Source organism: Triticum urartu, chromosome 6 (genome assembly GCF_003073215.2).
Source record: "Triticum urartu cultivar G1812 chromosome 6, Tu2.1, whole genome shotgun sequence".
Lineage (NCBI taxonomy): Eukaryota > Viridiplantae > Streptophyta > Magnoliopsida > Poales > Poaceae > Triticum > Triticum urartu.
The window spans coordinates 375191110-375263198 of NC_053027.1; the positions used below are offsets into that span (position 1 = coordinate 375191110).

Consider the following 72089-nt stretch of genomic DNA (forward strand, 5'->3'; position numbering starts at 1 on the left):
GAAGATATTCACATTGAAGACTATGACAAAAGAAGACACGATATGAAGCCTATGGAGCTCGAAGACTTAGATCTTTCGTAGTTCTTTTTCTTTTGTGTTGAGTCATAGGAACCACCGTACTGTTAAGTGGGGTCCAGGAGAACCAGTCAGAATGACTGAAGTGATGCCTAAACCAAAAACCTATGTCTTCGAGTGAAGACAATGAGAGCGAATCTTGTCCAGAGCCGGACAAGTTAGCTTTGCTTGTAGCCCAAGTAAAGTTGCCATGAGAGTTTGAAATCTGACCGTTGAGACACGTGTCAGTTCCTTAGTGACCCAGGGTCATTTCGGACAAATCAGGTCGGGTTGCCAAGTGGCTATAAATAGCCCACCCCCTACAACCATAAACGGTTGGCTACTCAGATTGAGAGTACGGCTTTTGTCGTTTGAGAGCAACCCACCTCGAAGCCTTTGAGAGAGAGAATTCCTTGCGAGGATAAAGCCCTAACCACCCAGAGCCAGAGTAAATTGGGCATCACTTAAGTCTTCTTGTCTGTGTGATCTGAAGACTTATTACACTTGAGGATTGTGCATCCTTCAGACGGTTAGGCGTCGCGTTCAGAGCATCCAAGAGACATTGTGGATTGCCAGTGAACAAAGTCTGTGAAGGTTTGGGAGTCTACCTTGAAGACTTACCAGAGTGATTGGGTGAGGACTATGTGACCTTAGCTCAAGGAGAATACGGTGAGGACTTGGTGTCCTGAGCTGCGTGTTCAGGACTGGGTGTCCGGGACTGTGTGTCCTAAGGTTTAAATACCTAGCCGCTCCAACCAGACGTCAGTTGTCACAGCAACTGGAACTGGTCCAACACATCATTGTCTTCAACGAGTCACTGGTTTCATCTTCACTTCCTTTTACTTACTGATCACTCATTGTGAAGTCATTGCGTGTCTGTTCTATCTTTTGTCTTCACAACGTGAGTGTATGATCTGTTTGGCTTCATAGTATCTTCCTACCTGATCCTAATTACACTACAGCTATTTGTCACTGTGCTTTCACTCTGTTGATACTTGACCATGGCTTGCCTAGTGTAGTCTAACTTCCGCTGCATAGTAATAGGCATATCTCTACTGTTTGTCTTCATAACTTCCACGTTTTGAAGACTTTCATAAAAATCGCCTATTCACCCCCCCTCTAGTCGATATAACGCACTTTCTTGGTATCAGAGCAAGGTGCTCCCTTGTTCTGTGTGATTCGGTTTAACCACCTGGAGTTTTAGCTATGTCGACTGCAGGGATAATTAAAGTCTCCGCTGCGTGCCCCGTCTTCGATGGAACTGAATATCCCTACTGGAAGAATAAGATGCGTATGCATCTTGAAGCCATTGACGTCGACCTATGGTATGTCGTCGAGAACGGCGTTCCCAAGGCTGGAGAAGGTGTCACTGCTGCTGATGTCAAGAAATTCGTTCAACTGGACTCTACTGCCAAGAACATCATCTGTGGTCATCTGACCAAAGGACAGTATGGCCGTGTGAGTGCCTTGAAGACATCCAAGCTGGTCTGGGACTGGCTCTCCAAGGTCAATGAAGGCATCTCAACCCAGAGAGATCAAAGAATCAGTGTCCTTTGCAATCTCTTCAACCGCTTCAAGCGAAATGACAATGAGAATGTCCAGCACACATTTGACTGACTCACTGACATCGCAAATGAGCTTCAAGCCCTCGGCGCCATTGAGATTACCAAACACGAAGTCGTCAAGACGCTGCTGAGATCACTTGATAGTTCTTTTGACATCCTGGCCCTGATGATCCAAGAACATCCTAATTTCAAGACACTCGATACACATGAGTTTCAGCTTTCGGAGAAAAGAGATATCTACGGTCCAAACTATGGGCGAACTCGTGCCTTGAAGGCAAAAGCTGTCTCCTCATCTGAAGAAGAATCTGATAGCAGTTCTGATGATCCTGAAGACATTGGAAGGGAACTTGCTATGCTTGTCAAGAAGTTCCAAAAATTCACGAAGAAGAAAGGTTTCAGAAAGTCTTCCCGATCAAGTTCAAGGAATGATGAAGCTCCTGCTCATGACTATAAGAAGAAAACATGTCACAAGTGCAAGAAACTTGGCCACTTCATCTCTGAGTGTCCACAGTGGGACAATGAGAACAAAAAGAAGAAGAAGAGCAAGGAATATGACTCTGACGATAAGAAGAAGAAGAAGAAATACTCAAAGTCTTCTTCCAAGTCTTCCTCAAAGTCTTCATCACACAAGAAGAGCTCATCTGGCAAGGCACGTGCGTTTGTTGGCAAGGAAATGGATTCAGAGGAGGAGTCTGCTTCTGAGGAGGCGGAGGTGGAGTCTGAAGAGGAATCCGACTCAGGCGTCGCAAGTCTGGCTATAGCATACGTTGCCAAGTCCATCTTCAACACTGAAGACAATGACTTCATCACCGACACCGATGCAAATGACAAGGACTACTCCACTCCTACCTACTGCTTCATGGCACGCGGTGCCAAGGTAAACAAACGCACTACTCACTATCAAACATCTAGTGACGATGACTCTAATTGTGATTCAAAACCCAGTTACAAAACACTCGCTAAAATTGCAACTGAACAACAGAAAGCCATGGAACATATTCAAAAACTGTTAGACAGAAACGATGATCTGTTGCGTGCTGAAATGACTCGATCTGAATCCTTAATTGAAGACATAAAAAATCTTCACGTTAAGTATCAGGAACTTGAAGATCGTCATGATACTCTCTCAACAACTCATGAAAATCTTTCCTATGATTATCTTCAAAGGAAGCAAGAACTTGAGAAATTGAGAGCGGCTCATGAAGATCTTCAAAAGGAAAACGAGTCACTTCGCGCCGAACAGATCAGTTCCGCTCAGGAAGGATTTGAACCACCATGTCTTAAATGCATTGAGCGTGATAATGCTACTTCTGTTGCTGAATGTTCCACTGCTACTGCTGTTGCAATATCTTCAACTGTTGATGTGGTAACTAACCCCTCTGCTGAGGATACCACTGTTATTGCTGATGAGAATGCTAGGTTGAAGACATTGCTTGAAACAGGGATGTACAAAAGCCTTAAAGGGCATCAGACGCTATGTGATGTCCTGAAAAAGCAGATTCTGAACCGAAACCCTAGGAAAGAGGGTGTAGGGTTCGTAAGGAAAATAAATGCAGATGGCTCTTACTGGAAACCTGAGCAGTACCCCAAAACCAAGTGGGTTGCTGCAAAGGAACCTTCAGCAGATCCATCCAATTTATCTGGCTTCACCTGTGCTAACCCCATTATCATTGATGAATCCTTTGATGCAAACTATGTACTGTTTAAAAATCAGAATGGTGTAGTGTTTGCCAGGTACATTGGTACTAACTGCAGGAATGGACCGCCTATGAAGAAGATCTGGGTTCCGAAAAAGTGTCTGGAAAATCTTCCTGTGAATGTCTTCATGACACCTCACATGAAGAAGACAAACCTCAGTCCAAAGGCTTCATGCAGACAGAGGACTCACCTGAGTCGCACTAACGCAAATGTTTTGCAGGGAAACCATACTCAGGCATATGAATATGAGAGCGGTTCATCAAACCATCATGCTCATATGACCAAAATTTATTCTGCCTATTATTATGAGTACTATTGTCCGCCTGCTAGACTGTTTGCTAGGGCTCCAAAACCAAAATTCTCAGATGCTGCACTTAGACTTATTGCTTTTAAGCCACCCTTGAAGATGTGGGTGGTTAAGAAAGCTTAACTCTCTTTTGCAGGGAAAGGTCTCCAGCAGAAAAACAAAATCTTCTGACGCTATTGCTGGGGACCTTAAAAATCTTGTAGGGCGCAAGATAAAATGCCCGAATGGCATCATTATGTACTTCGTTCCTGAATCACATGCTACTATCCCTATTAGTCCTAATCTGGATCTAAGTTTTCATAACCCACTGGTTCGTCAAATGTTTTTGCTTCACAATTCTCTTCGTGAAGCCTATCCCCCTAACTGCACTGTAGGGTACGACACCAGCGTCTTCAAAGTCTTCAGAATGGATTATTGACAGTGGGTGTACAAATCACATGACTGGCAAAAGAAGCCTTCTTATGGACTCAACTTTACGTCCATCCGACAAGAGCCACATCACATTTGCTAACACTGGTAAAAGTAAGGTATTGGGTCTAGGTAGAGTTGCAATCTCAAAGGATCAACACATGGATAAATTCATGCTTGTTGAATCCCTTGGTTTCAACTTAATGTCTGTCTCAATGCTTTGCGATTTGAACATGGTCGTAATATTTGGAAAATATCGTTGCCTGGTACTAATGGAATCTGATAAGTCTCTAGTGTTTGAAGGGTATCGGAAAGATGATTTGTATGTGGTAGATTTCTCAGCAGGGCCACAACTTGCAGTATGTCTTCTTGCAAAAGCTTCAGAATGCTGGCTTTGGCATCGGAGGCTTGGGCATGCTGGCATGAGGAACCTCCACACCCTTGCGAAGAAGAAACATGTCATAGGCATCGAGGGCGTCAAGTTCAAGAAAGATCACTTATGCGGTGCCTGTGAAGCAGGGAAGATGACGAGGGCAAAACATCCCTCAAAGACAATCATGACCACTACTCAACCCTTCGAACTGCTTCACATGGATCTTTTTGGTCCCACTCACTACTCAACTTTTACTACTACTGCTTGCCTCTATGGCTTTGTCATTGTTGATGATTACTCTAGATATACTTGGGTGCACATAATCCTTTACAAGACTGAAGTGCAGGATGTCTTCAGACGCTTCGCCAATCGAGCTATGAACAATTACGGCGCCAAGATAAAGCACATCAAAAGTGACAATGGCACTGAATTCAAGAACACTGGCCTTGATACATATCTTGATACCTTAGGCATCACACATGAATTCTCAGCTCCGTACACGCCACAGCAGAATGGCATCGTCGAACGCAAGAACAGAACACTCATTGAGATGGCCAGAACGATGCTAGATGAATACAAGACTCCAAGAAAATTCTGGACTGAAGCCATTGACACTGCATGCCATACAATCAATCGTGTTTATCTTCACAAGCTTCTGAACAAGACATCTTATGAGCTCCTTACTGGCAAAAAGCCAAATGTCAGTTACTTCAGAGTATTTGGCGCAAGGTGCTGGATCAAGGACCCACATCACACCTCAAAATTTGCACCAAAAGCACATGAGGGTTTTATGCTTGGATATGGAAAGGATTCGCACTCCTACAGAGTCTTCAATCTCTTTCATTACAAAGTGGTTGAAACAGTGGATGTGCGGTTCGATGAGACCAACGGATCACAAAGAGAGCAGCTGCCAAGTGTGCTAGATGAAGTTCCATCCAGTGAATCAATCAAGCTAATGGGAACTGGAGAGATTATACCTTCTGAAGCTCATCCTGAAGAAGAACTTATCATTTCAGCACCTGATCAACATGAAGACATTGCTCAGCCTGAAGACATTCCTTCCAACAACGACAGTGAACAGCAAGAGCAAAGTCTTCGCCCTGTACATCCTCGCGTTGCCAATGAAGTGCAGATTGAAAGAATAATTGATAGCACCAATGCACCTGGTCCACTCACTCGTTCAAGGGCAACTCAGCTAGCAAATTTCTGTGGGCACTTCGCATTCGTCTCAATATCAGAACCCAAGAAAGTTGAAGAAGCCTTCATGGAACCTGAATGGATTCAAGCTATGCAAGAAGAGCTTCAACAGTTTGAGCTGAATAATGTATGGGAACTGGTTAAGCGTCCTGATCCACGGAAGCACAACATAATAGGCACCAAATGGATATACCGCAACAAGCAAGATGAGCATGGTCAAGTTGTCAGAAACAAAGCTCGTCTCGTTGCTCAAGGATATACTCAAGTGGAAGGCATTGACTTCGATGAAACATTCGCTCCTGTGGCTAGGCTTGAAGCCATACGCATACTGCTGGCCTATGCAAATCATCATAACATACTTCTATATCAAATGGATGTGAAGAGTGCCTTTCTCAATGGCAAGATTGAAGAAGAAGTGTATGTTGCACAACCGCCTGGCTTTGAAAATCCAAAACATCCTGACATGGTATACAAGCTCAACAAGGCACTATATGGCCTCAAACAAGCCCCTAGGGCCTGGTATGACACACTCAAATACTTCCTGAAGAGCAAAGGTTTCATACCTGGTTCCCTAGATCCCACTCTTTTCACGAAGATATATGACGGTGAACTGTTTGTGTGCCAAATATATGTGGATGGCATTATCTTCGGCTGCACCAATCAGAAGTACAGTGAAGAGTTTGGATATATGATGCAAGAGCAATATCAGATGTCCATGATGGGGGAGCTGAAGTTCTTCCTTGGTCTTCAAATACGACAACAACGCAATGGCATCTTCATATCTCAAGAGAAGTATCTCAAAGATTGCCTGAAGAAGTTCGGTATGCAAGACTGCAAAGGCTTCACAACACCAATGCCAGCCAAACATCATCTGGGTCCTGACGACAATGGTAAAGAGTTCGATCAAAAGGTATACCACTCCATGATTGGTTCTTTACTTTATTTATGTGCATCTAGGCCAGATATTATGCTTAGTGTTTGCATGTGTGCTCGATTTCAAGCGGCACCAAAGGAGTCGCATCACTTAGCTGTGAAGCGAATTCTTCGATATTTGGCTCACACCCCAACTCTAGGATTATGGTATCCAAAGGGCTCAGAGTTTGATTTGGTTGGATTCTCGGATGCTGATTATGCTGGTGACAAAGTTGATCGCAAGTCTACATCAGGCACATGTCACTTTCTGGGACGATCACTTGTATGTTGGTCTTCAAAGAAGCAGAACTGTGTATCTCTCTCCACTGCTGAATCTGAATACATTGCTGCTGGATCTTGCTGCGCTCAGCTTCTGTGGATGAAGCAAACACTCAAGGACTATGGCATTCATCTGAAGCAAGTGCCACTTTACTGCGACAACGAAAGCGCCATCAAGATTGCCAACAACCCAGTTCAGCACTCGAAGACAAAGCACATTGAAATTTGTCATCACTTTCTCAGAGATCATGTTGTGAAGGAAGACATTGATATCATACACGTCAACACTGAAGAGCAATTGGCAGATATCTTCACCAAGCCCTTGGATGAGAAGAGGTTTTGCAAGTTACGGTGTGAGCTAAATATCTTGGAATCCTCAAATGTCCTGTGATCAGGCACACATCTTAACCCTTATGCATATTGATGACTTAGATGTGCAACACACGAAGTGAAGTATATCTTCAATCAATGAAGACATACATTCTAAGTGTGAATACATTAATGTGGAATTTGACTTCAGAGCGCCATGATAATTGTGCGCCGTGTCTGGGTCTAATACTTCCTATACGGTGGGTAACGCCACCACCAAACGTTCTGTTTTGAAGTGTTTCACTCATGGCGTTACCTTGCAATGTCTTCACATTTGGTTTGGCTTCGAACTCAACATATTTTCATGATTATCTTCACTATGTTAACTATATATATATATATATATATGCTAGTGTTCTGTCCTCTACAACATTCACTTATAGCTATGTCTTCGTGTTGAATCTTTTGAACTAAGTGAATGTGATCGGACCCCAAACTTCTCTATGCTTTCTATCTCAAACTCTATCTCTCTAAGTCATATGCATTCTATTGAAACTGTCGAATGTCTTCACTGCGTCCTTGTCAGCAGAAGATATAGAGACAACCATAAAGTCCGTTTTCAATGCTCATTCCTCCACATAAAATCCGGAGAAGCAGGAACGACCACCCGACAATCCAGGCGTGCGTGGGACGTGGAACAAACCCCAAACTTCCGCAAACTGGCCATGCGTTCCTCAGATGCGAATCGCCAGGGGCACCTGTGTAATAGCACAGTGCCGCCCTTGTGCCTATAAATACACACTCACAGTGGTAACTATCTCTTCTTCCACCCTCGCACGAACCCTAGCGCCACCGCTAGCTCTCGACGACGCCGGCGACGAAGCGCTTCGCTGCCGCAACCTCTCCGACGCCGTCTTCACGCCGACCGCGGACATCGTCCTCTCCGCCGTCGCCGTAGGTCTCCTCCGTCGCCAAGTTAGGGCACGGACGAGTGAACTGCTCGGCCTCATCTCTCGCTCCGTCTAGCAGTTCTCAGTGTGGTAAATAAAACTGTCTTTTTACTGCACCGTTGATCCTATTGATCTGTCACTTTCTACCACAAGCAGTTTCTGCTCACACAAACTAGATCTCTCTCAAACTGCATCTCATAACATGCCTAGTATATTCACTTGTGCTTCACAAAGTAGTTAGATTCCTCACTTGTACTGATCTGTGGATTCGTACAAATCTGGAACCAACTTCTTATCTATGAGTGAATGTCTTCGCACGATGAGGTCAATGTCTTCTAAACTGATTTATCTTCAAAATCTTCTGAGAATGCATATGACCTCTTCCCCTTCCCTCGCACCTTAATGCTGTCACAGGTACATGTCCATGGGAGAATCCTTTGGTTCTCATAGTCTGCATTCATTTGCAGAATTCTTACAGCATCACATACATTCTCCTGAAGCCAGTTCCTGTTGGTCCAGCAAAAGAAAGCCTTTGAAGCCTTTGAACGTCTTGAAGCCTTCCAAGTTAAGGTTTATGGCTTCAGAAACAGTAGCAAGGAAGGGGGGCAGACAGCGACATGGAGGAACATCCAAAAATCTGCCTGATGAACTGGCAGAAATGTATAAAACAAATCCTGAAGAGAATTATGGTCAGCGCAAGACCCGAATCCAGTGGATTCGACGCTATTGGGCAGAACAATGGTTCAAATACCGCTTCACAACCCAAGAGTATGCTGAGAAAAGTGCCATAAAAACACCATGGGGAGACATCTTATACAAGAATCTTGTACCCAGGTCCAGAGATGAAGCTATTGCCCAAAGCTTCTATCCATGCATGGTCCGTGGGCCACAGCCTGATGATGCACATTCGTCGTCACTACTCTGGTGTCGTGATGACAATCTGTTCAAGCGCAACTTCCAGTTTGCCCAAAACTCAGCGAAGCAGAACAAGAAGAAATTTGGGTTAGACTTCAACCCTGGTCCCTCAGCACCAAGGGCAGATGGCACATGAGAAGCAGAACCCAATGTCATCGGTCTGTATGCCAACCTTGAAGGCCTCATCACCTACATCTTGATTCAAGGGACTGCAGTGAATGAGCCTGCAGCTGACACTGAGTCTGATGAAGCGCCTGCAGTGCCTGCAGTGCCGAAGCCGAAGCAGTTGAAGAAGCCAAAAGCTTCAAAGCCAGCCCCTTCACCAAAAATCTCAAAGGCGAAGCCATTGGTGACTACACCTCCTGAAGACAGTGTGCAGTCTGAAGACTTATCACGCGTCTCAAGGCACCAGAAGGCCAAGATGCCTCTGTCTCACACTGGCAAAGAGCTCACAGCTACTGCCATCCTGCGTAGTGAAGCCATTGATCTGTCAAGTGATGAAGATCTTGGAGATGACGCTCTTGAGCAACTGATCAAGAGCAAAGAAGAAGCAGAAATCTTCAACAATCTGCCTCTCTTTGATGTCGCCATCATCCACAACTTCATTGACGAGTGGTTTGCCACACCAAACATCATCTTTGAAGATCTACAGCTGCCCGTTGGCCTAAGCGTCGCCTTCCAAGGCGCTATTGCTTCAGAACTTGCCATTGCCCAGCGTGTTGTTGAACTGAAGCAGAAAATTGATCATGAAAAGGCTCAGTTCAAGAAGAATATGGCCAAGCTCAGCGTGCAAGAAGTGAAGAGCTTCAAGATCATGTTGCATGAGCTAAAGGAAAACTTTCTGAAGAAGCGTGCAGAAACTCAGGATTCACGTGAGCGGATGAAGTCTCTGGCTGACAGATGTGTGCAAGCCTACAATGAGGCTGAGAAGCGCAAGGCACTTGGGCGTCCTGGCATCGACCCCAAGATGGCCGCAAAGAAAAAGAAGAAGACTGTTCCAGCTGAACCAGAGGCACCAAGGCAGGAAGCAGTTCCGCTTGTCTTCCCAACTGCAACGACTGGCTCGAAGCCAAAGAGCCGGTCAACAGCTTCAGAGCTGAAGAAGACAAGAACTGCTGAGGCTGAAGCCAGGAAGAGGAAAAGCTCTGAAGCCTCTCTTACTGCCCCCAGCAAGAAAAAGAGAAAGACCAAGAAATCTCGGGCTGCTCCCACAGATCCCTTGATAGTTGAACCTATTTCTATGGTTCACCCTGACGCAGAACGTCAACTGACAGTTCATGAGCCTGATTCCATAGAGGCTCCTGAAGCTGAAGACATTCCAGCAGCTGATCCCATCGCTGCTGAAGACATTGGTCATCGTGACAATGTAGAAGATGATGCAGCCCTTCCTCAGTTAGAACACAGCGAACTCATCAGCATTGGTCGTCCACTGACGCCAATTGCATAGGATGCTTCATGGGCGGATCGCCCTCAAGAGGAAGAAGACTATGAGGCCCAGCCCACTCCAACCCTACAGGCGTCGTCTGCGTTCCGCGGGCTTCGCAAAGGTCCAAGGCCTCAAGTCTATGCTGAAGACATTCTGGCTGCATCAACCGCAGAAGAAGCATCACAAGAGCCCACTCCTCTGCTCCACCAAGAAGCAGTTCTCCAGGAGAACGTGCTTGTGACCGACCCTCCAGCTAGTCAAGCGAAGGATGAAAATCTTGAGGCTACCACAACCAACAACGAAGATAATGTGGAGCCCTCCCCAGCAAAAGCTTCAGAAGACAGCGAAGCCACTGAACCCACAACTTCTGTTCCTGAGTCTGCTGCAGGTCCCCAATTCAACTATCATGTTGAGCACAGGCCTCAGGTCCAGAAGCCAATCCCCAGACTGCCAAGGTTTCCAGGTCCTGCATGAGCACCTGGCTCCTTCAACATCAATGGCTTCAGGGCAGATAATACCTTCTTCAATAGCTCCAAGAACCCCTATTCAAGGGAAAGGATTTCATCAGATAGGTTCTGGAGCTATCCTCAGCGCAGCTACTACTCTTGCATACTGTACAACCAAGGTCGCATTTTCCCGCACAAGCGCTTTGATGTTGAAGCTATTGCTGGTCTGCCCTGTCTAGAGGAAGCGTTGGATTGCTTCAAACAAGTGGGTCTGCTACAGTTTGTTACTGATGAAGAGCATTGGAACGAAGAGCTCCTGCTACAATTCTATGCCACACTGCACATCAAAGGATACAACAGAGATCCGAAGACTTGGGTCCTGGAGTGGATGACCGGCAATGTTCATCACGAAGCCAATGCATTTGATATCATTGAGCTCACAGGCCTGCCCACTCCAGGCGAATTCTTCGAGCAAGGCTGTCGACTACACACTGAAGCTATTGAGAGCATATTTCAGAGGCCTAAACCAAATATGAGTCAGATGCTCTCCATGATGAAGCCATTGCCCCACGATGCTCCTTATCCCACAGAGTTCTTCGTTGAAGACCTTGAGTACCTGCCCAGGACCATCTATCACATCATCCGGCGGACTCTCTGGCCCATTAAAGGACACTCTCCAAATGCCAAGATCGAGGGTGCAATGAAGACTCTGATATTCTGTATCCTTCATGGCAAATGCTTCAATGCACAGGATTTCTTCATACGCCAACTAGCTGCATCAGGATCAGATCTGTTTGGTTTAAAGTTCTATGCTCCTTGGGTAATGAGGCTGATCAAACTTCACTCTGCCATCTCGTATCAGCCCTCAGCCCGCAACCATCGGATCTTCTTGCCTGATATGGATACCTCTGCTGAAGCCATCTATCCTGAACCTGCCAAGCAACCTCTGAGTCTTCAGAATGCAGAACACCAGAGCTTCACTCAAAATGTTGAAGGTGTTGAAGCCATCTCCAGGGTGTATCCTTTGGCTGGCACTACACGTGCACCACACCCTGCTTCAACTGAAGCCACTGACAGTGCCACTGCTTCAAGACCCAAGAAGCGCACTCGTGTTCTCAACGACCGAGAGCTTCTTGTGGCCCTTCATCAAAAGCAGGATAGGCATCATGACTGGATGAAGAGACAGATGAAAAGCCTCTTGGTGGATGTAAATCGCATCCGAAATCTTGCCACCAAGAACGCTTTCGTTGCCCATGAAACCTGTCGCCGCACATGGAAAGGGCTAACGATGATGCTTTCTGAAGCTGATCTTCAAGAGGATGGCTTCACTGAGAGATTCAAATTTGACTCCACACCTCCTCGAAGAGCTGTGCTGCTGGGGACTCCATCTCTTGAAGACTCTGAGTTCTCTTCCTCTGCTGCCACAGTCACTGCCAGAATCATTGAGGAAGAAGACGATGCTACTTCACCACCATCTGCTTCAGCACCTCCAAGCTCTTCTGCACCGCCAAACAACATCAACAACCCTGCTACTTCATCTACTCCTCATGGGAACGAGTAGAGGCTCTATGTTTTCAAACTGTTTTGGTCATTAGTGACAAAAGGGGGAGAAGCATATGAGATTGATAGTCTTCAAGCGGGTTTATATGGGCGGGTGCCTTCTATTTTGCTTCGTGCTTACAACTCTCGTTTTTTTTTGCTACATTTGGTTCTTATGAGTTGTAACACTTAAACCAGATGGTCGTCTACTACTTGTTTGCCACCCTGTTTTGCGAAGATAAATTCCGCATGTGCGACGATAAATTCCGCACTTATCTCATTCTGCAGACGTCCATTTTCCATTATGCATGTCATTATCTTCATATACTTTCACATGCATAGTGGATTGTCATCATAAGCTGAAGTGGATCTCCACAAGTACAACCTGCCATGTGCATTTGCATTCCAAAAGCAAATTAACTTATATGCACATCTTCAGGGGGAGCCCTTGCAACTTATGAAGACAATTCCTTATCCTTTACAATTTCACAGACTATATTCCCCGTTGAAAACTTCAACTAGTTTGTCATCAATCACCAGGGGAGATTGTAAGTGCATCTAGTGCTACCCCTAGTTGGTTTTGGAGTATTGACGACAAACCCAGTTGAGGGACTAATGTGTTTGTGAGAATTGCAGGATAACACAGGTAGAAGTCCCTCATTGATTCGATTTTACTACCAGAGATGACCCCTAAAAATGTATGAAGATATTGACGTCATAGGTGGTATATGAAGATATTCACATTGAAGACTATGACAAAAGAAGACACGATATGAAGCCTATGGAGCTCGAAGACTTAGATCTTTCGTAGTTCTTTTTCTTTTGTGTTGAGTCATAGGAACCACCGTACTGTTAAGTGGGGTCTAGGAGAACCAGTCAGAATGACTGAAGTGATGCCTAAACCAAAAACCTATGTCTTCGAGTGAAGACAATGAGAGCGAATCTTGTCCAGAGCCGGACAAGTCAGCTTTGCTTGTAGCCCAAGTAAAGTTGCCATGAGAGTTTGAAATCTGACCGTTGAGACACGTGTCAGTTCCTTAGTGACCCAGGGTCATTTCAGACAAATCAGGTCGGGTTGCCAAGTGGCTATAAATAGCCCACCCCCTACAACCATAAACGGTTGGCTGCTCAGATTGAGAGTACGGCTTTTGTCGTTTGAGAGCAACCCACCTCGAAGCCTTTGAGAGAGAGAATTCCTTGCGAGGATAAAGCCCTAACCACCCAGAGCCAGAGTAAATTGGGCATCACTTAAGTCTTCTTGTCTGTGTGATCTGAAGACTTATTACACTTGAGGACTGTGCATCCTCCAGACGGTTAGGCGTCGCGTTCTGAGCATCCAAGAGACATTGTGGATTGCCAGTGAACGAAGTCTGTGAAGGTTTGGGAGTCTACCTTGAAGACTTACCAGAGTGATTGGGTGAGGACTATGTGACCTTAGCTCAAGGAGAATACGGTGAGGACTTGGTGTCCTGAGCTGCGTGTTCAGGACTGGGTGTCCGGGACTGTGTGTCCTAAGGTTTAAATACCTAGCCGCTCCAACCAGACGTACAGTTGTCACAGCAACTGGAACTGGTCCAACACATCATTGTCTTCAAACGAGTCACTGGTTTCATCTTCACTTCCTTTTACTTACTGATCACTCATTGTGAAGTCATTGCGTGTCTGTTCTATCTTTTGTCTTCACAACGTGAGTGTATGATCTGTTTGGCTTCATAGTATCTTCCTACCTGATCCTAATTACACTACAGCTATCTATCACTGTGCTTTCACTTTGTTGATACTTGACCATGGCTTGCCTAGTGTAGTCTAACTTCCGCTGCATAGTAATAGGCATATCTCTACTGTTTGTCTTCATAACTTCCACGTTTTGAAGACTTTCATAAAAATCGCCTATTCACCCCCCCTCTAGTCGATATAACGCACTTCCACACATATTCAAATTGGATCATGCATTTCGACGGCTCCAAGATGTTGGCCGGACTGGGGGCTGGCGTCGTTTTGACATCCCCCACAGGAGACATAGTTCAATGCGTACTCCAGATTATGTACACGGACTCCAACAACGCAGCCGAATATGAGGCCCTTTTACATGGTCTCCGGATGGCAGTATCCATGGGCATTCAACGCCTAGAGGTGCGCGGGGACTCGAACCTCGCAATATCCCAAATAAATGGAGACTTCGATGCCAAGGATCCAAAAATGGCAGCTTACCGCAACGCCGTCCTAAAAATGTCAGCTCGGTTCGAGGGGCTTGAATTTCACCATATAGCCCGGGAAAGTAATCAGGCGGCAGATGTCCTGGCACGCATCGGCGCAAAACGCGATGTAGTCCCCCTCAACATCTTTTTGGAAAGGTTGTTCAAGCCATCCGTAGTATGGGAAGGGGAGCCGAACAATAACAGCCGAGACCCAACCGCACTGCCCGACACCGAACATTCTGACACAATCAGAGGCTCTGCCAATGAAATAACACCTTCAGCCCACGTAATAATGGCCGTTATCGCCCCGTGGACAGAACCATTCCTCGCCTACCTTACTAGGCAGGAACTCCCCGAGGACCAAAATGAGGCACGCTGCATAGTACGGCGATCCAAAGCCTACAGAGTCCACGAGGGAGAGCTTTATAAGAAAAGCACTACCAGAGTCCTTCAAAGGTGCATCTCCGAAGAGGAGGGGTGGAACCTCCTGGCTGAAATTCATGCGGGACTCGGCGGTCATCACGCTGCAGCTCGGTCCCTTGTAAGCAAGGCCTTCCGTACAGGCTTTTATTGGCCGACGGCCCAGGCAGACGCTCAGGACTTAGTCCAACGATGCACCGGTTGCCAGCTCTTTGCAAACCAAAGCCATATGCCACCCACCGCCCTCCAAACTATCCTCATTACTTGGCCCTTCGCGGTCTGGGGGCTTGACATGGTTGGACCCCTTAAAGGCGGAACCCACAAGCAAAAATACTTACTGGTCATGGTGGATAAGTTCACCAAATGGATAGAAGCCAAGCCTGTTAAGACGGCCGAATCCGGACCGGTGATAGACTTTATATCCGGGGTTGTACACCATTATGGCGTCCCCCATAGCATCATCACTGATAACGGCACGAACTTCACGGCCGACGAGGTAAAACTCTGGTGCAAAAACATGGGCATCAAGCTCGATTATGCTTCCGTCTATCACCCACAAACTAACGGCCAGGTCGAACATGCAAATGGTCTTATCATGAGCGGCATCAAACCCAGATTAGTGCGGTCCCTCAAGGAATCTAACACGCACTAGGTAGAGGAGCTCGACTCCGTACTCTGGGGGCTGCGGACCATGCCGAATCGCGCCACCGGATACACACCATTCTTTATGGTGTACGGCGCAGAGGCAGTTTTGCCTTGCGACATAATTCATGACTCACCTCGAGTGCGCATGTACGAAGAAAGAGAAGCCGAGCTCGATCGGCAGGACAGCTTGGACGCATTGGAGGAGTGTGACATGGCAAAAGCCCGTTCCGCATTCTATCAACAGCAGGCTCGAAGATACCAAAGCAGAGAAGTACGGGCCAAAAATTACAACGTTGGTGAATTAGTTCTACGACTATCGGACAAGAAAAAGGACAAACTCAAGCCCAAGTGGGAAGGTCCCTTCATAATTGACCAAGTCCTGACTGGTGGAGCGTACCGCCTGTGGGATGCATCGGATAACCGACTCGAGCCGAACCCATGGAACGCAGCCCGTCTCCGAAGATTCTATGCCTAGCGCCGGACTCTGTATTCGTCTCCTTCCTCTGTCCATTTTTTATATATTTTCTGTCTTACATTTCTCTTCTCTCTCTCTCTCTCTTATAGCCTTTAAAGGCTCATAAAGTGATGCGCTATCCGCGCTCATTAAACCTGGGGGCTTCTTTAAACAGAAGCTTATTCATACGGTCTTCATGCCCAACACATGTGTCACACTTCCGCATGTACCTTTTATTCACCATTATATGCATCGATATGACTTAAGTTTTGGCCAAGATGGGTTGCCTGGCTCCTGTGCTTACCCCTACATTCCCGATTGTTCGGCTAGGTGGTAAAGGGAGCACCTCTATGATTGTTACTGTCGGGTCAGCCGGACGTGTATCTCAGACTGGGTGAAGCCGAAAGCTAGCGTTCTTAAGGGAATATTCGGTCGGTGAACTAAAGATGATCTTTTTTTATTTTTATCTATACGCCCCCAGATGTTTTTCCTGCGTTTCTTTTCGCAGCATGGACATGCACCTTAGGGCATGCCTCCCAGGGAAAGGAACCCCTAACGGAACTATTCTCCCTGGAAGATGTTTCTTACTAACCATGTAATATAACATAACTAGTCGAGCACTTGTCTGTTCACGCACTAATGACCCCTACGCCTGGTCTCCATGCATTCGCCGGTTCCTATATAACCGCATGGGAATTCGGACACACTCCGGACTGTCAGGTCCCGAGGCTGAAGCGAAAAGGTCGGCCATGACAAATGATCTACAATCCGGCTAGAAGGCATTATAAATGTCAATTAAATTACATAGTCATTTTGACTGATTGTATTCCTCTTCAATACCATCTAACAGGCTGTCTAATTTACAGTCCTGCTGGGAATACTTTGTGGCCAACTCTACTTGGCCGTATACTAAGCTTACAGGGATCTCCTTTCCATCGGGCCCTATAGGACCGACCTCAGCCATGTGGTTGGGGTCAGCCTTTGCGTACCGCGTCTTCACCATGGCCCAGGCCTCCCTAGCGCCTTGACGGCAGGCCGATATCTTCCATAATCGGAAGCGCCGCCGTGCTCCCTTTAGCTTCTCCGCAAGCTCTCCAAGACCTTCGGGCATGGAGACGGATGGCCACAGGGCCTGGGCGACGCCTTGCATCGCCTGCCGAACTCGATCGAGCAGTTGCGAGAGCTCGGGAAGAAGGTCACCCGTAGAACCGGGCATCTCCTCTGCAGGACGACCTGTTAGCACACCTACAGACATTGCTCTGTTAGTCGACTTCCCCGCCGAACTTTCTTCCAAAGGTTCGTTCAAGCACTTACTAAATATGCCGCGCCGAAGCCGCTGATTCTCCTTCACGGAGTCTGACAGCTGGGCATGAACATCTTTCAGCTCGACGCCCAGCTTGGTGTTGGCATCTTGGAGATCATTTTTCTCCCGCCTCACCTTTGTCAGCACCTTCTCACCAGCCTTTAGCTGGCGTAGGAGGTGTTGCCTTTCCGGATTCAATCCGGCGCCATCTGCAATTTCATTTGTCAGATTCGCACCCATACCGTGCTTCGCAAAATACTTATCTTTCGAAGTGTATATTACCAGAGGGGGTCTCCTTGGGCTCCCCTGCCGCGGCTAGTGCGGCCTCAAGTTGGGCTTTGCACTCTTCCAGCTCCTTGGGCAGTAGGGAATTCTTTTCTGTAAGAACCTGCATAACAAATGATCCTTAAATCAGTTATTCTAACTGTTTCAAGTCTCGGGGGCTACTGGTATATATATATAATTACCAAAAATTTCTTACCCGTATGTCTTTTACATATTGCTCCGTGGCTCTGGCTAGACCATTTTGAGCAGCACGGAGGTACGCATCTCCCGAGTTGAAGGCATCTAACATCCCTTGGGAGAAACAAGCGTCGCGAAGAATTGTCCGGCGACGCCTGTGATTCATGGCACTCTCCACCTCAGAGTTGGTGGCAGACAACCCGTCCACATCCACCGTCGGAGGAGCGTCTGGCATGCGTCTTGCGTTCGCCTCCGCCTCCGGACCAGGCTTTGGAGCCTGGCTGGTGGAGGCGCGATTGGCAGCCTCTCCGGATATAGTCCGGCGAGGTCTCTTTGTCCTGAAGAGAGCACGAGTGTCAATGTGCCTCAAAGGTATAACACCTGGGATAAGGGGGGCGCCATACCTTTGCGCTGACGCCTCGGTCCGGACTACACTTCTTTTCTACCCACGGGGCCCTGCGGCCCCTCGTTGGCTTGTCGCCGCAGGTTCGGCCTTCCGCCTTAAAAACCTTCCCTACAAAGTTCGGTTGTAATCAGGAAACTGAAAACACGAGAGGGCGGACACCTATTCGGGGTACTGGGACTTCGATCTCAGTTACCTAGGAGGCCGGGATTAGCCCTGGGTAATCGACTGTAATGGCCACCAAGGCGTTGTCCTTGCTCAATTGATGGAACACTCCATCAATCAGCTCCACAGATATGTCCGGATCCTCTTGAGAGGCCGGGTTGAGAGACCGTCCTGGGTCCTCGGATTGTGGAGGAGGGCTGCTTATTTCCTTAACAGCCCGGCGCAGTTCCTGCATTGAAGTCGTCAGACTGAATATTTAACAATGGGAATACAAAACGGATGGGCAAGTAAATACGACCGCTTACCCAGCTTGGGGGATTGTGCATAGAGAATCCACCCTGTGGGTTGACGCGGAGAAATTCCTCCTCTTCTCCCTTATACAAAGTGGACAAGATCTTTAGTAGAGCTTTAGCTGAATCCGGCCCCTTACGGCCGTAGCGGGTGGCGTCGTCCTCCCCATTGAAGTCCCACATGGGGTGGCTTCTATACTGAAGCGGTTGCACCCCCCGCATAATGCATTCGGCCATAACCCCGATCATGGTTAGTCCGGAATGGGCTAACAATCTTATTCGGCCCATCAGGTAAATGATGTCCCTGTCACTTTCCCTCTGAGGGCTCCGTGGACGCCAGCTTAGGCGCTTCTTTAAGGGAGCACTGTCGAATTCAGGGAGGCCGATCCGGACAGGATCCGGCAGCAGGACGTCTTCTATATAAAACCATTCTGAGGGCTAGTTTTCGGACGCCTTCTTTGGGGTTCCGAACAGATATCCGGTCCCGGCGATGCGCCACACTTCGGCTCCGCCCACTTGATACATTGACCCCTCCTTAGAGTGGGGCACAAGGCAGAATAACCTTTTCCATAGCCCGAAATGAGCCTCGATACCCAAAAACAGCTCGCAGAGGGCTACGAAGCCCGCGATATGCAATATGGAGGCAGGCGTGAGATTGTGTAGCTGGAGGCCATAGAACTCCAGGAGCCCCCGGAGAAATGGATGGATTGGAAATCCGAGCCCCCTTATTAAATAAGGGACGAGGCACACCCGCTCTCCTTTGGAGGGATTAGGGGCACTCTCCGCTTGCTCTCCGCCATTATAGATGGCAAGGCCGGCTCGAACCGGGACCATATAGGCCGGGGGGAGAAATCCCTTGGTCTGGAGCGTCACTAGCTTGCTATGCGGGATGGAGCATCTCTCCCAATATCCAGGCTGAGGGCTGGAAGGGCGAGAGGAGGAGTCGCGACGGCTGGCCATGGTGGAATGGACCTTTGTCGGATGCGCTCTGATGAACACTCGCGAAGGGGGGAAGATGTGGTTTGGATCTAAATCCTCGTCCCCTTAAATAGGTCAGCTCATTTACGCGGCTAGGGGTGTGAATGTAAAAACACTCAGACTTTTCATATTCGTTTGACACGTGGGAAGCGGCCATTATTGGGTGTAGAAGCCAAGGAGCGCAACATCTACAAGAAACCAGACTTTATTCAACAGGTACACGGAATTTGGAGGAGAACCCGCCTTGCAATGCCGAAGACAATCTGTGCGCCGGACTCATCGTCATTGAAGCCTGGTTCGGGGGCTACTGAAGGAGTCCTGGATTAGGGGGTATCCGGATAGCCGGACTATACCTTCAGCCGGACTCCTGGACTATGAAGATACAAGATTGAAGACTCTATCCCGTGTCCGGAAGGGACTTTCCTTGGCGTGGAAGGCAAACTTGGCGATACGGATATGTAGATCTCCTACCATTGTAACCGACTTTGTGTAACCCTAGCCCTCTCCGGTGTCTATATAAACCGGAGGGTTTTAGTCCGTAGGACAACATACACAACAGCAATCATACCATAGGCTAGCTTCTAGGGTTTAGCCTCTCCGATCTCGTGGTAGATCTACTCTTGTACTACCCATATCATCAATATTAATCAAGCAGGACGTAGGGTTTTACCTCCATCGAGAGGGCCCGAACCTGGGTAAAACTTCGTGTCCCTTGCCTCCTGTTACCATCCGGCCTAGACGCACAGTTTGGGACCCCCTACCCAAGATCCGCCGGTTTTGACACCGACAGCGGCCATTCTTCACTAGATATCTACCGTGCTTCAGTGATCGTGGTGTTCCCCACATCGATGCCAGGTGCTAGCATGCGCGGTCATTGTTTGCATGGTCAGATTTGCCATCTCAGCAAATTCCCGATATGTGGTGTTCACTTTGATCCGCAATTCCGATGTTGATGGGGACATTGCAGCATGACTTTTTCACTGGCAAGTTGGTGGCAGCAACACAGAGGACTTCGTCTATGGTGGTGAATACCAGGTCTCGAGTTCCTGTGTGAAACCCTAGGTCTGGCGTTCATTGCTTGTACCTGGCAGTGGTGGTTTACACTCCCTTGTTGAAAGCACTGATGGGGGAATACTCGGTCATTCTCTTCTGGGTGAAACCCCATGATCTGGCCTATGTGGTCCGATCCGGCAATGAGGGTGTTCATGCATCATTTCCTTGCTGGAGGTACCGTTATTGGGGGAACCTTCTCATCGTTCGGGTGTTGTCAAAGACGGTTGTAGTAGTTGATGTGTTGCTTATGTAGATTGTTCGCCTGACCCTTATGGGTCCTTTTCTTTCTTTCTTTCTTTCTTTCTTTCTTTCTTTCATTCTTTCTTTCTTGGTTGTGTCGTCCTAGTTGTGCAGAGGCCAAGTGTGTGCTTGTTGTGTCTATCCGCTTGATGCGATATTATGAGTCAATAACGAGTGCCCTTTGTCGCAAAAAATGATTCCAACTTGGGGGAGGGTAATTACTGCATGTCACATCAACATAGTACTTCCTCCGGTCCTTTTTAGTCCGCATATAAGTTTTATTCGAAGTTACAAATATCTCTGCTTTGACCAAACTTATAAAAAAAATCAACATTCGCAATGCGAAATCAATATTGTTAGATACATTATGAAATGTAGTTTCATAGTTTATATACTTGGTATTGTAGTTGTTGATATTTTTTAAAATAAATTTGATCCAACTTTATAAAATTTGACCTGACCCAAATATAATACGCGGAGTAAATATATTTGGTTTTGTCCATAGCTATTGCAAAGCTCGCTCATTAATGTGGACCGGAGCGTAGCGAAGAAGGTTGAAACTGGCCCCGTGTGGTCTTCCTCTTTGCTCCCTTTCCAAGCCAAAGGACATGGAATCCTGCGCATATAAGTTGAGCACAAATTTCTATATTCATAGGAATATTATAATTATACAATTTTATTCTATTTGGAGATATATTTAATGAAGAGAAAAGTTGTACCCGACATTTTGTGTCTCCTACTAATGTTCACATCGCTATTCATGTGTGTTCTACCATAGTCTCGACACGTCATCAACACAAAGCTCTACCGGAACACGCGACAAGGAGGAGGAGCACGGCGCAACCCGTTGCGACGTCGATCAACTACACCACCTCCATGCCAAGCTCAACAAGGCGGACCACCCACTAAACTGTACCGATGATCTTCACGGCTACTTTTCTTGAAAAAGAAAATCACGTCTAGACCGGGTCTTGTTCTTGCAAGCACGGCTCGTTAGATGCAAAAATTTCCCCAGCTTAAGCTTATTTGCCTGACAGAAGACGGCACAAAACCTGAAAGCCGATGGATGTCCAACCGTGGAGAGATTGATGATTCACTCACGTACACGTCGTGGTGGCCTGACTGCGTGACCATTCCCCATACCCTCTGATCTTGCTGCATGTGCGCGTCGTCAAGGATTCTTGTGGGAGCCTGCTGCTGACTCGAAGATGATGTGGGAGATTGGCCGAGGGTTGCACTCCCAAGTCTCTTGGTGGTGGTGGGCTGGTGGCATAGTCCATTCAATTATGACGTAGTGCTCCTTGCTTCTCACAAAGCATATCATTGATACGAGTACAAAATGCTTTGCGCCCCTCCCCCTCCCCGGTACTATGGATTTGTTCATCACAAACAATTGAAATTGCTCATCGCCAATGGTAAAAGCGCCCATCACCGCCGGTCCATTGCTGACGTGAAATTGCTCATCTCTCTGGAACTCTGGATGCCCTCCATTTCTTTCCTCGGTGTGTTTCAGATTTTTCTATTCCAATATGTAAAGATTTTTCTACTTTTTTGGTAGACCTTTGATTTTGTTTTTCCCCCTTCCACCAATAAATCGCCTTCCTTGATGCCAAAATCCTTTGTTCTCTTCAAAATTGCTTTCACGGAAGTGGTTGCATTCACATTTGGCACTTCTTTTTTGTTAGAAACACATTTGGCGGTTCTTGCTCCTTATGAAAGCTAGCAAAATGACTATCCGTTCCGTGGGGTCTTAAAACTTGCTCACAAAGTCACAAACCACTCGTGGGTATCCTCGTCGATATAGGATTATGTTGACGACGCAAAGTAATACCAGGTTCGAACATTTTAAAAGTAATACAAAATTCGAACATTTTTGCCACATGGCTTACATGAAGAACTGTCTCGTTACATTTATATAATTCAACACTGGAAAATAGATTGCATCCCCAAATTCAGTGCTCAAAATTCATCAACTCTTTTTCTCCGAGTGAGAACTCAGAGTATTATTCTCATGAATAACACTACGTTAACGTTGTAAATAACATATTATAAGGAGATAACATATAAGAATGGGAAAACAGTCAGATGTCAAAACCTAAAACAGTACTCCCTCTGTCGAAAAAACTTGTCTCAGGCTTGTCTCTCAAATGGATGTATCTAGCACTAACTTTGTGCTAGATATACATCCATTTGAGGGACAAGTTTTTCCAGACAGAGGGAGTACAATGTTGTTGAACAGAGATTCCATACCACTATGATATCGCAAAGATTCAGAGCCTCCATAGCCGACCTACCAAAATTCGCAGGCAAACTGGAAATCTAAGCCTCCAAGAGGGCCAAATTTTCTTCTAAAAGGAGGGGCTAATTAATTGTAGACGTACAGTGCCCCATGTTATATTACACATGTTATTATAGCTGGGGTACTTTACCCAGGATACTTGTCGTCGGCTCTGAGAATTTGAACTTACATGCTTCAGTAAAACATCCAGCAAAGAGACCATACGAGATGACCTGACACTACTCCACAGATGAACACGACTATTTGCTGGCCTGATGGCTCACCAGCCGGAATTCAGGCTTTGAGACTGCAATGGCTCCTACAAGTTAGGTTGGGGGCAAAAAATTACACAAGGCAAGATCACTGTAGCAAGGTTTCAACTACAGCAGAGATTGCCTTTGGTCCTCCTCGCTCGAGTAGTGATAGGGCAAGATCGTGCTCCTGCCAACTTCGAAGCCCCGCAGCAATCTTCTTCAGCGTGTCCAGTTTTATGTCCCGTAGCCATGTCGGGACAAACTTCACCACGAGGAATACAAAGCACGATACATACGCCTTCCACGTGCCTGGGTCGCACCCCAGCAGGATGTGCCCATCCAGAACACCAGCGATGAAATCCATGTGGGTGCCCACCACTCGCGGTCTTCTCGAGAGGAATGACAGTTTCATGATGGGAGAAGTCTTTTCTGAGCCCCAGAGTAGACTCCCACAGAAAAAAAGCATGTTGGCCATGGCATAACCTTGAAGTGTGCTGGCCACTGGTCCAGGGTCTTCCAACATCTGTTCCTGAGCTGATAGCAGTAGCGTCGGCAAGGTCTCCTCATATAGCACCTGGACCAGGAGAGGGCCCCCTGCAACACACAGCAGCCCCGCACCAAGCATGGCAACCTGAGAAGCCATGGATGCAGCACCAGACAGTGGCGGTCGACCTGATTTTAAATGTGGAGGCCCATTGGAAGACCATCCATTTGCAAGTTTGTGGGAACAATCAATCACTTGCCTGAGGATCATCTCGCTCACAAAGTAAGTATCATGGAATGTTCGACAAGTTCTCAGGTAGATGAATCCAGGGGCCATGGGAAAATGAAGACCTTGGTGGCCTGTGATTGACTCTCCCATTAAAGCTCCAACTCCACGGCTTGCAGTAATATCAGACCCACTGGATGGGGATGAGCGCAGAAAGGATGAGAAGCAACCTTGGATGAGCTGTGCTACCGCATCTTTGTCTCTGCCAAACGGAGACCGAATACATGAGAGGACAATAAAATCATGCCACCTTCGCACTTTCTGTGTCCACAAGGCCCCTATGATGGGCATGCTTGGCCAGGAACTACCCCCTGCACAGTTCTCCAGTGCCTGACCAATGATCCCGTGAATGTAGTCGAGACTCCTATCCAGCTTAAACGTAATTGTCAAGCTGACAAGTGCAGCCATTGGTAAAGGAAGCATTGGCGGCACACCACCTGCAAGAGTAAAATGAAAAATTTCTATAAGCACATAGAGCAATAAAGATATTGGGGCAAATTTTCTGCAATGATGGTGCTGAAAACCTGAAGGTTATCACACATAGTATGAACTAATGCAACTAAATTGATGCATAAGAATAGGAAGCAGGTTGTACGTGGATAGCAGCTGTGAATCTGAACACCAGCAGATGCAAGGATTTCCTTTACTTCATCTTCAATGGAGTGAAGAGCAGCACCAGGGCTGGGCCATTCAGTTCCGTTCATAGGCACAGCTTTCCATATTCCTCGTGTAATTTCTGCTGAGAAGTAGCTAACAATTGCAGCAAGAGAAGCTGGTAAGAAGTCCACTAGATCCCTTAAACCTGCAATGCAACGGCACATTAACACATGAATGAGATTAAGACATATCCCCATAGGACTGGAAAATCAATATAATATATTAAAATGGAAGCAAGGAGGTTGCTCACTGGTAGTCATGTCTCGGCTGGAAATCCTCCCGTGAGAACAAGCTGTAAGAACAGCTTCAAGAACATAAGGAACTGCTTCTAGAAATTCCCATGCTGGAAGTGTCGGCCTTTGGTAAGAATCGTCAGATGTACTTAGAGAGGAACCACTGACACTGCTACTGGAAGCAGATGAAAGATTACCAGATACTACCCCGCTTTTAGTAATTTTCCGGCAAATCATACTCAAAATTTTGTTTGCAACTTGATGGACAGGATTTGTATTGCCAAGTCCAGAAAGAGTAGAGGCTATGCAAGCTTGATTCTGAATGTACCAAGCCCTTAGCTTGGGGAAGGAGTCAATATAAATTGGTTGGGTTGGGACCTCATCGAACGAGCCCGTACTGCTGCCAGAGTTAGTACTAGTAGCAGATGAATTTGGGAACTCAATACGGCTATTGTGCATTAACACCAAATAGTCCAGGGTAAGTTCCAACCTTACCGAGCCTCCACGGCCAGCAAGACAATACTCTTGAGGGGGTTTGTAAAATTTCCACAACCGGAGAAGACAAAGAAATGCACAAGAGAAGACCGAGTAAACCGACGTTTCATCAACAATGGTAGACCTGTGGTTAGATGGGGGTGGCATTGACCCAAAAGCTTCACAGAGTGGCATTAAAGCTGCGGCAACATCTGGAACCTGTATGACAAAAGGTTATTATATTGTGAACTAACAAACAGCACAAACATATAGACTGCAGACAACATTATTCTAGAGCACATGAAAAGTGAAAAAGTAGCTATCTATCTATTTGATACTCCCTCAGTAAAGAAATATAAGAGCGTTTAGATCACTACTTTAGTGATCTAAACACTCTTATATTTCTTTATGGAGGGAGTAGAATGCAGCATTATGGGTTATCACAGTGCAGACAGTAGCGTACCAATATTAAAGCTTTAGTACATAGTGGGGTATGGCCATAACAATATACATCAAGAAACTAATCCAGAGGCACACAAATTTATGTGGTGCATCTCAAAACCTACAGAGCAACTGCAGCCATCAAGTCTTAGAACAGATATGCCAGAAAAGTGGTAAGAACATGGATTTGCCATCAATGCATCTTAAAGAAGGGCTGATAAGCATATGAGGTGCCAACTTTGAAAATGACACAAGAACAGGAACCAAGATATTGCATGCGGACATTAATTTATATCCACATGCACTATAATGGTAAACTTGTCTTCTTTTTTATATCAGTGACAAAATGTGACACTGAGGCATTGTTCAAGCTTTTGGAATTTGCTAAACAATGTAGTTAGGCTTTAGCAAATGGAGATGCCAGTTCCCCTGGGCACCAGCAAATTGCCCTTCTGACTACTGATGAACTCGCTTCTTTTTCTACTTTCAAGACAAACAAAAAAAGAACATATTTTTATGATGCGCTCTGGACAGAAAATACAGACTCCGCCACCAATTTCATATGTTAACAATGGATTGTTGCAAGAATATTACAGTCAAGCAGACAGTGCATTGCTTACCATTCCATATAAAGAAAAGATGTGGACAGCATCGACATATGAGACACCAAGTAAGATTGCATTTAAGGTAGACTTCTGACTAAGGTAGTGGCTCATGCTCCCCTGTAATGAAGAATCTGAGGGCAAAGGAGGCGACAATAACTTGACCACCATGCGGACAACATGTTCCTGAAGAAAACATGTAGAATATAAATAAGATGTTTTAAAGGAAAAGTTGCCAGATAGAATTTTCAGACCCATTTCCATGTGCTCACAAGAATAGACCCAGAAAACTACTCCCCCCGTCCGGAATTAGATGACACTCAAACGGATGTATCTAGTAAGTAACAAAAAGCTTCAACAACGTAGCAAATTAGAAAATGTGCAGTTCAGAATATTTCTACGCTGAAAACATAAACTTGTCCTATATTGAGAAATATAGGCTAGCCTTGCTTTTTCTAATACAGCAAAGAAATATGTACTAGAGCCATGAAGTTTGGGGCCATTTTCTGAACTCTTTGCTTAACGCTAATGAACAATCACTGATACTAAGATATGATTTTTACCAGAATCAGCATAAAGTAAATAGTGGATTTGGAAAGCATGGACAAGTCAACTCAATATTACTCCGTATACTGTTGTGGAGATCAACTCGTCAAAAAACACTAAATATTTTCATAAGACCTTAAAGAATTTTGATTAGTTATTATGAACTTGTAATTTTTCATGGCAAATTGGCAAAATGTAAGCATGTTGGAAACTCTTAACAATAAATAAAAGTAAATTACCTGAATATTCCACCCACGCACAAGTGATGCACCGCACACAATTTTAGCTGCAGCTGACTTTTCTTGTTCTGAACCATTCAATGCGATGTGGTACAGTTTATCCAGTTCCGCAACACTGAATAGACAAAACAGAACTACAAATCAAAGAACTAACATGATATACAGATAAGTAGGACCAGGGAAGTGCTGGGGTGAATTGAGAAGTATAATGAACAAAGAAACTAATGGCTGGTAGAATAATATTCAAGAAATGTGTTTTAACTTCGCTTTGTCAAAGATGCAATACAGAAAGAAAACTGCTTTAAAATACTCGGTGGAGTGGGAAAAAACTGTTCAATTCAATGCTCGCCTCTAAAAGTTCTATTTTGGTTCCAGATTTAGCTCCATATACCTTGAAGCAGGAGTAGCAATGAGAGCATTTTTCAGTGGATCAGATAGTGGAGCTCCTTGCATGAAGTTTACCCATGGTGATTCCTGGGGTAAAGATGTATCCTTCGAATGCCCCGGTAGTACAACATAACCAGGCCACAAGTAAGCAGTTGTGTCGATCAAATTCCTCGAAATACAGGCTTCAACTATAAGATGTAGCATGTTTCCAACTGAAAAAATATAGGTAGTAGGGGGTTAAAAGCTAAGACAACCAGAGATAAATATGTTTTCAAAGTATTAGTGCAACAGTATGAAAATATAAAATCAAAGAACAGCTAGCAACTAAATAATAAAACAGAATACTACCAGGATCCACTAAGCAGTCAGAAGTCAGTTTAGTTTACAAAACATGACCAAATTGCTAGCACAAATATAATACTCTACTTAGATTGAACTATAATAGAAGGACATGACATTGTTAAAAGAAGTACAGGAAAAATATGCCTAACAGGAAAAATCACAAATACTCACAAGCAACATTTTTCAGAAATGCCAAGACAGATTGCATATACACAAAAGTTGTCACAAATAGTAACCTCAGTGAATATTATTGAACTGTAACAACCATCAAGCATAATAAGAAAAGGTACAGGTACCAGCTTTCGTCGAAGAGTCACTCTGGCCAATCATGCCAGGGTTGCCACCAACCTTACAGTTGGCCCTAAATATTGCAGCTTTTGAAGCCGCAGCATTGGCCACATTCACCAACGATGAAGGTGGTACAAGAAGTCCTGAATATTGCACCAAATCCTGAAGAGAAGATACAAGTCCTAGTCTTCGGGGCAGACTTTTGTTTCCTTCAGCTCCACATGCATCAGTTTCTTCCTTGAGAATTGCAGCAATCGCTAGTGGAATAAGAGCTAATAGCATGCATAATCTTGTGTCTAGATGAGGAATTGGACCCTCTAGAGGTTCTCTAGCCTAGCAACGACATTAGCGTGTGAGGCCACAAAGAACTAAGTGATATGATTTCACCCATGATAATACATCAAAGGAAATGTTTATTACCCGTTGTACAAGACGAAGGGCAGAAATCCAAAGAGCTTTAAAAGTTTCCTGCCAACTTGCCTCATTAATTGCTTGGGCTGTCTTGGACATTTCTGAATCAAGGCAAATATGGTATTAGTCAATGAAAACCATGCCACACCTATAATAAAATTGGAAGATCTAAACATTATGATCAAAATTCACACTGTCGGTTACTATATAAAGACGACAGCGCAGATATGTAAAAAGATCTTCAGACACTAACAGTCTAACACAGATAGGCCCTGTTTGGTTCAGCTTTTATCGACGGATTCCGTTGCCGCGCACCAGAATCTGAACCAAAGGGCGAACCCAGCAGAATCCGATTCCAGAAATCCGCTGCCAAAATCTAAACCAAAAGCTGAAGCAGCCCAGGACGTGCTTTCCAAAATCTGATTTCGCTGCGGGCCAAAATCTGAAAAAGCTGTATCGGCTGGTTTGCCAAATGACTACATTTTTTTCACATCAGATTTTCCACAGCTGTTTTTTCACAGCAGATTTTTCGCAGCTGCTTTTAGAAATCCACAGCCGAACCAAACAGGGCCATAAAAAGGTGAAATAATTCAAGTCAATATAAGCTGATCGTGTGGGAGTACCTTTTATAATCTCGATAGCAGATATACCGCCTAGATGCCTCCCATCCATTGCATTCTCCATGTAAATATCAAATATAATCCAACAGGCAGCTCTCCCAGCTCCTGTAAGTTGGCCCAGCATGGAATTGCTGGATCTCAAGTTACCAAGAACACCCACAAGCCGTTTGTTGTTTGGTTGGTAATCTAGATTGCTCACTCTCCAGATATACATCACCAGATCATCAATTTTATGACTAGTAGGCAATAATCTCTCGAGTGCCATCTTGTGAGCTTCAATCAGTGTCAGCCTCTGGCTCAGAGCACTGAATTTGTCAGGCCTAACCTAGAAAATTGTCTAATTAGCACAAACTAGCCAATTGTAATGTTGATTCTTAGCTACACCAAAGAATAAATTGACTGACAAGTTGTTTTTTGGTGTAGTTGTTAGGCAAGGTGATGTGAATTTATATATAAGAAAAGTCTTACATTCTTAACACATAATAATGGAGCATGTTTACAGAAACGACAGCAACAAAGCCTTTCAGTCCCAAACAAGTTGGGGTAGGCTAGAGTTGCAACCCATAAGATCTCGAAACCTAGTCATAGCTCTGGCACGTGGATAGCTAACGTCCACGCACCCCTGCCCATGGCTAGTTCTTTAGAGCATGTTCACAAATTGGAAATAAAAAAGGAATAGCTAATGGAGCAGTAAGTTAACATTTGAGTAGTCACTATCTGTGCAAAGTGGAAAAGGAGTCGGAACAACCTACAGAAATGCAGCTTTACCTTGACATAATTACTATGGTTAATTATAATACTTGTGCCTACTCTGTTTGTTATATTTGATTGTAAAAGAAGACCTAATCATCCCCTTATCCTCACATGGTAACCCAACAAGGTAACAGGTGTCAAAATATGATGATTGGCTGCAGGCAAAACTGAATGCCCATGGGTATGAATATCTACAAAGTTGACATGTTAATAAGTTTGTTCAAGACATACATGTTAAGGCATATCAAGCGCAGAAATGCTTGAATCTTCCTATCAGCGGCCATCATATGCAACACTTCCAAAGCCATGACGGTGTTCTTTCGACGTAGCTGTTCACGCTGCTCATTTTGCTTCACAGCGGAGACCCCCTTGACATCCATGTCCATGGGCTGTGGCCCTTCATTGGGATATACACTCTCCTGCTCCAGAGTCGTTCCAGATGAAATACCGCAATCCTCCAGCACGGAGTCGATCAGTTTGGTGATCACAATCAACACAAACAGGATGACAACATGCCCAAAGTCCGTTCCAGCAACCCCGTAGGTTTTAGACAGTTGCAGAGCAGCGTCGATGGATTTCGTTATCCTGGGAGCCAAAGTAACCATGTATGAGCAACTGAGCAGCAACTAGCAAGCAGCATACATACAGATCACTGATAGCAGAAATCTGAACCGGGCTTCCCGTTCAAACATTGCATAGCTGAACCCTTACTTGTCACGATTAGGCCCGGCCAGGAGAGACAGCGAGGAAGACGTGACGTTGCCCTTCAGCAGCTCCAGGTACAGCCGGTACGCCTCCGGCTGCGCCCGACGCTGCGGCAGAACCCTGCAAAAACCACCGCCAGAGAGTCACTCTCGCATATCCTTCAAAAGGGCAGGTAAAACGGGCGGGCACTGGCACGGACCTGGCGGTGAGGAGCGCGAGGACGTGGAGCGGGCAGAGGAGGCGGGACGACATGGCCTGGTCGAGCAGCTTCCAGAGCGAGGGCGAGTTGTGCGCGAAGCAGAGGTTGGAGACGAGGATCCCGGCGAGGTCCGCGCTGGGGACCCCGGCCCCCGGCTCCCCGGCGACGAGGCGCGAGATCTCCACCGCCCGCAGCAGCGGCGGGTCCCCGCGCGCCTCCGACGCCTTGACCGCCGCCATCACCCTCCGCTCCAGCAGCTCGCCCCCGGCCCCGGCCAGGGTCGGCGCCTCCGCCGCCCCCATTCGCTCGCGGGCGACGTCGCCGAGGGTTTGGGTTTGGGATTTCGCGTCTCGATTTCGCCTTCCCTCTCCCTCTCTCTCATGGAAGGGGGGAAGAAGGTGGTTTATGAGGCGGGGGACAGGATGGGGGGGATCTGGGCCGTCGGATCGTTCTATTTTGGGATGGGGCCGTCGGATCTCCGTCCCGTCGCCCTCGGTCGCAGTCGTGCCGTGCGAGACGGGATTGACTTTCCAACGGAATGCCTGGCCATTCTCGGGCCCAGGCGATGAGACGAATTGTCCTCTGTGTCTTCTTTTTTATGGTAAAAAAGACCCCGGAATTATCATTAGAGGAAGAGAAATTGGGTAAAACGTCCGTGGCGTCAGTGTCGGCACACCGCACACAAATATCTAGATAAAATAGATAATGTGGCAAACAATAAATGAAAAAAAAAGCATGTGATAACATAGCTAGTTACTATTAGTATGAATAACATCACACATGTCAAAGCAAGATGAGTCTATAGCCTAATAAATAAAGTGTTGCATCTTACCACACATATGTTACTCCTCACTATAGAGGTAGTAACATAGAATAGTAACATGGACATGTTACTACTTTATGTTACTATCTATTGATGATTGTACCAGGTGTATGCTAACAGGTTGATTGTCATGGTGCTCCACTTGCTTCTTCCTTGCATCCAACTCTGGGTTTTTTTCCTCTTTGAAATCCGTGTTCACAAATCATGGCGTCGTGTGAAGGACGCTCGACATCATCGTGCTAGTCAAAGTCTTTCCTTTAAAGGAGCTATCATGTGGATTTTGGACAAGACAACTTCATTGGTTTTTTCGTTGAAGAAACCGCAATATATGAAAAACACGGAATGTAGATGCAAGGCCCCTCCCTTCTGGCATAGACAGACCAAAGCATAGATAGAATCATCTACGCGACTCCTTCGAGGCTTCGACCCGTCCTTCGAACCACAAATGCTAATCCATGCATTATGCTGGGGGACGTAGATCGGATCTCGACCGTCACCCTGGCAATGCACTTTTCTGTTGAAAATTGACAACAATCATTAAACCTCAAGCCTTAAGGTAATTAACGACATGAATAAGCTTCTGAGACCACCATCTTGAATCTATCTCCTTCCTCTAGCTTTTATCGTTCGATTTGGTATACAACCATATCAATGTGTTCCCTCTCGACACCTCTTATACTTTCACATGCTGGAACAAGAGGCCACATCGGGTAAGATTGAAGGGGGCAAGAGTACCTGAGTTAATCTAGTTGATCCAGTTGTCATGAGGAACAAGAGTGCTTAAGTTCCTAGTTGTTGATCTGTCCATATACCAATATTTGGTCACCATGTAATTTTGACCTTTGTGCATGTTAAGATATTGGGCAAGTCAAATGATAGTATGCCAAACATGGTAATGCCCTATAATCCCTGGAGGGGATATGTGTGTAATCAAATGAGCTTTCATTGGTGCATCAAACGTTTTTAACCGGGTATGGACCAAAGGTAAGTCGATTGTTCTCATTCAAGCATATTTTGTTCAAAGTCGGGATGGCGTAATTCCATGATCTCATCGCTCCCTCCGTCTAGCACATCATCTTGGATGCAATGACTTTTGACTCATGTTGTGTGGGCATAATCAACAATCATGGCTGGAAGAAGATCTTACCTCTCGATGCTATATGGTATCGATGTGTTTTGAGAGTGAATGCATATCAGTGGGTTTCCTACTAGTGTCACAACTCACTATCGCTCCTTTCCATCTTCCTTGAGCTTTTGGTGTGTAAGAACTGGGTATATTTCCGTCGAGCAATTAGTGGGAAAGGGGTAAAGCTTGGTTGGAATATGGCATGTGATGAGATAGAAATGCTCGGCACCAATTGGGGCTCTTATAGTGAATAACCAACAGTGCCATTTTTTTTGTTAGTATGGTGAAATCCTAGGATTTGCGTCGATGGTTAGTCAAATCTATTTTTCATCAATATTAGCCAAAATATGATTGTTAAAATCTTAATTAAAACACATGCGAGCCTATGAAATCATTTGAACTCAAAATAAGCACAAGGGTAACTCTCAGCTTTTGAATAGGCTGCAAAGAATAGCAAAACCACCAATTATATCTTGGGTTGCTCCGCTAGTGTCAACAGTGGAATTGGGTGAGGTTCCTCAACCATTTTGCGGTAGTGACCAGGCTATGGTCTCATTTTCTCTCCTTGGTGTCTATATGATGCGATATATCGCTGTATGTGTGTTCATGTTCCCCGTTGTCGTTGTGGTGTTTTCTTCACCGTTGTTCCGAACATGGCGTAATTTAGTCTAAAAAATGGTTCGACTCCAATATTTTTTATCTACATAAGGCTTTTACCATGACGACTTCTTCTTCAAGGCGTTGGTATAGCTGGACCTTAGCATGTCCTTTTTCTAACTACGTGATACAATGTTAGGCCGATTCCTACGATGAAGGAAGTGGGGAAGGGCTCGTGCTAGTGATCGGGCTATGTAAGAACCAAGTCCTATTTTGCTAATTTTCTGAAATATCTTCTATCGTCGGCGACCGGAGCGTAGCCAAATGGTTAGGTTTCTTGGGGTTAAACCAGCCCACCCAATCCTAAACTTGGCACTTGTGCACACATTTTTTTGAATTTATTTTAAGGGTGTGTCTAGGGCACATCTAGATGTGCTCTAGTTATTGCACATCTGAGTGAGTGAATCAAGTATAAAGAGGAAAAGAAAAAAGAAAAAAAAATATCCACACGAATCTCAACGCAAGATCAATGACATAGGACTTAGATATGCAATACTTATGCACATCTAGATGTGCTTTAGCAAAAATGTTATTTTAATTTTTTCGACAATGTTTGTTTAGAGGAGACGTTTCTGTCAACTAAGAGGCGTTTGTGTCGACTTTGTCAATCTAAGATATTGTGTCGGCCGGGTAAGGTGCTCTTAGAAATAGGATGTGTGTACGTACGTCCATAGGGTGAGTGTACATGCGTATATGATTATACTATATGTTAAAAAAAGTTCATGAAAAGTTTACAACACCACATGATTAGACACACAAAAAATAATGCTCAACGGCCTTGTAATCTGAACCTTTGGGGATCGTATGTATGAAACCTATTAATTAATCTTGCAATCTCTTATCTTCTCCATTTTCTTGGAGCTTCAGAGGTTGCATTGCATCTGAGCATATCGTGGACGAACATAAAGAAAGAAAGGGCTGTTCTTCATCATCGAGCTTACTGCATAAACGGCGGGCCGATGCATGCATCGCTTGTGTGTAATCGTAAAAGCCGATCGATCGTGCGTCAGATCAGACGTTGATCCCTTGCATCATGATCTTGAACTCGCCGAAGTCGACGCGGCCGTCGCTGTCGCGGTCGACGTTGCAGATCATCTCCCGGACGTTGGCCAGGCTGCTGGCCTCGGGCATGCCCAGCTTCTTGAGCACCTCCTGCAGCTCCGACGCCGAGATGAAGCCGTCGCCGTCGACGTCGAACACCTTGAAGGCCTCCCGCATCTCCTCCTCGTCCTGCCCGCCGGCGCCGCCCTCCTCGGCGTCGTCGGCGAGGGCGCCGAAGAGCGCGTCGCCGAGCGCGCGGTGGAGGCCCTCGAAGTCCTCGAAGCGGAGCCCGGAGGCGCCGGGCGGCACGTGCGCACCGACGGTGGCGGCCAGGCTGGCGCGGTCCGCCTCCAGCCCGAGCGCGTCCAGCGCCTGCGCCAGCTCGTCCACCGTGATCTCGCCGTCGCCGTTGCGGTCGAACATGTCGAAGACGCGCCGCAGCCGCACCGCGTTCAGGCTGCCGTTGCGCAGGCGGAACGACGGCGACGGCGAGCCCTTGGACAGGGCCTTGGCCGCGCCCTGGCTCTGCTGATGCTCGCCGGCCATTGCCTTGCTTATTTTCGGACGGTGTGGGGAGGAGGACCGCGCCGAGACTCTCGCAGCTTTATAGGACGGGGGGTGGAAGGAGGAGCGGGGCCGCGTCGTGTCCCCGGCGGAGGCGGAGGGCTGGCTTGGCTTCGTTCCTTCCTTTTTCTCTGCCGGGAAATCCATCGCCTACCATACTATTTCCGTGGAAACAGCCGATCGGAACCGACTCACGGTGGACGTGCTGGATCTGTTAGGTATGTCCCCGGCAGTAGGCAGCACACTTTCGCACCGGCTCGGGTTGGCTTTGCTCTCTTCGTTTCTGGGCCTCTGGTTCCATGGAAGCTCGCATTCATACCTTTTGTCTGCCTCACTGACTGTGGTTCGTTTTTCCTGTGTCTTCTGGTTCCATGTCCCATATTTCCCTCTTTCTGTTTATTTTTTTCATGGACTCTTTCTGATTTAAAAGGTCTACGTGTCGGCTAGATGGATAGTTCGCCAAATATAATATAATACAAACTAGCAAAAGGGCTGGTGCGTTGCAACGGGGAAAATAATTCATAATCTTCAATGGCAACGACCACATTTTGCTGCATCACTGAGATATACTATCACTCTACATTTCGTGAAATCATGAAAAAATAATAAACTCGTGAACATTTTTCAACTTCGTGAACACTTTTATAAATTTTGAAACATTTTTTAAATTCATGAACATTTTATACTATTTGCAAACATTTTTTCATATAATTTTCTTGAATCGGCGAACATTTCTAGAATCAACGGACATTTTTGGAAATTAGTGGAACAAATTTTGAAATTCATGAACATTTTTTTGGTTTAACAAACATATTTTGGAATGCACGACCATTTTTGAATTAATGAACATTTTATGAATGAATAAACTATTTTGTAAGTCATGATATTTTTTGAATTTTAGGATATTTTTTCATTCATGAATATTTTATGAGTTGGCCAAAATTTGTGCAATTACATTAACATTTTTTAATAAAAAAACTTTTTAAAAAATCACGAACATTTATTGTTTCACCAACATTTTTTTCAAAATTTCAAACACTTTTTGAATAAGCAAACATTTTTTTGCAGAATCGCAAACATTTTTTGAATCCACAAACATTTTATCATTTAGTGAACATTTTATTTCAAAATTATCAGTTTTTTAAGGATGGTAATGGGCGAGACCACTCTAGCAGGCACCTGTACTCGCCGCCCCCTCTGCTTTGTTCGGGGATATGGAGTCGGCCCAATGGTTGACGGTTCATTGGTCGCTTGCCTAATGTCCTGTAACATCCTTGATGCGACTATATTTCCCACGTGTCGAGACACGACTTAGAGACATAATCGCATTGAAGGCATATGTCGCAAGTAAGGTAATCTTTACACATCCCATGTAATATAATAATAAAAGAGAGATAACATAGTTGACTTACACTCGCCACGTCAATCAAGGTACATAAATAACATTACAACATCCAAACTCTTATGGCCCGACTACGGCGCCAAAATAAAAGATAACCCAACATGCGACACGGTCCCGATCACCCCCAACTGGGCACCACTACTGATCATCAGGAAAGGAAATATAATAACGTTGAGAGTCCTCGTCGAACTCCCACTTGAGCTTGAGCGCGTCACCTGGAGCGGAATCATTAGGCCCTGCATCTGGTGTAATAGTAATCTGTGAGCCACAGGGACTCAGCAATCTCGCACCCTCGCGATCAAGACTATTTAAGCTTATAGGTAAGGCAAGGTAAAAGTAAGTGGGGCTGCAGCAAGCGACTAGCATAAATGGTGGCTAACCTGTTCGCAAAAAAGAGCGAGAAGAGGAGGCAAAGCGCGAGCGAGAAATTAGAGAACAACCTGCGCAAGCATTACTCCAACACCGTGTCCACTTCCCGGACTCCGCCAGAAGAGGCCATCACGGTAACACACTCAGTTGATTCATTTTAATTAAGTTAAGGTTCAAGTTATCTACAACCGGACATTAACAAATTCCCATTTGCCCATAACCGCGGGCACGGCTTTCGAAAGTTCAAATCCCTGCAGGGGAGTCCCAACTTAGCCCATGACAAGCTCTCACGATCAACGAAGGAATAGACCTCCTCCCAAGACGTTCCAATCAGACTCGGTATCTCGGTTCTTCAAGACACTTCGATAGGTTAAAACAAGACCAGCAACACCACCCGAATGTGCCGACAAATCCCGATAGGAGCTGCACATATCTCGTTCTCAGGGCACACTCAGATAGCTCAAGCTACGAGTAAAACCAACCCTCGAGTTTCCCCGAGGTGGCCCCGCAGGCTGCCTGGTTCGGACCAACACTCAGAGGAGCACTGGCCCGGGGGGGGGGGGTTAAAATAAGATGACCCTCGGGCTCCGGAAACCCAAGGGAAAAAGGGGCTAGGTGGCAAATGGTAAAACCAAGGATGGGCATTGCTGGAAAATCTTTAATCAAGGCGAACTATCAAGGGGTTCCCATTATAACCCAACCGCGTAAGGAACGCAAAATCCGGGAACATAACACCGATATGACGGAAAACTAGGGCGGCAAGAGTGGAACAAAACACTAGGCGAGAGGCCGAGCCTTCCACCCTTTACCAAGTGTATAGATGCATTAAGATAACAAAATAATATAATGATATCCCAACAAGTAAATAAATGTTCCAACAAGGAACATCCTCCAATCTTCACCTGCAACTAGCAACGCTATAAGAGGGGCTGAGCAAAGCGGTAACATAGCCAAACAACGGTTTGCTAGGACATGGTGGGTTAGAGGTTTGACATGGAAATTTGGGAGGCTTGAAAGCAAATGGTAGGCATCGTAGCATTGGCATAGCAAAAGAGCGAGCAATCTAGCATAGCAAAGATAGTAGTGATTTCGAGGTATGATCATCTTGCCTGCAAAGTTGTCAGAGTTGACTGGATCCTCGAAAGCAAACTCAATGGGCTCCTCGTTAGCGAACTCGTCTCCCGGCTCTACCCAAACAAGACAAACAAGCAACAAGGACACAATCAACCACGTGTAAGGATCAAACAATATGATGCAAGGGTGGTATGCTATGCGGGATGCGATGCGGGATGCATATGCAAGAATTGACAAGGAATGCATGAATCTGGCCTTGACTTGGGAATCCAAGTGTGCCACTGGAAAGATGAGATGAAATCGCTTGAAAACGATATAAAGAACGCTGGAATCGGAGTTACGGTTTGGAAATGGCGAGCAAAACAAATACGACACCGGTCTGCGATTTACAACAAGTAGTCATCTAAATGCAATGAGATGAACATGCTACAACACCCAAACATGACAACAAAATACATGGCAGGGATGCATTCAAGATGCTTAACAAAAGTGTAGCACTGAGCTACGGCCAAATTATCCATTAACAGGTTCAAACAAGCATGGCAAAAATGCATATGGCAAACAGATCTCAGACTTAGTGAAATTAACACTTGTCTGGAATTTCAGATCAGGTAGCACTCTTCGGAGCAATAAAACTACATGCTACAGGACCTGAACATGGCAAAGTAAAGCATGGCATGGAGCTACTCAAAGGTCTTAACAAAAGTCCCTTAGTGACCTTGAGCCAAAAGGGATCAGAAAATACAATTGCAAGCATGTGAACATGGCAAAAACATAATCAGATAACAGACTTAGTGAAAACTGGAGCATGCTGAAAACAGATATCAAGTAGGCATGTTTACGAGCTCGATGCACTCACTACGGAGCAAGACATGACAATCTAAGCATACATCTATCAAGAACACACAAAATGCAAGCTAGACATGGCAAGAACAATAGCATAGCATGCACAGATCAACTACAACATCATCGGCAAAATTGCAAACAAGTTGACAATCTGCCCAGATTCACAAAGTAGTAAAAGTAGAGCTCGATTGACTCAAGCTAGGGTGCTCCATAATTGCAAACAAAGACATGGATGGATAGAGCACTACAAGATTAACAAAACATCCTTACTGATCATCCTCAAAAGAGGCACGGATCACTAAGAAACAACAAGAACATATGGCAACATGAATAAACAGATCAAGGACTTAGTGAAAATGCTAAGTCCCTGAAAACAGAATTACCAAGTGCACCACTTTGCAAGCTCGTGCTAGTCACCACATACATCACAAAAATATATGGGTTGCACCTCTAGAAAGATGATAAAACCCTTAACAAAACATATGTAGAACATCAGGGCATATCATGCACACAATAATCATGGCAAAAATGACAAAAAGCTAAATGGAGCAGCAGATCTGACAATTATCTCAAGTAGCCCTCTTCTAACAGCATTTCGGGCATCAAGATGAACTCAAATGAAAATGATACAATGGAATGAAATGATGTACTCTCTCAGATGAACATTTTGATATGCTATATGCCAAAATCGGAGCTACGGATGAGGAGATACGATGCTATGAACATGGGCACTTGGACTAGGAAATTCCGGGGACTTAGGGAAAAAAATCAACCTCTCTTAGATCTAGGGTTTGCATGGAAAACGAGGCACGGTCGGGGCACTGTAGTAGATCGGCGCCGGAGTTCGCCGGAGGGGAACGAGCTCGTCGGTGGAGAGGGAGGAGTTCGACGGAGGGGTCGCCGGCCTTCCCCTGCGGCAGCAGCGGCGAGGACGGGCGACGGTGGCCGGGGCGGCGAGCGCCGGCGTCGAGGTGGCGTGGCGGCTTCGGGCGGTGATGGCGAGGCGGCAGAGCTGCGGAGGCGCGGCACCGGCGCGGTGGCGGCGGGGAGCCGGCGAGCGGCACGGGAGGAAGGAGAAGGGTCGGGCGGCGACGGAGGAGACCCGGGCCACGGGGGCTGGCGCTGGGCCGCGCGGGCCTCGGCGGCGGCGGGTGGCGGCGCGCCACGTGGCAGGCGGCGGTTGGCGGTGGCGGATCCGGACGCGTCCAGCTCCGTCCGGACGTGTCCGGCGGCGGCGGAGATCCGAAATTTAGGGTTAGGACGGGGGAGGATCCGGATTTTCGAGGAGGACCTATATATAGGCATAGAGGGAGCTAGGAGAGTCCAAATGAGGTGCGGTTTTCGGCCACACGATCGTGATCGAACGCTCTAGATGATGGAGCAGGTTTAGATGGGTTTTGGGCCAAATTGGAGGGGTGTTGGGCTGCAACACACACGAGGCCTTTTCGGTCCCTCGGTTAACCGTTGGAGTATCAAACGAAGTCAAATGGTACGAAACTTGATAGGCGGTCTACCGGTAGTAAACCAAGGCCGCTTGGCAAGTCTCAGTCCAATCCGGAAATGTTTAATCCCCACACACGAAAGAAAGGTAGAAATGACCACCGGAGGAGAACGAAACGCCGGAATGCAAAACGGACAACGGGGAAAATGCTCGAATGCATGAGATGAACATGTATGCAAATGCAATGCACATGATGACATGATATGAGATGCATGACAATGATAACAACACACGGAGACAAAAACCCGAACCCGAGAAAATAAAATAACTTAACGTCGGAAACGGCAAGAGTTGGAGTACAAATTGGGAAAGTCATATCCGGGGTGTTACATGTCCCTATTCCACTCCATCTGCAGAAGGTCTATAAATTTTGTCTCAAGTCGAACGGTGTAACGTTTGATCAAGTTTATAGAAAAAACTATCAACAACTATAAAAACAAATTACTATCATTAAATATATAATAAAATATATTTTATATTGTATCCATTTAGTATTGTAGTCGATGGTGCTTTTCCGTGCAAATTTGGTCAAACTTGGCATGGTTTGATATGAGAAAAAGCTATATATCCTATTTGGAGACGGAGGAAGTACTTTTTTTAGGAAAGCCATCATGACTAGCTTTATTAAAAATTAAATAGGGATCACATCGTCCACAAGGTTGTGAACTAGGCAGTTCGGAGGCTCCACCGTCCAACTACTAGAAATCTTATTACGAAAACCCTGATTAACTAGCACATGCGCCGCTTGATGAGAAGAACGATAACAATGTTTAAATTTGACCTTCCCGATTGACGAAGACACGTCCACACATTCCGCAAAGATCACCGCCGCGGCGTCCCACCATCTTGTCTGTCCAGTACAGTAATCAATCGTTGTCAAGGAGTCAGACTCAACTTCCACTCGAGGGAACCCCAGAGAGTTTGCAAAGATTAGTCTATCACGCATAGGCATAGCCTCCGTTGTCACCACATCTGCTGCATAAGGTATAAATAAACATTGTGCCGCCAAAAAATTACCCTTACCGTCTCTAAGAACAGCTACAGTGGCTCTTGCACCTTCATCCATATGGAACGAGGCATCCACGTTTAGCTTCACAAACTTGGGTTCTGGCTTACTCCATTTATTATGTTCCTGTACACCATGAATTTTTAAGTTAGCTTGATGAAAATTGTTTGCAATTGCCAGGACCGAAATAGGCCTTCTCGAGGGAGGTGGCGGTGATCCATCATGGGTGAGCTCACGATGCACCCACCATAAGTACCAAGCCCCAACTGCTATCAGCTATTTGACATCCAAATTAGGCTTTATAGGGATCAGGTATTCGAGTATGATTGAACCAGAGCGAATCAATTAACTTCACTTCTTCAACAATGTCCAGTATACCCAGCTGGATCCACAGTTCCTTGGCATGTGTACAGTAAAAAAGCAGATGGCGTACATCTTCCGCGCCTTGGTGACAAATCAGACATGAGCCATTGGTACCCACACGTCTATTAGTGAGTATGTATCTTAGGGGGGTAATTCTATGAAGTGCATGCCAACAAAAAAATCTGAATCTTACATGGAACCTGCAATTTCCACAGTGTAGGCCATACTTTTGATTAGTTTGATCCAGCTGGGCGTGCCAATACATTTGCATGCACCCAAAAAGATTGAATCCATTGTAATCGGTACACCAAACGAACTAAAAAAACACCCCTCTGATCTAGGTTCCAGGCAATAAAATCATCAAATGCATTGTGATTAATTGGGATTTGCATGATCCTTCTGATGTAGACATGGTTAAAAATAGAATGATCAGGGGCTCATCCCATGCTCCCATATGAGGGTCGATGAGATCACTGACAACCGAGAGAATAGTTTGACCTCGGTTTGAGATAACCTTCCTATCCGGGTTGGCTGGCACCCAAGGGTCACTCCATATATTCATATTCTCTCCAATTCTGATGCGCCAAATATATCTCAGCTTAAAGGTTTCTAGCCCCTTCATAATACTTTGCCATGTAAAGGATGCTCCATTCTTCAGCGCTGTTTGGAGTAAACTTACATTTGGATAATATCATGCTTTCAAAACTCAGGCACAAAGAGGATCTGGGTTCATTATAAGTCGCGAACATTGTTTCGAGAGCATTGCCAAATTGGAAGAGTGGAGGTCCCTAAAGCCCATCCCACCTTCATTTTTTTTTGATAGCACAGTTTCCACTGAGTGTAGCAATGCATCCTTTTGTGTTCCTCCTCATCCCCCCACCAAAACTAAGCAATCAAACTAGTGATCTCTTTGCAAATAACTTTAGGTATACTAAAAGCTAACATGGCAAAAACGGGATTGCTTGGGCTACAAATTTAGTAAGAATTTCCTTGCCACCAGTGGACAATTGTTTATCCATTCACCCTCTTAGCCTTTCTTTAATTCTTCACAAAAGTGTATGAAACACTCACTTCTATCTGCTCCCACCATTGCTGGAAGCCCGAGATACTTGTCAGATAAAGCTTCAGTGTCAATGTTTAGCTGTTGGCAAATTTCAGTCCTAGATACAATAGGAATGTTTGGACTGAAAAAGACACTAGATTACGACAAGCTCACCAATTGTCCCGAACACTGACAGTAGGTATCCAGAACATGCTGTAAGGAAGCTGCATTTAAAGTATCTGCTTTCATTAGAATCAAAGAATCATCAGCAAACAACAGGTGTCATACTGATGACGCATTTCTGCACACTCTAATTGTTGGGTAACGTTGCATGGAAAACAAAAAAAAATTCTACGCATAAGCAAGATCTATCCATGGAGATGCATAGCTACGAGAGGGGAGAGTGTGTCTACACACCCTCGTGGATCAAAAAGCGGAAGCGTTTATCAACACGGTTGATGTAGTCATACACCTTCACGATCTGCCCGATCAAGTACCGAACGTACGACACTGATACGTCCCATCATATCTATAATTTTTGATTTTTTCATGCCAATATCCTACAACTTTGATACACATTTGGCAACTTTTTATATTATTTTTGGGACTAACATATTGATCCAGTGCCCAGTGACAGTTCCTGTTTGTTGCATGTTTTTTGTTTCGTAGAATATCCATATCAAACGGAGTCCAAACGCGATAAAAACTTTTGAAGATTTTTTTTCAGAATATATATGATTTGGGGAAAAGGAATCAACGCGATACGATGCCTGAGGGGCCCACAAGCCCTTGAGGCGCGCCCCCTACCCAGGGCACGGCCAGGGGGCTTGTGGCCACCCTGTAAGGCGGTTGGTGCCCTTCTTCGGCTGCAAGAAAGCTAATATCCGGATAAAAATCATGCCAAAATTTCAGCCTAATCGGAGTTACGGATCTCCAGGAATTTAAGAAACGGTGAAAGCCAGAATCTGGGAACGTAGAAACAGAAGGAAACAGAGAGAGATCCAATCTCGGAGGGGCTCTTGTTGAAAGTGCAACTATCCCTAGGTGGTTTTGGTAATTCATAACAACATATAGCTCATTGAGCTAATGCTATTCCAAGATGATTATTTCAGGAAAGCTCAATGATTGGCATGGCATGGATGTGAAAGTGGAACCCTCAAAATGCTAAGGAAAAAGGATTGGCTCAAGCTCAAAAGCTCAAGACTCTTCATTTTATATTTTAGTGATCCAAGATCACATTGAGTCTTCAGGAAAAGCCAATACTATCAAGGAGGGATGAGGTGTTGCTTAATGAGCCTCTTGCTTCATGTGCTTAGTGATATGCTCCAAAAACCCTCAACTACTTTCCCATATCCACATTTGACCTAAACCCTAAGCCAAACTCGGTTCTACCGATTCTTCCTATCCGGCGCCATCGAGTTTCACTTGTCATTAGCCACTGCCAAACCCTAGCAATTCGGTTCTACCGATAGGGATCTCGGTCTCACTGAGATGGGATTGCAAACTCTCTGTTTCCCTTTCGTAACTTTTCGGTCTCACCGAAAGAGCGAATCGGTCCCATCGAGATTGCAATGTAAATTCAGTGTTTCCCCTTTGTAACTTTTCGGTCTCACCGAAAGAGCAAATCGGTCCCACCGAGTTTGCCTGACCAACTCTCTGGTTAGCTAATTACCAAATTCGGTCTCACCGAGTTTGTGTAATCGGTCTCACCGAGATTACATTATGCCCAAATCCTAACCATATCGGTCCTACCGAGTTGCATGTCAGTCCCACCGAAAATCTCTAACGGTCACTAGGTTTACATTTTCGGTCCGACCGAGTTTGTTGATTCGGTCCCACCGAGATTGGAAAAATGTGTGTAACGGTTGGATTTTGTGTGGAGGCTATATATACCCCTCCACCTCCTCTTCATTCGAGGAGAGAGCCATCAGAACACATACACCATTCCAACTCGTATGTTCTGAGAGAGAACCACCTACTCATGTGTTGAGACCAAGATATTCCATTCCTACCATATGAATCTTGATCTCTAGCCTTCCCAAGTTTCTTTCCACTCAAATCTTCTTTCCACCAAATCCAAATCCTATGAGAGAGAGTTGAGTGTTGGGGAGACTATCATTTGAAGCACAAGAGCAAGGAGTTCATTACCTACACACCATTTGTTACTTCTTGGAGAGTGGTGTCTCCTAGATTGGCTAGGTGTCACTTGGGAGCCTCCGACAAGATTGTGGAGTTGAACCAAGAAGAGTTTGTAAGGGCAAGGAGATCGCCTACTTCGTGAAGATCTACCGCTAGTGAGGCAAGTCCTTCGTGGGCGATGGCCATGGTGGGATAGACAAGGTTGCTTCTTCGTGGACCCTTTGTGTGTGGTTGCTTCTTCGTGGACCCTTCGTGGGTGGAGCGTGTGGACTCGCGCAACCATTACCCTTTGTGGGTGGAGCCCTGTGTGAGCTCGCGCAACCGTTACCCTTCGTGGGTTGAAGTCTCCATCAACGTGGATGTAGGATAGCACCACCTATCCGAACCACGGGAAAAACATCCGTGTCTCCATATTGCGTTTGAATTCTCCAAACCCTTCCCTTTACATTCTTGCAAGTTGCATGCTTTACTTTCCGCTGCCAATATACTCTTTGCATGCTTGCTTGAATTGTGTGATGATTGCTTGACTTGTCCTAAAATATCTAAAATCTGTCAAGAACTAAAATTGGGAAAAGGTTAAGTTTTTGTTTGGTCAAGTAGTCTAATCACCCCCCTCTAGACATACTTTCGATCCTTCTACAAGTGGTATCAGAGCTTTGGTCTCCATTTGCTTTGATCTCCATAGCTTTGGTGGTCATAGCCTTGGTTTCACAACCTAGGAGAGTATGGCGTCTAGCAAGGGAAATTACCACCATAGAGGTCCCTACTTTGATGGTACTAATTTTGCTAGTTGGAAGCATAAAATGAAAATGCATATTCTTGGACATAACCCCGCCGTTTGGGCTATTGTGTGTGTTGGTTTGCAAGGTGACTTCTTTGATGGGAGAGAACCAAACCGTGAAGCTACCGCGGATGAGTTGAAGATGTTGCAATACAATGCTCAAGCTTGTGATATTCTCTTCAACAGATTATGCCCCGAAGAATTCAACAAAATCAGCCGTCTTGAGAATGCGAAGGAAATTTGGGACACTTTGATTGATATGCACGAAGGTACCGACTCCGTCAAGGAATCCAAGTTGGATGTGCTTCAAAGCCAACTTGACAAGTTCAAGATGAAGGATGGTGAAGGTGTCGCTGAAATGTACTCTAGGCTTGCTCTCATCACAAATGAGATTGCCGGCTTAGGAAGTGAAGAGATGACCGACAGATTCATCATCAAGAAGATTCCAAGAGCCTTGGATGGAAAATATGATACCGTGTGCACATTGATCCAAATGATGCCCAATTACAAAGATCTCAAGCCAACGTAGGTGATTGGAAAAATTGTTGCTCATGAGATGTCACTTAAGGATAAAGAGGAACTTCACAACAAATCAAGTGGTGCCTATAAAGCCTCATGTGAAGCCCCTACATCATCAAGTGAGAAACAAGACTTCAATGAAGAATTGAGCTTAATGGTGAAGAACTTCAACAAGTTCTACAAGAGTAGAAGCAAAGATAGAAGCTTCAAGTCAATGTCCTACAATGACAAAAGATCTTCTAGTCGAGAGCGAAACTGCTACAGTTGTGGAAGACCCGGACACTATTCCAATGAGTGTACGGCTCCCTACAAGAGAAGAGAAGATTCTCCAAAAAGAAGAAGCAAAGAATCACCACCAAGAGAGAGGAGGAGTAGAGATGATCGTTATGAACGAAGATACTCACGGAGAAGCAAGGATTCGGAAAGGAAGGAAAAATCATCAAGGAGCTACACAAGACGAAGACATCAAGCTCATGTTGGTGAATGGGTATCCGGCTCCAACTCCGACAGCCACTCCGAGAGAAGTTATCACTCCGACTCCGAAGATACTCAAGATGAAGGTGTTGCCGGTCTAGCACTTGTGTCAACCAACTCCTACGACATATTTGACTCACCAAATGAAGGAATTGGAAGATGCTTCATGGCCAAAGGTCCTAAGGTAACACACCCCGAGTATGTTGATTTCAATAGTGATGAAGATGACTTGTTAGGTGATGATTTGCTTGTTGACAACTCTAGTGATGAATACTATGATGAAACGTCAATTAAACATGCTAATCAAGATAAAACGAATGACAATGATAAGGAGAAGATTGAGGCTCTAACTAAAGAACTAAACACTCTTAAGTTAGCTCATGAAACTATCTTCGAAGATCATCGAGAACTTTTAAGAGATCATGAGAAATTACGCTTTGAAAAGCTCAATCTTGAGCAAGAGCATGAGTTCTTAAAAGCAATCAATGATGATCTCCACAAGAAAAGCTCTTCTTACATTGCCAAGCGTTTACTCTTATCCACTTACATGCCTCAAGTCAAGTCTAGTAACAAGAACAAGAAAGATTCTTCCTCTAGCAGTAACAATGATCATGCTAAATCCAATATTGTTGCTTCTAGTAGTTCTCTTGATTCCACTAATGATTCTCTTAGCCAAGTTACACTTGAGCAAGAAAATAGTTTATTGAAGGGAATTATAGAGAAAGGAGTGTACAAAAGCCTTGTCGGGAGTAAGCAATTCGAGGAAATTGTGCGCAAGCAAGGAATGCACCGGAAGAATCAAGGTGTTGGTTTTGAACGAAAGTTCAATGCCAATGGAGTTGAGTGGGAAGAAGATCAATACCCCAAGACAAAGTTTGTTCCTCAACAAGAGAAGTATACTTCTTTCAAGGGGACACAAGCTCAAGATGATCTTCCACCACAAGACTACAAGCAAAAAGGCAAGGACAAGCTTCAAGAGGAAATTGACGCATTTGAAGAAGCTCCTAAGACCTTAGTCAAGTGGATTCCCAAGACTACTTCAAGTTCCACTTCATCAAGTACGACTACAACTCCAAGGATTCCCATCAAGATGATGTGGATCCAAAAGAAGAAGAACTAGAGAGTTCTTGAGGGTGACTCCGCCAACATACTTCACTCTTATCATTTTGGCAAGAACAAGTGCAATCAACTTCCACATCTTGCACTAGTTCAAGGAGTCACAAACCCTCTTGTTGGTAAGACAAGGGACAAGGTAACCTAAAAGTTTTCATGGACATCATCTTTTGTGTGCATCACTCTATGTCTATGGATATCCTTGTTTGTTCCTTGTGGGACTAACCCATGTAGGTATTGAAAGTGCAATTCACTCAAATGGATAGCTCCAAGTGATCTACATCAACATTGAGCATCCACATCTTCAACATCTACATGAAGTCATCATCGACAAAACCCAAGGTTAGTTCATCCCTCTTAGGGGGGATATCACATCTAGGGGGAGATTTACCCTAAGACTTGAGCTAAAGCAACTCTAAAGATGTGAACGCAACAATGCTTTATGTAAAAGTGGTAACCCCACTTGAGCTTAAACGATGAGTATGACCTATGATCAAGTGCTCTCACTTGACTCCTAAGCCAATATACTCATATATAGATGACCTCGTCATCGCAAATTGCTTGATAGATGCTAGAATTGGTTGTGCATGCCTTGCCACATATTTCATTTGCCATCTTATTGTGTGAGCATGCTGGTTGCATATTTTGCTCATTCGAGGACATCCACTTGTTGTTTTGATTGTTTGGTTTTATTTTCTTTTTCCAAGTGGATGGACAAGAATGCCTAAGTACCTCCTCTAGCTATCTATGCTTTTCTCGTCTCAAACTCTATTCATGTTGCATCACAAAATTTGATCAAGTCAGATTCGAACCACTCTATGTGAGGAGCGCTCGGAGTCCCCGATTCGTCATAGACTTAAACTTCCAAAACCTCTTTATGATTCTCGGTCTGACCGATACCCCACTTTCGGTCCTACCGAGATCATTAAGTTGATCTAGGTTTTCGATCTCGGTGCAACCGATTTGAACATTTCGGTCACACCGAGTTTCAGTAACTGCCTGCAGTTATGAATCTCGGTGCCACCGAGTTGTTCCACTCGGTCACACCGATAGGGTCGGGCTATATATAGTCACGGGCAAAATTTGGAAATTTCTCCGAACCCCTTCGCCCGCGCGATAGCCTGCTCTGCCAACGTGGTCTCCGGATCGTCTTCTCGCCGCCAGTCGCCTCCAGTCGCTGGTCTCCGTCGCTGTCAACGGGAATTCTGCCCTGCCGTTGCCGCCGTAGCGAGTCTCCGCCGAACTAGGGTATGGACTCGATCACAGTGCTATTCCCCGTCCGATTCCTAGCACATTGTGTTCTTCATGATTCTTGCCACGATTGAAACACTCCTATCCAGTCAATACGCCCGTAGATTAGCTTGGATTCGAAAATTTTAGGGTTAGGTTTCCGCCGAAACCATCTCGGACCCACCGAGTTGAAAAACTCGGTCCCACCGATTTGGCTTATGCCATTGCACAAGTGAGACTCGGTCTGACCGAGAATTACTTATCGGTGTGACCGATTTTGGAACTCTGTGAAACCCTAGCAGTCTCGGTGCCACCGAACTGTGACTCGGTCCTACCGAGTTCACTAGTTTAGGTTCCAAAACTGCTTCGGTATCACCGAGTTTGAAAATCGGTAGATCCGAGATGATTTCAGCGGGAAACTAAAACTAAGTTTTTGGATCATTCTTTTGCAAAAATCTCTGCATTTTGTGATGCTCATCTTTTCTACCTCATCTATAAACTGTTCACAGGGTCAGCAGTCAGAGTTTGCAGCATGTCTGATCAAAGTGACAGCCAGAACATGTCAGAGCAGCAGGTGCACATGAGTGAGGGCACTAGTCCCTCCAGCTCTTCAGATGAGGGCAGTAGGAGCACCCCTAGCAACTTGCCAAAAGTTGCCACCAGACAGAGGAAGAAGAGAACTTATGATTCCGAAGATGAAGATTATGTGGCAGAGGAAGAGGCCACATCAAAGAGAGTTGAGCCAGCTCAAGGCACAAAGCCAGGGCTGAAAATCAAAAGGCCAACAGGCAGGCAGCCCATGTCAAAGGCAAGAGCTTCAACTGAGAAGCCTGCACCCAAAGAGCCAGTTGCTGCTGAGGGAAAGAAAATAAAGAAAAGGGTCAAGAAGACCGTAGCCAGAGTGCTAGGAAAGGCTTCCATCATGGAAGAGGAAGAGGAAGAAGAGGTAGCTGCACCAGCACCCAAGGCACTCAAGCTGATGGGTGATGCCATAAGATCAGGGGCTACTGCATCTAAGCCCAAAGCTGCCTCCAAGCCAAAACCAAAGAGGAATACAAGGAGCATTCTTGCAGCTAAGAAGAACAAGGCCCCAGTGCCTGAGACTGTTGCTGAAGAAGAGGATGAAGAGCAAGTTCTGAGAAAGCTCAAGCCCAAGATCCTAGACCACAATGATGCGCATCCTGTGGCTGAGGACATGAAGCTCAGGAGAGATTCAGGGCTGAGGAAGTGGAGATAAGCAGACCCGTATGCTTCAAGGAGGAGGACTGCTGTTGACTACAGATTCCACACTAAGGAACAGCAGGACTTCTATGAGACAGTGCTGCTTGATAAGAAGCCAATAGTCTGTGATATGAGATGGGTTGACTGGTAGTACATCAAGGACAATGAGGAGCACTATCCTGGAGTGCAAGACAGCTTCATAGCTTGTGGAGTAGCTGACTTTGTTGGGCAGAAGCTCACAAAGTGGAATGAGGAGCTTATAATGCAGTTCTACTCCACAGCACATTTTTATTCAGATGGGAGGATCACATGGATGTCTGAGGGTACAAGGTACCAATCCACAGTTGCTGAGTGGGCACAGATCATTAATGCCCCAGAGGAGCATGATGATGACTTGGACATATATGCCAAGAAGAAGATGGACCATAACTCTATGTCCAATATGTACAAGGAAATTCCCAATGAAGCTCTTGACACCTTCAAATTTGGGTCTGTGCATTACCTTCTGTCAGGGCTGCCAACTATCAATTGGATCTTGAGGCACACCTTATTGCCCAAGTCTGGAGATCACAAGATGATCAGAGGCCATGCTATCAACTTACTACATGTATTTGATGTACCTCAGAAGTTCAAGGTGATGAGCCTCATAGTGGAAACTATCAAAAGGACTGCAGCAGATCAGAAGAGGAGTTGCGGATATGCCCCTCAGATCCAGGAACTCATTAACTCCAAGATGGGCACGGGCATATATTTATTGGACAAGGAACACCTGCCCATCCGTCCAGATTTTGAGGACAATCAAGTTGTCATGACTGAGAATGAGCCATCACCTGCCCAAGCATACGCAAACAAGGAGAAGGCAAGGAAGGAGAAAGCTGCCAAGATGCCAACTCAAGAGGAGGCATCTGAGTATTTCTTGAAGAACAAACAAGAGCAGCTTGGTTACCTGATTGCATCCACCCTGCGGATTGAGCAAGGACTAGCTACCCTAACTCAAAACCAGGAAAGCCTAGAGAGAATCATGGAACAAAAGTTCTATGAATTGGATGTCAAGGTAGCGGAGATTCAGACTGCAGTGGAGCAGCTCCAAGATGATATGCAGGAGAGGAGAGGCAGGACTACCACTCATGCCTTTGCCAGAGTGCCACGAGGTCCGAGGTCGTCTGCCATGCCAGTTGCTGACACAAGAGCCACCACCTCAGCACCAGCTACAGCCTCAGTTCCACCAGCTCCAGCATCTACTTCAGCTCCAACTCCAGCGTCTACTTCAGCATCTACAGAAGCCTTCGTCCTTGGAGTGATCCGGACTCCACCACCACCAGAAGATCAAGCCTGAGCGTCGATCTAGTACTATGCATTTTCTAGGAACTTTTTGGTAACTTGTTGCCAAAGGGGGAGAAAAATGTATAGATCATAGGCTTCGAGAGAGAGTGTTGCTTTTCTCTCTTGCTTTATTTGGTGGTTTTTCAAACTTGTTTGCTTTTGAGTGCTTGAGATACTACGTCATTATTTGTGAGATATTGATGATCATGTGCTTGATCATAAGCTACACTTAATGCTTGCTTAATGCTATTATCTTATCTATCTTATGTGATCTTTCATTATTCTTGGTGATGAGTGCATGTATTTCATTCTTATCATTTTAAGCGCTCCACCAAGATGTATGTGACATGGAAGAGTAACCCATGACTCTAACTCCTTGTGCATTTGCAGTCCAAAGCAAATTTTAAATATGCACAAATTTAGGGGGAGCTCTTACTTATCACATACTTCTCAAAGCAACGATATATTTCATGCTTATTATCATTTGTCGAAGCTTTGATCTATATGTTGTCATCAATTATCAAAAAGGGGGAGATTGAAAGTGCAACTATCCCTAGGTGGTTTTGGTAATTCATAACAACATATAGCTCATTGAGCTAATGCTATTCCAAGATGATTATTTCAGGAAAGCTCAATGATTGGCATGGCATGGATGTGAAAGTGGAACCCTCAAAATGCTAAGGAAAAAGGATTGGCTCAAGCTCAAAAGCTCAAGACTCTTCATTTTATATTTTAGTGATCCAAGATCACATTGAGTCTTCAGGAAAAGCCAATACTATCAAGGAGGGATGAGGTGTTGCTTAATGAGCCTCTTGCTTCATGTGCTTAGTGATATGCTCCAAAAACCCTCAACTACTTTCCCATATCCACATTTGACCTAAACCCTAAGCCAAACTCGGTTCTACCGATTCTTCCTATCCGGCGCCATCGAGTTTCACTTGTCATTAGCCACTGCCAAACCCTAGCAATTCGGTTCTACCGATAGGGATCTCGGTCTCACTGAGATGGGATTGCAAACTCTCTGTTTCCCTTTCGTAACTTTTCGGTCTCACCGAAAGAGCGAATCTCGGTCCCACCGAGATTGCAATGTAAATTCAGTGTTTCCCTTTTTGTAACTTTTCGGTCTCACCGAAAGAGCAAATCGGTCCCACCGAGTTTGCCTGACCAACTCTCTGGTTAGCTAATTACCAAATTCGGTCTCACCGAGTTTGTGTAATCGGTCTCACCGAGATTACGTTATGCCCAAACCCTAACCATATCGGTCCTACCGAGTTGCATGTCAGTCCCACCGAAAATCTCTAACGGTCACTAGGTTTACATTTTCGGTCCGACCGAGTTTGTTGATTCGGTCCCACCGAGATTGGAAAACTGTGTAACGGTTGGATTTTGTGTGGAGGCTATATATACCCCTCCACCTCCTCTTCATTCGAGGAGAGAGCCATCAGAACACATACACATTCCAACTCGTATGTTCTGAGAGAGAACCACCTACTCATGTGTTGAGACCAAGATATTCCATTCCTACCATATGAATCTTGATCTCTAGCCTTCCCAAGTTGCTTTCCACTCAAATCTTCTTTCCACCAAATCCAAATCTATGAGAGAGAGTTGAGTGTTGGGGAGACTATCATTTGAAGCACAAGAGCAAGGAGTTCATTACCTACAACACCATTTGTTACTTCTTGGAGAGTGGTGTCTCCTAGATTGGCTAGGTGTCACTTGGGAGCCTCCGACAAGATTGTGGAGTTGAACCAAGGAGTTTGTAAGGGCAAGGAGATCGCCTACTTCGTGAAGATCTACCGCTAGTGAGGCAAGTCCTTCGTGGGCGATGGCCATGGTGGGATAGACAAGTTGCTTCTTCGTGGACCCTTTGGGTGGTTGCTTCTTCGTGAACCCTTCGTGGGTGGAGCCCTCCGTGGACTCGCGCAACCATTACCCTTTGGGTGGAGCCCTGTGTGGACTCGCGCAACCGTTACCCTTCGTGGGTTGAAGTCTCCATCAACGTGGATGTAGGATAGCACCACCTATCCGAACCACGGGAAAAACATCCGTGTCTCCAATTGCGTTTGAATTCTCAAACCCTTCCCTTTACATTCTTGCAAGTTGCATGCTTTACTTTCCGCTGCCAATATACTCTTTGCATGCTTGCTTGAATATGTGATGATTGCTTGACTTGTCCTAAAATAGCTAAAATCTGCCAAGAACTAAAATTGGGAAAAGGTTAAGTTTTTATTTGTCAAGTAGTCTAATCACCCCCTCTAGACATACCAATCTCGAGGGGCTCCGCCCCCGCCGCCATGGAGGCCAAGTACCAGAGGGGAAACCCTCCTCCCATCTAGGGGGAGGTCAAGGAAGAAGAAGAAGGAGGGGGCTCTCTCCCCCTCTCTCCCGGTGGCCGGAACGCCGGGGCCATCATCGTGATGGCGATCTACACCAACAACTTCGCCGCCGTCATCACCAACTCTCTCCCCCTCTATGCAGCGGTGTAACACCTCTTCTCCCCTGTAATCTCTACTTAAACATGGTGCTCAACGCTATATATTATTTCCCAATGATGTATGGCTATCCTATGATGTTTGAGTAGATCCATTTTGTCCTATGGGTTGATTGATGATCATGATTGGTTTGAGTTTATGTTTTATTATTGGTGTGTCCTATGGTGCTCTCTCGTGTCGCGCAAGCGTGAGGGATCCCCGCTGTAGGGTTTGCAATATGTTCATGATTTGCTTATGGTGGGTGGCGTGAGTGACAGAAGCACAGACCCGAGTAAGTAGGTTGTTGTGCGTATGGGATAAAGAGGACTTGATACTTTAATGCTATGGTTGGGTTTTACCTTAATGATCTTTAGTAGTTGCGGATGCTTGCTAGAGTTCCAATCATAAGTGCATATGATCCAAGTAGAGAAAGTATGTTAGCTTATGCCTCTCCCTCATATAAAATTGCAATAATGATTACCGGTCTAGTTATCGATTGCCTAGGGACAAATAACTTCTCTTGTGACAAAAAGCTCTCTACTAAAACTAACTTGTTTCTTTATCTAAACAGCCCCTATTTATTTACGTGTTCTTTATTATCTTGCAAACCTATCACTAACACCTAAAGTACTTATAGTTTCATACTTGTTCTAGGTGTAAGTGCATCTAGTCACGCTAGTTGGTTTTGGAGTATTGACGACAAACCTAGTTGAGGGACTAATGTGTTTGTGAGAATTGCAGGAAAACACAGGTAGAAGTCCCTCATTGATTCGGTTTTATTACCAGAGATGACCCCTAAAAATGTACGAAGACATTGAAGACAATGGTGGTTTATGAAGATATTCATATTGAAGACAATGACATGAGAAGACTCCCTATGAAGCTTATGGAACTCGAAGACTTAGATCCTTCGTAGTTTCATTTCATTTATGTTGTGTCGTAGGAACCACCGTACTGTTAAGTGGGGTCCAAGAGAACCAGTCAGAATGACTGAAGTGATGCCTAATTCAAATCCTATGTCTTCGAGCGAAGACTTTGAGAGAAAATCTTGTCCAGAGTCAGACAAGTCAGCTTTACTTGTAGCCCAAGTAAAGTTGCCGTGTGAGTTCAAAATTCGACCGTTGGTACACGTGTCAGTTCCTTAGTGACCCAGGGTCATTTCGGACAAATCAGGTCGGGTTGCCAAGTGGCTATAAATAGCCCACCCCACAACCATAAACGGTTGGCTGCTCAGATTTCAGTGCACGGCTTTTGTCGTTTGAGAGCAACCCACCTCGAAGCCTTTGAGAAAAATTCCTTGAGAGAAAAGCCCTAACCACCCAGAGCCAGAGTAAATTGGGCATCACTTAAGTCTTCTTGTCTGTGTGATCTGAAGACTTATTACACTTGAGGACTGTGCATCCTCCAGACGGTTAGGCGTCGCGTTCTGAGCATCCAAGAGACATTGTGGATTGCCAGTGAACGAAGTCTGTGAAGGTTTGGGAGTCTACCTTGAAGACTTACCAGAGTGATTGGGCGAGGTCTGTGTGACCTTAGCTCAAGGAGAATACGGTGAGGACTGGGTGTCTGGACTGTCCGTGTTCAGGACTGGGTGTCCGGGACTGTGTGTCCTAAGGTTTAAATACCTAGCCGGCTCCAACCAGACGTACAGTTGTCACAGCAACTGGAACTGGTCCAACATATCATTGTCTTCAACGAGTCACTGGTTTCATCTTCACTTCCTTTGACTTACTATTATTCATTATGAAGCCATTGCATGCTTGCTTTATCTTTTGTCTTCACAACGTGAATATATGATCTGTTTGGCTTCATAACTTCTTCCTACCTGATCCTTATTACACTGCAGCTGTTTGTCATTGTGCTTTCACTCTATTGAATACCTGACCATGGCTGGCCTAGTGTAATCTAACTTCCGCTGCATAGTAATAGGCATAATCTTCACTGTATGTCTTCATAACTCCCACGTTTTGAAGACTTTCACAAAAATCGCCTATTCACCCCCCCTCTAGTCGATATAAAGCACTTTCAATTGGTATCAGAGCGAGGTGCTCCCTTGTTCTATGTGATTTGGTTTAACCACCTGGAGTTTTAGCTATGTCGACTGCAGGGATAATCAAAGTCTCCGCTGCGTGCCCCGTATTCGATGGAACTGAATATCCCTAATGGAAGAATAATATGCGCATGCATCTTGAAGCCATTGAGGTCGACCTATGGTATGTCGTCGAAAACGGCGTTCCCAAGGCTGGAGAAGGTGTCACTGCTGCTGATGTCAAGAAGTTCACTCAACTGGACTCTACTGCCAAGAATATCATCTGTGGTCATCTGACCAAAGGACAGTATGGCCGTGTGAGTGCCTTGAAGACATCCAAGCTAGTCTGGGACTGGCTCTCCAAGGTTAATGAAGGCATCTCAACCCAGAGAGATCAGAGAATCAGTGTTCTTCGCAACCTCTTCAACCGCTTCAAGCGAAATGACAATGAGAATGTTCAGCACACCTTTGATCGGCTCACTGACATCACAAATGAGCTTCAAGCCCTCGGCACCACTGAGATCACCAAACATGAAATCGTCAAGACGCTGCTGAGATCACTTGATAGTTCATTTGACATTCTGGCCCTGATGATTCAAGAACGTCCTGATTTCAAGACACTCGATCTGTCTGACATACTTGAGAGGCTCAACACACATGAGTTTCAGCTTTCTGAGAAAAGAGATATATACGGTCCAAACTATGGGCGAACTCGCTCCTTGAAGGCAAAAGCCGTCTCCTCATCTGAAGAAGAATCTGACTGCAGTTATGATGATCCTGAAGACATTGGAAGAGAACTTGCAATGCTAGTAAAGAAGTTCCAAAAATTCACCAAGAAAAAAGGCTTCAGAAAATCTTCACGATCAAGCTCAAGGAATGATGAAGCTTCTGCTCATGACTACAAGAAGAAAACATGTCACAAGTGCAAGAAAACTGGACACTTCATCTCTGAGTGTCCACAGTGGGACAATGAGAACAGAAGGAAGAAGAAGAGCAAGGAATATGATTCTGACGACAAGAAGAAGAAGAAATACTCAAAGTCTTCTTCCAAGTCTTCATCGAAGTCTTCATCACACAAGAAGAGCTCATCTGGCAAGGCACGTGCATTTGTTGGAAAGGAGATGGATTCAGAGGAGGAGTCCGCATCTGAAGATGCAGAGGTGGAGTCTGAGGAGGAGTCTGATTCTGGCATTGCGAGTCTGGCTACAGCATACGTCGCCAAGTCCATCTTCAACACTGAAGACAATGACTGCATCACCGACACCGACGCAAATGACAAGAACGACTCCACTCCTACCTACTGCTTCATGGCACGCGGTGCCAAGGTAAACACACGCACTACTCGCTATGAAACATCTAGTGACGATGACTCTGAATGTGATTCAAAACCTAGCTACAAAACACTTGCTAAAATTGCAACTGAACAACAGAAAGCTATGGAACATATTCAAAAACTGTTAGACAGAAGCGATGATCTGTTGGGTGCTGAAATGACTCGTTCTGAATCCTTAATTGAAGACATAAAAAATCTTCACGTTAAGTATCAGGAACTTGAAGATCGTCTTGAGACTCTCTCAACTACTCATGAAAAGCTTTCCTATGATTATCTTCAAAAGAAGCAAGATCTTGAGAAGTTGAGAGCGGATCATGAAGATCTTCAAAAGGAAAATGAGTCACTTCGAGCCGAACAGATCAGTTCCGCTCAGGAAGGATTTGAACCACCATGCCTTAAATGCATTGAGCGTGATAATGCTACTTCTGTTGCCGAATGTTCCACTTCTACTGCTATTCCAATATCTTCAACTGTTGATGTGGTAACTAACCCCTCTGCTGAGGATACCACTGCTATTGCTGATGAGAATGCTAGGTTGAAGACATTGCTTGAAACAGGGATGTACAAAAGTCTGAAAGGGCATCAAACACTATGTGATGTCCTTAAGAAGCAGATTTTGGACCGAAACCCTAGGAAAGAGGGTGTTGGGTTCGTGAGGAAAATTAATGTAGATGGCTCTTACTGGAAACCTGAGCAGTACCCCAAAACCACATGGGTTGCTGCAAAGGAATCCTCAACAGATCCATCGAATCTATCTGGCTTCGCTTGTGCCAACCCCATTATCATTGATGAATCCTTTGATGCAAACTACAAACTGTTTAAGAGTCAGAATGGTGAAGTATTTGCCAGGTACATTGGTACTAACTGCAGGAATGGACCGCCTATGAAGAAGATCTGGGTTCCGAAAAAGTGTCTGGAAAATCTTCCTGTGAATGTCTTCATGACACCTCACTTAAAGAAGACAAACCTCAGACCAAAGGCTTCATACGGTCCAATGGCTTCATACAAACAGAGGACTCACCTGAGTTACACTAACACAAATGTTTTGCAGGGAAACCATACTCAGGCATATGAATATGAGAGCGGTTCGTCGAACCGTCATGCTCATATGACCAAAAATTATTCTGCTTATTCCTATGAGTATTATTGTCCCCCTGCTAGACTGTTTGCTAGGGCTCCAAAGCCAAAATTCTCAGATGCTGCACTTAGACTTATTGCTTCTAAGCCACCCTTGAAGATGTGGGTGGTTAAGAAAGCTTAACTCTCTTTTGCAGGGAAAGGTCTCCAGCAGAAAAACAAAATCTTCTGATGCTATTGCTGGGGACCTTAAAAATCTTGTAGGGCGCAAGATAAAATGCCCGAATGGCATCATTATGTACTTTGCTCCTGAATCGCATGCTACTCTCCCTATTAGTCCTAATCTGGATCTAAGTTTTCATAACCCACTGGTTCGTCAAATGTTTATGCTTCACAACTCTCTTCGTGAAGCCTATCCCCCTAACTGCACTGTAGGGTACGATACCAGCGACTTCAAAGTCTTCAGAATGGATTATTGACAGTGGGTGTACAAATCACATGACTGGCAGAAGAAGTCTTCTTATGGACTCAACCTTACGTCCATCCGACAAGAGTCACATCACATTTGCTGACACTGGTAAAAGTAAGGTATTGGGTCTAGGTAGAGTTGCAATCTCAAAGGATCAACACATGGATAAAGTCATGCTTGTTGAATCCCTTGGCTTCAACTTAATGTCTGTCTCAATGCTTTGCGATTTGAATATGATTGTAATGTTTGGAAAATATCGTTGCCTGGTGCTGATGGAATCTGACAAATCTCTAGTGTTTGAAGGGTATCGGAAAGGGGATTTGTACGTGGTAGATTTCTCAGCAGGACCACAACTTGCAGTATGTCTTCTTGCAAAAGCTTCAGAATGCTGGCTTTGGCATCGAAGGCTTGGGCATGCTGGCATGAGGAGCCTCCACACTCTTGCGAAGAAAAAGCACGTCATAGGCATCGAGGGCGTCAAGTTCAAAAAAGATCATTTATGCGGTGCCTGTGAAGCAGGGAAAATGACAAGGGCAAAACATCCTTCGAAGACAATCATGACTACTACACAACCCTTCGAACTGCTTCACATGGATCTTTTCGGTCCCACTCACTACTCAACTTTTACTACTTCAGCTTGCCTCTATGGCTTCGTCATTGTTGATGATTACTCTAGATATACTTGGGTACACATAATCCTTTACAAGACTGAAGTGCAGGATGTCTTCAGACGCTTCGCCAATCGAGCCATGAACAATTTTGGCGCCAAGATAAAGCACATCAGAAGTGACAATGGCACTGAATTCAAGAACACTGGCCTTGATACATATCTGGATACCTTGGGCATCACACATGAATTCTCAGCTCCATACACGCCACAGCAGAATGGCGTCGTCGAACGCAAGAACAGAACACTCATTGAGATGGCCAGAACAATGCTAGATGAATACAAGACTCCAAGAAAATTCTGGACTGAGGCCATTGATACTGCATGTCATACAATCAATCGTGTTTATCTTCACAAGCTTCTGAACAAGACATCTTATGAACTCCTAACTGGCAAGAAGCCAAATGTCAGTTACTTCAGAGTATTTGGCGCAAAGTGCTGGATCAAGGACCCACACCACACCTCAAAGTTTGCACCAAAAGCACATGAGGGCTTTATGCTTGGATATGGAAAGGATTCACACTCCTACAGAGTCTTCAATCTCTTCCATTACAAAGTGGTCGAAACAGTGGATGTGCGGTTTGATGAAACAAATGGTTCACAAAGAGAGCAACTGCCAAATGTGCTAGATGAAGTCCCAGCTAGTGAATCAATCAAGCTTATGGGAACTGGAGAGATCATGCCTTCTGAAGCTCATCCTGAAGAAGAACTCATCATCTCAGCACCTGATCAACATGAAGACAATGCTCAGCATGAAGACATTTCTCCAAACGACAACGCAAATCAGCAAGAGCAAAGTCTTCGCCCCATACATCCTCGTGTTGCAAATGAAGTACAGATTGACAGAATACTTGACAGCATCAATGCACCTGGTCCACTCACTCGTTCAAGGGCAACTCAGCTAACAAACTTCTGTGGGAATTTCGCATTCGTCTCAATATCAGAACCCAAGAAAGTTGAAGAAGCCTTCATGGAACCGGAATGGATTCAAGCTATGCAAGAAGAGCTTCAACAGTTTGAGCTGAATAATGTATGGGAACTGGTTAAGCGTCCTGATCCACGGAAGCACAACATAATAGGCACCAAATGGATATACCGCAACAAGCAAGATGAGCATGGTCAAGTTGTCAGAAACAAAGCTCGTCTCGTTGCTCAAGGATATACTCAAGTGGAGGGCATTGACTTCGATGAAACATTTTCTCCTGTGGCTAGGCTTGAAGCCATACGCATACTGCTGGCCTATGCAAATCATCATAACATACTTCTATATCAAATGGATGTGAAAAGTGCATTTCTCAATGGCAAGATTGAAGAAGAAGTGTATGTTGCACAACCACCTGGCTTTGCAAATCCAAAACATCCTGATATGGTATACAAGCTCAACAAGGCACTGTATGGCCTCAAACAAGCCCCTAGGGCCTGGTATGATACACTCAAGTACTTTCTGAAGAGCAAAGGCGTCATACCTGGTTCACTGGATCCCACTCTTTTCACGAAGACATACGATGGTGAACTGTTTGTGTGCCAAATATATGTGGATGACATTATCTTCGGCTGCACCAATCAGAAGTACAGTGAAGAGTTTGGATACATGATGCAAGAGCAATATCAGATGTCCATGATGGGGGAGCTGAAGTTCTTCCTCAGTCTTCAGATACGGCAACAACGCAACGGCATCTTCATATCTCAAGAGAAATATCTTAAAGAGTGCCTGAAGAAGTTCGGTATGCAAGATTGCAAAGGCTTCACAACACCAATGCCAGCCAAACATCATCTAGGTCCTGACGACAATGGTAAAGAGTTCGATCAAAAGGTATACCGCTCCATGATTGGGTCTTTGCTTTATTTATGTGCATCTAGGGCAGATATCATGCTTAGTGTTTGCATGTGCGCTCGATTTCAAGCGGCACCAAAGGAGTCGCATCACTTAGCTGTGAAGCGAATTCTTCGATATTTGGCTCACACCCCAACTCTAGGATTATGGTATCCAAAGGGCTCAGAGTTTGATTTGATTGGATTTTCGGATGCTGATTATGCTGGTGACAAAGTTGATCGCAAGTCTACATCAGGCACATGTCACTTTCTGGGACGATCACTTGTATGTTGGTCTTCAAAGAAGCAGAACTGTGTATCTCTCTCCACTGCTGAATCAGAATACATTGCTGCTGGATCTTGCTGCGCTCAGCTTCTGTGGATGAAGCAAACACTCAAGGATTATGGCATCCATCTGAAGCAAGTGCCACTTTACTGCGACAACGAAAGCGCCATCAAGATTGCCAACAACCCAGTTCAGCACTCGAAGACAAAGCACATTGAAATTCGTCATCACTTTCTTAGAGATCATGTTGTGAAGGAATACATTGATATCATACACGTCAACACTGAAGAGCAATTGGCGGATATCTTCACCAAGCCCTTGGATGAGAAGAGGTTTTGCAAGTTACGGTGTGAGCTAAATATCTTGGAATCCTCAAATGTCCTGTGATCAGGCACACATCCTAACACTTATGCATATTGATGACTTAGATGTACAACACACAAAGTAACGTATATCTTCAATCAATGAAGACGTACATTCTAAGTGTGAATACATTAATGTGGAATTTGACTTCGGAGCGCCACGATAATTGTGCGCCGTGTCTGGATCTAATACTTCCTATACGGTGGGTAACGCCACCACCAAACGTTCTATTTTGAAGTGTTTCACTCATGGCGTTACCTCGCAATGTCTTCACATTTGGTTTGGCTTCAATCTCAATATGTCTTCATGATTATCTTCACTGCGTTGATTATATATATATATATATATATACTAGTGTTCTGTCCTCTACAGCATTCACTTATAGCTATGTCTTCTTGGTTGAATTTTTTGAACTAAGTGAATGTGATCGGACCCTAACCTCTCTATGCTGTCTATCTCAAACTCTATCTCTCCAAGTCATATGCATTCTGTTGAAACTGTCGAATGTCTTCACTGTGTCCTTGCCAGCCGAAGACATAGAGATAACCATAAAAGTCTGTTTTTTTATGCTCATTCCTCCACATAAGATCCGGAGAAGCAGGAACGACCGCCCGACAATTTAGGCGTGCGTGGAACGTGGAACAAACCCCAATATCCTCTAACTGGCCACACGTGCCTCAAATGCGAACCGCCAGGGGCACTGGAGTAATAGCGCAGTGCCGCCTATATCCTTATAAATACACGATTCACTGCGGTCATTATCTCTTCTTCCACCCTCGCACGAACCCTAGCGCCACCGCTAGCTCTCGACGACGCCGGCGACGAAGCGCTTCACTGCCGCAACCTCTCCGACGCCGTTTTCACGCCGACAGCGGACATCGCTCTCTCCGCCGTCGCCGTAGGTGTCTTCCGTCGCCAAGTTAGGGCACGGAGGATCGAACTGCTTGGCCTCAACTCCCACTTCGTCTAGCAGTTCCAGTGGGGTAAATAAAACTTCTTTTTACAGCTTCTTTTGATCTCGTGGTTCTGTCACTTTCAACCATAAGAAGTTTCTCTTCACACCAGTTAGATCTCTCGCTGCAACTCATAACATGCCTAGTATATTCACTTGTGCTTCATAAAGTAGTTAGATTCCTCACTTGTACTGATCTATGGGTTCGTACAAATCTGGAACCAACTTCTTATCTATAAGTGAATGTCTTCGCACGATGAGGTCAATGTCTTCTAAACCGATTTATCTTCAAAATCTTCTGAGAATGCATATGACCTCTTCCCCTTCCCTCGCACCTTAATGCTGTCACAGGTACATGTCCGTGGGAGAATCCTTTGGTTCTCATAGTCTGCATTCATTTGCAGAGTACTTGCAGCATCACATCAACTCTCCTGAAGCCAGTTCTTGTTGGTCAAGCAAAAGGAAGCCTTTGAAGACTTTGAACGTCTTGAAGCCTTCCAAGTTAAGATTCATGGCTTCAGAAACAGCAGCAAGGAAGGGAGGCAGACAGAGACGTGGTGAAACGTCCAAAGATCTGCCTGATGAGTTGGCAGAGATGTACAAAACTGATCCTGAAGAAAGCTATGGTCAGCGCAAGACACGAATCCAATGGATTCGAAGATATTGGGCAGAGCAATGGTTTCAATACTGCTTTGTCACTCAGGAGTATGCCGAAAAGTGCGCCATCAAGAGACCGTGGGGAGACGTATTATACAAAAATCTCGTACCCAGGTTCAGAGACGAAGCCATTGCTCAAGGCTTCTATCCATGCATGGTGAGAGGACCACAGCCAGCGGAAGCTCATCCGTCATCACTTCTCTGGTGTCGCGATGACAATCTGTTCAAGCGCAACTTCCAATTTGCTCAGAACTCTGCAAAGCAAAACAAGAAGAAGTTGGGATTAGACTTCAACCCTGGTCCTTCTGAACCAAGGGAAGATGGCACACGCGACGCCGATCCCAATATCATCGGGCCGTATGCCAATCTTGCAGGCCTCATCACCCGCATCCTAGTCCAAGGGACTGCCGTGAATGACCCTCCAGCAGATACTGGGTCTGATGAAGCCCCTGCTGTGCCGAAGCCAAAGCAGAAGAAACCAAAAGCTTCGAAGCCGGCCCCTGCCTCAAAAATCTCAAGGGCGAAGCCATTGAAAACTGCACCTCCTGAAGTCAGTGTGCAATCTGAAGATGTATCACGCATCTCCAAGCCCCTGAAGGATAAGGAGCCCCAGCCACACACAGGCAAAGAGCTCACAGCTGCCGCCATTCTGCGCTGCGAAACCATTGATCTGTCAAGCGATGAAGATCTTGGAGATGAAGCTCTTGAGCAGCTCATCAAGAGCAAGGAGGAGGCTGAAATCTTCAACAATCTGCCTCTGTTTGATGTCGCCATCATCCACAGCTTCATTGATGAATGGTTTGACACTCCAGATATGAGCTTCGATGATCTGCAGCTGCCCATAGGCCTCAGCGTTGCCTTCCAAGGCGCAATTGCTTCAGAACTGGCCATTGCTCAGCGCATTGTTGAGCTGAAGCAGAAAATTGATTTCGAAAAGGCTCAGTTCAAGAAGCACGTGGCCAAGCTTAGCGTGCAAGAAGTGAAAAACTTCAAGATCATGTTGCACGAGATGAAAGAGAACTTCCTGAAGACCCGTGCCGAAGCTCAAGGCTCGCGAGAGCGCATGAAGACTCTGGCTGATCGTTGCGTGCAGGCCTACAATGAGGCCGAGAAGCGCAAGGCACTTGGGCGTCCAGGCATTGACCCCAGGATGGCCGCAAAGAAGAAAAAGAAGCCTGCTGTGCCTGAACCAGAGGCGCCAAGGTCAGAAACTGCTCCGACTGTCTTCCCCACTGCAACGACTGGCTCGAAGCCAAAGAGTCGATCAACCGCCTTAGAACTCAAGAAGACACGGACTGCAGAGGCTGAAGCTAGGAAGAGAAAACAATCTGAAGCCTCTCCTTCTGACCCCGTTATCAAGAAGCGCAAGACCAAGAAATCTCGGGCTGCTCCCACAGAGCCCTTGATAGTTGAACCCCTCTCCGTCCGCTATCCTGACGCAGATCGTCAGTTAACAGTGCATGAGCCTGCTTTCATAGAGGCTCCGCACGCTGAAGACATTCCAGCAGCCGACCCCAATGCTGCTGAAGACATTGGTCTCCAAGACAATGTTCAAGGTGATGCAGCCCTTCCTCAGCTTGAGACAAGCGAACTGATCAGCATTGGTCATCCATTGACGCCAATCACACAAGATGCATCGTGGGCAGATCGCCCACAGGAGGAACATAATGAACCCCAGCCCACTGCAACTCCACCGGCGTTGCCTAAATTTCGTAGGCTTCGCAGAGGGCCAAGGGCTCAGGCTGCTGACGACATTCCGGCTGCATCAGCCGAAGAGCATGCAGAAATACCAAAAGCTCAAACTTCACCGCATCAACAAGAAGCAGTTCTCAAGGAGAACGTGCCTGAGTTCGTCCCTCCAACTACACGTGTGGAGGCTGCCACAAACAACGCCGAAGCAAATGTGGAGCCCACCCCAACAACAGCTTCAGAAGACAATGAAGACACTGCTCCTGAACCTTCTGTGCCTGAGTCTGCTGCGGGACCCCAATTCAACTATCATGTTGCGCACAGGCCCCAGGTCCAGAAGCTGATCCCACGACTGCCAAGGTTCCTAGGTCCTGCATCAGCTCCTGGCTCCTTCAACATCAACAGCTTCAGGGCAGACAACACATTTTTCAACTGCTCCAAGAACCCTTATTCAAGGGAACGGATTGTATCAGATAGGTTCTGGAGCCATCAACAGCGCAGCTATTATTCATGCATCCTATACAACCAAGGCCGCATCTTTCCTCACAAGCGCCTTGAGGTTGAAGCTGTTGCTGGTCTGCCTGGTCTGGAAGAAGCACTGGATTGCTTCAAGCAAGTGGGTCTGCTGCCGTTTATCACCGATGAAGAGCACTGGAACGAAGAGCTTCTGCTCCAGTTCTATGCCACCCTGCATATCAAAGGCTATAACAGAGATCCGAAGACATGGATCCTGGAGTGGATGACCGGCAGTGTCCATCATGAAGCCAATGCTTTCGACATAATTGAGCTTACCGGCCTTCCCACTCCTGGCGAATTCTTTGAAGAAGGCTGCCAACTCCATGCTGAAGCAATTGAGAGCATATTTCAGCGTCCTGAGCCAGATATGAGTCAGATGCTCTCAATGATGAAGCCCTTACCTCCTAATACACCCTATCCAACTCGGTTCTTTGTTGAAGACTTAGAGTACCTGCCCAGAACAATATATCACATCATAAGGCAGACTCTCTGGCCCGTTAAGGGACACTCTTGATATGCAACAATTGAAGGTGCTATGAAGACTCTCATCTTCTGCATTCTTCATGGCAAATGCTTCAACGCACAGGATCTCTTCATCCGTCAACTTGCAGCGTCTGCCTCAGAATTGTTTGGATTAAAGTTCTATGCTCCTTGGGTTATGAGGCTGATCAAGCTTCACTCTGCAATCTCCTATCAACCCTCAGCACGCAACCATAGGATATTTTTGCCAGATGTGGACACATCTGCTGAAGCAATATATCCAGAGCCTACCAAGCAACCATTAAGTCTTCAGAATGCAGAACACCAGAGCTTCACTCAAAATATTGAAGGTGTTGAAGCTCTCTCCCGAGTGTATCCAATGGCTGGCACCACACGTGCCCCTGCATCAACTGAAGCCACTAATAGCACAGCTGCAAAGAGACCCAAGAAGCGCGCTCGTGCACTCAATGACCGAGAGCTTCTTGTGGCTCTCCACCAAAAGCATGATAGGCATCACGACTGGCTCAAGAGGCAGATGAGAAGCATCATGCAGGACGTCAATCGCATCAGAAATCTGGCAACCAAAAATGCATTTGTGGCACACGAGACCTGTCGCCGCACTTGGAAAGGCCTCACCATGATGAGCTCTGAAGCTGACCTGCATGAGGATGGCTTCAAAGAGAGATTCAAATTTGACTCCACGCCTCCAAGAAGAGCTGTGATGCGAAGCACACCATCACTTGAAGAGTCAGAGTTCTCTTCTTCTGCTGCCACCGTGTCTGCCCGGATTATTGAAGAAGAAGACGACGCGACATCATCTCCACCTGCTTCAACACGCATCGAATCTGCACCAAGCTCCTCTGCACCGCCACCAAACAACTCCACCGACCCTGCTATGCCTGGGAACGCGTAGAAACCTCTATGTCTTTAAACCTTTTTGGTCATCACTGACAAAAGGGGGAGAAGCATATGATGTTTATAGTCTTCAAGCGGGTCACTATGGGCGGGTGCCTTCATACTTTGCTACATTTTGCTTCGTGCTTACAACTCCCGTTTTTGCTACATTTGCTTCATTGAGTTGTAACACTTAGCCTTGATGGTCGTCTGCTACCTGTTTGTCACTTCGTTTTGCGAAGATAAATTCCGCATGTGCGACGATAAATTCCGCACTCATCTCATTCTGCAGACGTCCATTTTTCATTATGCATGTCATTATCTTCATATACTTTCACATGCATAATGGATTCTCATCATAAGTTGAAGTGGATCTCCACAAGTACAACCTGCCATGTGCATTTGCATTCAAGAAGCAAATTACTTATATGCACATCTTCAGGGGGAGCCCTTGCAACTTATGAAGACAATTCCTTTACAATTTCACAAATTATGTTCCCCGTTGAAAACTTCAACTAGTTTGTCATCAATCACCAAAAAGGGGGAGATTGTAAGTGCATCTAGTGCCACCCCTAGTTGGTTTTGGAGTATTGACGACAAACCTAGTTGAGGGACTAATGTGTTTGTGAGAATTGCAAGAAAACACAGGTAGAAGTCCCTTATTGATTCGGTTTTACCACCAGAGATGACCCCTAAAACTGTACGAAGACGTTGAAGACAATGGTGGTTTATGAAGACATTCATATTGAAGACAATGACATGAGAAGACTCCCTATGAAGCTTATGGAACTCGAAGACTTAGATCCTTCGTAGTTTCATTTCATTTATGTTGTGTCGTAGGAACCACCGTACTGTTAAGTGGGGTCCAAGAGAACCAGACAGAATGACTGAAGTGATGCCTAACTCAAATCCTATGTCTTCGAGCGAAGACTATGAGAGCAAATCTTGTCCAGAGTCAGACAAGTCAGCTTTACTTGTAGCCCAAGTAAAGTTGCCGTGTGAGTTCAAAATACGACCGTTGGTACACATGTCAGTTCCTTAGTGACCCAGGGTCATTTCGTACAAATCAGGTCGGGTTGCCAAGTGGCTATAAATAGTCCACCCCCACAACCATAAACGGTTGGCTGCTCAGATTTCAGTGCATGGCTTTTGTCGTTTGAGAGCAACCCACCTCGAAGCCTTCGAAAGAAAAATTCCTAGTGAGGAGAAAAGCCCTAACCACCCAGAGCCAGAGTAAATTGGGCATCACTTAAGTCTTCTTGTCTGTGTGATCTGAAGACTTATTACACTTGAGGACTGTGCATCCTCCAGAAGGTTAGGCGTCGCGTTCTGAGCATCCAAGAGACATTGTGGATTGCCAGTGAACGAAGTCTGTGAAGGTTTGGGAGTCTACCTTGAAGACTTACCAGAGTGATTGGGCGAGGTCTGTGTGACCTTAGCTCAAGGAGAAAACGGTGAGGACTGGGTGTCTTGGACTAAGTGTCCTTGACTGGGTGTCCGGGACTGTGTGTCCTTTGGTTTAAATACCTAGCCGCTCCAACCAGACGTACAGTTGTCACAGCAACTGGAACTGGTCCAACATATCATTGTCTTCAACGAGTCACTGGTTTCATCTTCACTTCCTTTGACTTACTATTATTCATTATGAAGCCATTGCATGCTTGCTTTATCTTTTGTCTTCACAACGTGAATATATGATCTGTTTGGCTTCATAACTTCTTCCTACCTGATCCTTATTACACTGCAGCTGTTTGTCATTGTGCTTTCACTCTATTGAATACCTGACCATGGCTGGCCTAGTGTAATCTAACTTCCGCTGCATAGTAATAGGCATAATCTTCACTGTATGTCTTCATAACTCCCACGTTTTGAAGACTTTCACAAAAATCGCCTATTCACCCCCCCTCTAGTCGATATAAAGCACTTTCACTAGGTAAAGCGAATGTTAAGCGTGCATAGAGTTATATCGGTGATCGATAGAACTTGAGGGAATATTTGTTCTACCTTTAGCTCCTTGTTGGGTTTGACACTCTTACTTATCGAGAAAGGCTACAATTGATCCCCTATACTTGTGGGCTATCAAGACCTTTTCTGGGGCCGTTGCCGGGGAGCAATAGCGTGGGGTGAATATTCTTGTGTGTGCCTATTTGCTTATCACTAAGTAGATTTTATTTTCCGTTCTAAGTTGTTCTCTATCTTTAGTTATGGATATGGAACAAGAAATACCAAAAAAATAGGTGTACTTGCTACTCATGGAGATGGAGAACCTCCTAAAACCATCGATGCTCGCTATGTGGAAAGTATATATTAAACACTACTTTGATAATCCTGAGAAAACCCCGTTCAACTTGATAATGGTAGACACGTTGGATCAACGTGAATACTTTAGGGATTATCGCTTGACTCTAAAAGGGAAACTATTATGGGTTCAAATTCATATTTTGCATTGGTATGCTCGGAATTTATGCTTGAGATATGATTATACTTGTTGCTCTAGGATGAAGGCTCCACACCTTCCCTTTTCATGCAAACTTAATGATAATGAAACCTTGGCTTCTTATGCTAACAATATATATGATTACTATGATGTGGAACAAATAGAAGAATTCGTTGCTTTTAAGGGTGCTTATGAAATTGAATCTTTGTTTGAAAAGTGTGAAATTATAATGATGCTGTTTACTGAAGGAAATATGCCCTAGAGGAAATAATAAAGTTATTATTGATTTCCTTATTTCATGATAAATGTTTATTATTCATGCTAGAATTGTATTAACCGGAAACATAATACATGTGTGAATACATAGACAAACATAGTGTCACTAGTATGCCTCTACTTGACTAGCTCATTGATCAAAGATGGTTAAGTTTCCTAGCCATAGACATGAGTTGTTATTTGATCAACGGGATCACATCATTAGGAGAATGATGTGATTGACTTGACCCATTTCGTTAGCTTAGCACTTGATCGTTTAAGTTTACTGCTATTGCTTTCTTCATGACTTATACATGTTCCTATGACTATGAGATTATGCAACTCCCGAATACCTGAGGAATACTTTGTGTGCTACCAAACGTCACAACGTAACTGGGTGATTATAAAGGTGCTCTACAGGTGTCTCCGATGGTGTTCGTGGAGTTGGCATAGATCAAGAATAGGATTTGTCACTCCGATTGTCGGAGAGGTATCTCTGGGCTCTCTCGGTAATGCACATCACTATAAGCCTTGCAAGCAATGTGACTAATGAGTTAGTTGCAGGATGTTGCATTACGGAACGAGTAAAGAGACTTGCCGGTAATGAGATTGAACTAGGTATTGAGATACCGACGATCGAATCTCGGGCAAGTAACATACCGATGACAAAGGGAACAACGTATGTTGTTATGTGGTTTGACCGATAAAGATCTTCGTAGAATATGTAGGAACCAATGTGAGTATCCAGGTTCCGCTATTGGTTATTGACCGGAGACATGTCTCGGTCATGTCTACATAGTTCTCGAACCCGTAGGGTCCGCACGCTTAAAGTTCTGTGACGATTGATATTATGAGTTTTTGTGTTTTGATGTACCGAAGGTAGTTCGGAGTCCCGGATATGATCATGGACATGACGAGGAGTCTTGAAATGTCCGAGGCATAAAGATTGATATATTGGAAGGTTATATTCGGACACCGGATGAGTTCCGGGGGTTATCGGATAAATACCGGAGAACGGGGAGGTTACCGGAACCTCTCGGGGGGTTATTGGGCCTTATGGGCCCAAGTGGAGGAAGAGGAGAGGCAGGCAGCTAGGGGCGCGCGGCCCCCCTAGCCCAAACCGAATTGGACTAGGTGGCCGCCCCCTTTCCTTCTTCTTCTCCTCCCCTTCCTTCCCCTCTCCTACTAGGACTAGGAAAGAGGGGGGAATCCTACTTGGAGTAGGATTGCCCCCCTTGGGCGCGCCTCCTCCTCCTTGGCCGCCCCTCCTCTTCTCCCTCCTTTATATACAGGGATGGGGGCACCCCTTGGAGACACAACAATTGATTTGTTGATCTCTTAGCCGTGTGTGGTGCCCCCCTCCACGATAATCCACCTCGGTTATATCGTAGCAGTGCTTAGTCGAAGCCCTGCGACGGTAGCTTCATCAACATCGTCACCACGCCGTCCTGCTGACGAAACTCTTCCCCGAGCTCTATTGGATCGTGAGTTCGCCGGACGTCACCGAGCTGAACGTGTGCTGAATGCGGAGGTGCCGTACATTCCGTGCTGAGGATCGGTCAATCGTGAAGACATACGACTACATCAACCGCGTTGTTATAATGCTTCTGCTTAACGGTCTACGAGGGTACGTGGACGACATTCTCCCCTCTCGTCGCTATGCATCACCATGATCTTGCGTGTGCGTAGGAAAATTTTGAAATTACTACGTTCCACAACAGTGGCATCCGAGCCAAGTTTATGCATAGATGTTATATGCACGAGTAGAACACAAGTGAGTTGTGTTGGGTTTCGTAGTAATTTCAAAAAATTTCCTACGCACACACAAGATCATGATGATGCATAGCAACGAGAGGGGAGAGTGTTGTCTACGTACCCTTGTAGACCGCAATGGAAGC

At 45.5% G+C, this 72089-nt stretch overlaps 2 protein-coding genes across 2 annotated transcripts; both read right to left on the reverse strand.

Annotated features, from left to right (window-relative positions):
* Positions 1-23244: 23244 nt before the first annotated feature.
* Positions 23245-31587, reverse strand: LOC125513566 (mediator of RNA polymerase II transcription subunit 33A-like). Its single transcript, XM_048678696.1, has 12 exons — positions 31188-31587; positions 30995-31108; positions 30515-30868; positions 29534-29850; positions 28920-29011; positions 28508-28832; positions 27874-28081; positions 27483-27597; positions 26716-26883; positions 25198-25873; positions 24886-25092; positions 23245-24727 (listed from the first exon to the last, which is right to left on the reverse strand). Exons 1-12 carry the CDS (start codon positions 31487-31489, stop codon positions 23628-23630), a joined length of 3978 nt encoding a protein of 1325 aa, XP_048534653.1. The 5' UTR covers positions 31490-31587; the 3' UTR covers positions 23245-23627.
* Positions 31588-34572: 2985 nt separating this feature from the next.
* On the reverse strand, positions 34573-35539 carry LOC125517608 (probable calcium-binding protein CML24). The gene has a single exon (XM_048682816.1). It carries the CDS (start codon positions 35378-35380, stop codon positions 34805-34807), a length of 576 nt encoding a protein of 191 aa, XP_048538773.1. The 5' UTR covers positions 35381-35539; the 3' UTR covers positions 34573-34804.
* Positions 35540-72089: the final 36550 nt, after the last annotated feature.

What these genes read in the sequence shown, in the direction of transcription:
- LOC125513566 (XM_048678696.1), bottom strand. Translation starts at nt 31,489, where the DNA reads ATGGGGGCGGCGGAGGCGCCGACCCTGGCCGGGGCCGGGGGCGAGCTG. An exon ending in CCCTTCGTCTTGTACAACGG is followed by an intron (nt 28,833 to 28,919) that starts GTAATAAACATT and finishes TGTCGTTGCTAG; the next exon opens with GCTAGAGAACCTCTAGAGGG. An exon ending in CAGCCGAGACATGACTACCA is followed by an intron (nt 25,093 to 25,197) that starts GTGAGCAACCTC and finishes GTTGCATTGCAG; the next exon opens with GTTTAAGGGATCTAGTGGAC.
- LOC125517608 (XM_048682816.1), bottom strand. Translation starts at nt 35,380, where the DNA reads ATGGCCGGCGAGCATCAGCAGAGCCAGGGCGCGGCCAAGGCCCTGTCC.